At 47.0% G+C, this 72,089-nt stretch overlaps 1 protein-coding gene across 1 annotated transcript; it reads right to left on the bottom strand.

Moving 5' to 3' along the window:
• Window positions 1–60,579: 60,579 nt before the first annotated feature.
• ELOF1 (elongation factor 1) lies at window positions 60,580–68,450 on the bottom strand. The gene is made up of 4 exons (XM_069604209.1): window positions 68,292–68,450; window positions 67,730–67,851; window positions 66,505–66,575; window positions 60,580–61,676 (listed from the first exon to the last, which is right to left on the bottom strand). Exons 2-4 carry the CDS (start codon window positions 67,843–67,845, stop codon window positions 61,612–61,614), a joined length of 252 nt encoding a protein of 83 aa, XP_069460310.1. The 5' UTR covers window positions 67,846–67,851; window positions 68,292–68,450; the 3' UTR covers window positions 60,580–61,611.
• Window positions 68,451–72,089: the final 3,639 nt, after the last annotated feature.

The raw sequence follows: 72,089 nt of genomic DNA, 5'->3' as shown, positions 1-72,089 counted from the left end.
CCAGTACACGTTGAATGGTCCAAACAGAGGAGAGGAAGATTGTTGAACAAAAGCGACTGGACTGTGCAGATACATGGGAAACACCAGGATTTCCAGGATTCTGGGAGAGACCTCAGCTAATGGTATATGGACAAATAGCCACCAGTTCAGGGTGGGAAGAAGGAATGATGGGATGCAGTGCACACTTGTTGATGACAGCACCAGTGAAGGATAGTGCAAGTAGTGACTGACGAAATGTCTTAAGGAATGGGCCAAGTATTCAAAGTTATTGACATGGGTCAAAGATTAAGCAGGACCCGTATCCACATTGCCAATAAAAAATGTGACACTATGTGATGAACATTTCCTGTCGCAATCCCATTCAGAGTAGGAATTACGACCAATGGGGAAGTTCACCCAAGATGGAGTCCTAGGTTGTACCTGTGTGCGAACTAGTGGATCCAGCCCTGAGGAGCAAGTGGTGGAAGACGCCCACCTCCGGATTGGTATATCCGGGGGAAGACCCAATACACCTCGTGTTGCTACTCTCCAAGGAGTCACGCTACGCTCCGTGAGTTCGCCTACTGCAGGATCACGTTCCTTTTCCTGAAAGCATATTTCAATTCTAAAATTCTTATTCTTTCTATCACTAATTCCTTTCAATACAGATCACGGGTAATTCATACATTGAGCAACGTACCGATCCCAGCTCTCGGAAACTGCTCTCCTTCCTGGTTGCAAGCCACTCCCCCTCATCACGGTAGGTCCCTTTCTCTAATTCTTTCAGTGCCCGGAGCATGCACAGCATCCCAGTCCGCGGTAACAGTGCTCTCTATCTTTTCCATAGAATCACCCTTCCTTCTTTGAATCCCAGTGTATGCAATCCTACAAGTCAGAACGATTTGGATTGGAGCATTCCCATTACTTTGCGGTAGGGATCTTAGGGTCTGTTTACTCTTGCTGTTGTGTACTGTTAACGTCCCGTTCATTATTCCTTTCTTTCCCCAGAGATTCGATCCGAATCAGCTCCTCTTCTAAACAGCAATCTCTTTCTAACAGACCCTTAGCTGTTCTTTAGGGGTAAGAAGGCTTAAGGAGGTGGGGGGAAATATTAGGGGACTGAGTGTTAGCCAATAACCAGAAGCAGTCCTAATTACTGTACCTTTTGTCTGCTATAGTTAATCATCACCAGCAGAAACTACTACCGGATCTACCAACCGGGGCCTAGAGTCAAAAGGGAACAACATTACAGATCCACGAACCCTAGCACCTCTGCCCAGGGTTTTGTCCCTTCGGGGGTTCCCTGTGGATCTTTCTGCATCCAAGCCTTGGGCTGTGGCACAGAAGGAGGTTCAGGTAGATTCCACTATTTGTCTCTCTAGAGGACTTCCAGCTCAGTAATCCAGATTCCACGGGACAGGTAGGTGATTTCCAGTGACTTATCAGATTTTGGGTGTAAAACTGAATCCCTGTATATCACACTATGCTTTAGAAACAGTGCTCACATCAAAGTTGGAAAAAATTAAGGATGCAGGCACGTAATCGATGTGCCAGGAATGAAAGGAGGAATTGCTGTGCTGATGGACCACTATTGGGCCTGTGCATTACAGAGGTTACACAAGGTTGTCTCTAAATTGGAAAGGAATATGTTCTATGGTGATAATGCATGTTCCTGCATTGGTGATCCCTAAAAGTGACCTCCACATAGACAGCTTTCCAAAAATGGAAGAGAGAAAATGACTTTTCGGTAAAATCAATAGAAGGTTATCACGACATTCCAGATCAGCATACGTTGTTCAGTAGGATGGCAGTTTTTATTACAGCCATATTCATGCCAGGAATTCAAGCTGTAATAAATGCCAAGTGGTTACAAATTGCAAGGTGAGAACTGCTACAAACAATACAACAATAAAAGGATTGAATGCTATTAAAGAGTAATTGAGGGACATTAGACTCATGACCCTCCAGAACAGGTATGTCTTGGGGCCTCATTATGACCCTGGAAGTAACCATGCCGCTTTTTGCGGCATGGGTACCCCCCATTCTGGGTACTGGGTCCGGGTTCCCTGAATGGGGAAATACCAGGCCATTCCGACCTTGGAGGGCCCAGTATTTCCCCATTCTAGGAACCCGGACCTGGTACATCCCCATTCCCACTTCAGCCCCCATAGGGCTCAATGGGAATGGGGATGATGCTAACAACGGGCCCGTTAATGACGGGCTCATTGTTAGCCTCCTGGTCTGCTCGCGGGACCCGCTAAGGACGCCTGGTTTCACCAGGCCTCCTTAGCGGGTCCCGCGAGCAGACCTCGTAATGAGGCGATAGGGGGTTAACGAGGCCAACAGCTCTACCGGCCCGTTAATCCCCGACCGCCAGGGTCGTAATGAGGCCCTTGGACTTAATTACAGCAATGGTAGGAGGCATGCGTGCAAAGAATGCGTCTTCTTGCTGTACATACACACCTGCCCATGAAGAGGAAAATGGAACCCTGACAGAAGCTATAACTCGGTTATCGACCCTATATACGAAAATGGTGGAAGTAGTAGAGATAAACAAAGACGATGAAGATTGTTTCATACCTGTTCTCATGTAAGGTTGACTTATGAAAAGGGAAACTTTGTTAATAAGCAGCAGGTTGGGGCTGCTTTAACCTTTATACGTAATCTGATGTTGATGACAATAAATACGTTCACAAGAACCTACAGTTTTTGGATGTCATCATTTTAATACTGCTTGGTTCTGGAATGGAATGGATTGAGCTGTCCGCTCCATATCCATTCTAAAACAGTATGGATTCAAACATGCATAATAACTTTATCTCTGGTGATGCCTATTTGTATATATAACAGGTCTCACTGCCAAACTGGCTGGTGAATGCATTGAAGATACTGATAGCAATACTAGTGTTAGTATTGCTGGGATTCTGTCTCCTGAGAATAATCATAGGACAATTTAAGAAGATGCAAAGAAAGCTGTTGGAATGAAGATAATGATCAATTAAAATGTTGTGTCTGATGAGCACATACAGACTGAGAACACCACTCGTGAGCACCTGAAAGAAAACCCTATGGCACACCCAGGAGCAAAGTTTTATTATCCCAAGGACCATCGGAACTACGTGGGATATTGGGTGTCCTGTGTTGCCATATGACCTAGAGAGTGGATGAACACAAAGAACGCAGGTCACCTGGGGGGGTAACAAAGATATGGATCCCGAAGAAACCACAGTGTGAAGAAAAAGTTAAGAAAATTGAGGAGGTGGTCAAGGACTCGATGAGAGGGGCAAATGCAGAGGCAGATGTGTGTGACACCTGGTATCATCCCAATACCACATCAAAGGTATGAGAGACGTTATGCACTCAGACAAGCATATCTTATTTATCCCCGAAATGATGCAGTAGGCATGAGCCTGCAGATACCACTGGACATAGAAGTAATGTAAGTAAAGTATGACAGATGTGGTGTGATGTCACTAAAGCGAGAAGATGCATGGACACATTGAACTCCATATATGGATATCTAAGAAATAAAGAAAACATTTATGCGAATATTATGAAAACCATATACACTAAGATGATAAGTCACAAGAGATGCATTAAATGTATATACGCAGAAATGCAAGGTAGATGGAGGGGGGACAGAGGGAAAACCTGACAACGATCCTGGCACAAAAGGAGTCAAAGAGGAAGTATAAAGGACATATTTCTCTTAGATTAAGTAAAGGAGTGACCAGTTGCAAGTGCCAAGTATTGTTCAATTAAAGATGCAGAAAGCACATGCAGAACGGAGCACCCAATATAATTGAGTCAAATAGCATTAAATAGAAGGGCAAAATCCTGGTCTTTTCACACATGATTCAGGAACAGAATACAAGGCTTATTCTTAAAGCTCCAGACGAATATAGGAATGTACTTCACTCCCTTTAAAGAGGAAGAGAACAGTCAGCAAGGTCAACTACAAAGAAGAATCCTTGGCTTAGGGGCCTAACCGATGAGATTGTAGGCTAATTAGCTAACAAAGGCAGTTGTCTGACGTTGTTCCCTTGCACCTAGGTTTCATTGTTTATGTGCTGCTAACGAGCTGAATGTCCAAGGTTGGTAAGAGAGTACCAACCAATCATGAGGCCCTATGTAATGGTGGAGCATACATTGTTGCACGGACCTAACCACTGCTGGTATTGTTATGATCTGTATTTTACGTAGTTAGAGGTGGTTCAAGGCGTGCCTACCATATAAGAGGCATCCAATTAAGATACTCTGAGACACCCAAGGGTATTCTCCCAATTAGACCTCGAGAATCCCTTATTCAGGTGGCCAGGGAAGGGCAGACGCTCTCAGGTCCAAACCCTGAGGGCAGACGAGCAATGGAAGATCACCTGGGTAGGGGAGACCGGGGTTATACCCCAGGTGAGACCCGGTATTATACCAGGGACGAAGGCGGGTAAAACAAAGTCCCCGGGGCCTTTTTTGGTTATTCCACATCTCCCTTACCCACATCCAACAACCCCTTCTTTTCTGGTAAATCTAATAGAAACTCAAAACCCGCTGCACTAGGACACTATATCTCCCAGAATCCCTGTTCTAGCGTTACATACCCGAATACTTCCAATCATTCTCCTCCACGTCCCCGATTATTTCCCGAAATCCCAATCTGTAAACGCTACCCTTTCCACGATCTCCCCTATTCAATTCACAAACCCTACAAAGCTCACCTTTTTAAGTTAACCAACCACCCCCTTTTCCAACACAAACACTTTCTCACCCCGTAACAGACAATGGACTAACACCACAGCCGTTCACCTAACATGTTGCAACACAAGGGTCAGGCAGAGACAAGCAATTGACAGTAACCACACACACCTGACAGCCCTTTCCCTTCCCTGCAGGGATAAAAGACAGAGCACGAGAGAACACTACGAACAAGGCTGAATGCACGAGGAGACAGCTATTCTGGACCGGCAAGCAGAGGAGAAAAGCGGTGAAACCTGAAATGATGATGGCCCTTATTCTTTTCAACTCAGACCCGCGAAGCCTCTGAAAAGGGAATCACAAGACCGGAAAGTACAGCCGACGTGTGGTGTGGCAGATTTCAATGGTACACGGGAGCCTCCTGCTGTTGGGTGTCCTGACCCACGTTTGGACTATCATGCTGCAACATTTGGTGCTGTGGGCTTAGAAAATCCAAGATGGCCAAAAAGCCCACAAGTGCGCCAGAATCCAGGAGAACCACGCAGTTTGTGCGCACACCAAAATGGTTACCTAACTTGCCACCCACCAGTGTAAAGAAAGATCTTTGTTAACAAAATCCACTGTTAGTGATGTCAAAAAGTTGCTGAAATCGTGGCTCATTGGACCACTTTAAAGATTCAACCTTTTTGTGGGGTTCCACATAACCATCTTACTGTAAGGAGCCCCATCAAAACAATGTTAAGCAAGGATTTACTACCATGTAAGAACCATTCCTGTTTAGAATGCATTAATCCAAGAAAGATCCCAAAATTGCATGCAGTACCAACAAAATCCTCAAGGCGGCGCTAGCGGTCTAAACTCTGACAGGAGAACTGAGTGCAGTTGCTGACAAAGGGATTTGACTCAGCTGACTTCAAAGGCTGCATTTTAATTAAAAATTAGCCACCTGCTGTTCCCAGAGGCCTGAAGCCTGGGAAACCCTCTCACCTCTAGAGATTCACACCAGGAGTTAGAATCTCACATGACCTCTTGATTGATAGAAGGCAGACTGGCTGGGAGCCTCCGGGAGACCACACAATAGGCTCTTGCAATTGAATAGGATATGTTGATTTTGACTGTTTCCTGTCAACAAAGGCCTGCCTGCCAGAAGACACATGTGACTGACCCACCCAAGTCTTGGAGGCGGACTCCAACACTCTGAGAACTGAATTGAAAGCAAAATATATATTTTACAGAAACACTGATAACTCTTTGGAATCAAATGACAGAAATGTATAACTTTGAGAGCCTTAATTTAAAAAATGTACCTTCAATTCAAGCCCAAACTCCAATTTGTGTGATGTTCTGGGGGCAAACTAGCAGTTAAGAGGGTATTACTTAAAATGTCTGCATGTGAAAAGTCTGATACTTCATCAATCAATGCCTGCATGCCTTGCACACATTTGGGTAAATTTGAGTAAGAATCTGATATTGGTAACTTGACCAAAAAGTGAAATATGTTGCCATTTCTGAATGCAAGCTCCCAGGAAGAGCAGATTTGGACAGGGTATACCTCCTGTGATATGTGATGGGTGCATGTAATTTTAAACAAATGTGTACCTGTGCAAATATGTCTTTTGGGTCAAAATATAGATTGTGTGTAATTTGACAGGGGTGGGTTCTCTGTACCATAAACAGACCTCATCATGATGACACTTCATTTCATTCCCCCAATCAAGGGGAAGAGGATGAAGTGGCCAATGACAAGTGGAGAGGGGTAGGGCCTAGGAAGCTACCCTCTCCACCCATTTTCAAAACACATAAAAGCAGACAGACAGGACAGATAGGGACATTCAATTCCATTTGCTGTAACGCGCCCTGCCGGACCACACAACATCCAGAAGATACTAGATTCAACACTTAGACTTTGAAACTCCAAAGAACTTGATTCAGAACTGAAAGCAAGGGCCTAAACCCACAAACTGAGAACTCTTCTCAGTGGGCCTCAGCATCCGGCAAACCTAACAGCGTGCAGATCAGCGCTGGGTCCAGAGAAAGCTGTGCAGAAAGATCCAGAAGCAGTGTTGTATCCAGAGAGAGACCAGCTGAACCGGAGACCGCTGTATCCAGACCCACAGACCTGATCAGAACCAGAGACCCAGACCAGACCAGCAGAGTAGAGCTGACCCAGACGCTGTGCGTAGAAACCGTCCGTGGCGAGTGAAGAAAACCTGACCAGATCCGTGGCGAGGCCCATTTATTTCAAAAATATATTGTGAGTACCTAGCAGACTGTGCAGAACCCAATCTCTTAGTTAAAATAATCTAATGCAAGCTATTTTAACTTGAGTAAAGCTGTCACCTGTCATTTCTAGTTGCTAGCTGTCACTTGTCTTTTTGAACTGTAACATTCCAAATCTGAAAAACTACCTCTATTTAATCGCTCATATCTCTGTGACCGTTTGTCGTAGAGACTTGCAGTAACTTTCCTCTGAAGGCTTAGAATCTTAGCTTTCCAACGAACCTAGAACCGCATTCCTATTCCATACACTTTTGCCGCAATCGCGAAAAACGCACTCGCAAATTTTGCCGCGATTTGCAAATTTCTCCACGTGTGAAAACAGCAGTTTCCTTGCTAAAAATTCGTTTGCCTCTTAAGAACCATCCCTGGATCATTGCTAGAGTGAGCCTGGACTAATATTAACTTGACACCACTCACCCTGAACCTCTAGAGGGAATTAAAAGCATTTTAGCATATTTTTCACTTCCTTGCCAGCACATATAAAAGCATCTTGGGCCTGTGTTTCCAACTTCTGTAGTCTAAGCTTGCTGGGGTGAACTGAATTACATTTGATTGCATTTCTGAGAACTGTGTGCTTTCCTTCCATTTCCTTGCATTGCATAAAGGGGGGAGGGGATTGCCAGAGAAAAGTGATTACATTGTTTTGTTGAAATCATATTGAGTATTTTCTGTATTGCATTTTTCATTCAACATTACATCCATCTGAACTTATATAAAGTATTCTCTACCACCTTATTCTTCTGTTCCTATTCACAAGTGTGCTAGTGCCAGACTATCCATTATTGATTACTGATCAGATTAAGTGTGATATTCAATTATTAATTTATTATAAAGCGTGATATATATATATATATATATATATTGTTTAAATTATCAAATAAACCTTTAAACTTGCAAAACAGAACTACTTCTTGGCTCAGTGGGGTCAGGGGGATTCCAAGAGAGGGGTGTTATATAGGGGTAGTCATCCAGAATGCATGAACTGGACATAAAGATATATCAATAAGGGTTTCCATTCAGTATCCCAGACTAGGCATTGACTTAGCTGTAGTGTTGAATTGAATCCTCTTACAAATTGGGGGCTCGTCCGGGATGTTTGGGTTAGATCTACCATTTGTGCAGATTAATACAGCGTGCCAGCAGACCAGATACATATATCCAGTCGGATCACCACGCTGTGTTACGCTGTAAAGCACTCCTCAAAGGAACGCTCTAAGGAAAAGGTCTGTTTTGCAAAAAAATAAAATACAAACTTTTGTAAGTCAGGACAGAGATCAATCTCTAGAATGACGACCTTAGTAGACATGAAAATAGCCAGAGATCACTTCTTACATAAGTTATTTGTGAGAGGTGAGTGGACTCACCAGGACCGCATGGTCTGGTTGCAGGCCATCACGCAACAGGTCACGGAAACAGGGTCAGATACATGGAGAGATCAGGGTCCCTTACATGTGGCCCTGAGTGAACTATACATGGCTCCTAAAGCTAAGGATGAACAAGACAAGATGGTAAGGATAGCGGCATACCTGTACGTATATATGGGAGACATGCAGGATAAATGTACTGAAAGCCAAGATCTGGCAAATAAGCAACAGATGGCGTTAGAGAAGGTCCAATCTGACCTGGTCTCTTCTGAGTAGAGGCTGCAGGGGAGCCAGGAGTCAGAAAATGAGAGTAGACAGCACATCATTAAAATAAAGAGGGATATGGACATCCTGCAACAGGAAAAGGCTGACCAGGATACCAGATTTCTGGCCTTGCAGAAGGAGTACCAAGAAGGTTTGGACTCCCTACTGCAGAGCCAGAAAAAGCTGGAGCAACAGTTAGACTTCAATAGGGCATGTGCTGAGCAGGTAGTTACCCTGCAAAGCCACCTAGATAGGGAGAAGGCAGAGAGCAATAAACTGATTTTGAAAGACCTGGATACCCAGGCAGAATTTGACCAGGAGCGCCAGAAAGCTGGTGCCTTCCAAAGGCAAAGGGACGACCTGGAGGCACAGATGCAGGCTCTTAGTCAGGAAAGGGATACCTTAGGCCAGGAAGTCTGCCACTTAAAAAGGAAAATGGAAGAAAATCACCTGGCCCTCCAGGGACTGGGTGACCTCCAAAAAGAACACCATAACTTGTTAGAGCACACCAGGAAGGTGGAGGATGCTCTGGCAAGAAAGGAGCAGGCCAATAGGGACACAGCTCAGGAGGTAACCCTCCTGCAGCAAAGACTGGCCCAGTGCTCCAGGACCAATCAGGAAACGCAGAGAGAGAATGAGGCTCTCTGCCAGCACAATGATAGGCTCCAACAACAGGTAGCGATGCAAGGGAGACTGTAAGAGTCTAGTAAGGCCTTAACTGAGGAACTGAAGGCACAGGCTCTTGCATTGCAACAGGGAGCAGGGGCGGATAGAGATGAGGTTCGCTGGGAAAGAGAAACTCCTGAGCATAACCCCAGGAGCCCTAGTACCAGAGGCGTTTATTTCTCTCCTTCTCTTAGTCCCTGTACTCTGCCGACCCTATGTCCCCTGGCGCACATGAGCACAGGGCCACAGGGATGGCAGATTACTATCCAGCCAGAAGCATGGGGCTCATAGGCCAGTACCACCCAGGAATGGAGGGGCGGGCATCCAGGTATGGGCACCCAAGCACAGTGCAATTTGATGGGGAACCCCAGGTGAGTAGGCCCATTAAGGGCATCCTGAAAACCTCTGCCCAGTTAGGTCGGAGGGATCAGAAGACTCCTCTGAACGGTACAGGACACAGGAGACCAGGTCCCCACATTCTGCCAGCCATTCCCAGGCTCGCAGAATCCGGTAAAGCCTGGAAGATCAGACAGGAACCTCTGGGAGCAGATCCTCTGAGTCAGAGGACGAATGGACGAGGGTTACCCGAACCAAAAGGGCCAATAAGGCAAAAAGGGCCTTGATTAAGGACCCATTGAAACAGATTAAGGCAATCAGGAGTGTCATCACGCCTTATCATAAGAACGCCAAGTACTCTGTTTGGGAACACTTGGAGCTCTATGAGCAAATGATGGAGACTTTTCATTTGAAGAACAGCCAAAGCTGTATCCAATATGTAAAGTGGACATTCTCCCCAGAATACTCCAGTTTCTTTGCGGGGCTGGAGGACCAAAATCATTTAAGATGGTCCACCTATAAGGCGGCCATCTTGAAACATTTTTCTACTCCTAGAAATCCTCAAGAGGCTCGCAAGGCAGCCTACAATTTACAATGTGGGGAGGATCAGGCCCCACAAGAATTTGTGCAGGAGTTAAAGCGTGCTTTTGCGCAGACCACCAGAAAGGTGCGCACGGATAGCAGAGAATTTATTAATACGTTTTTCCATGCCTTGCCCAAATACATAATGACCCAGTCGTGAGGGATTTTCACGAGAAAAGATCTTTAGAATGGGTCATTGAACAGGCGACCCGGATCTATGAGGTGCAGAAGCCAATAGAAAATAAAAATAATGCGCCCAAAAACCCCAAAGCCAACAACACCCCTGCTGCTGCCAAGGTGGCAGAGGTAAAGGTCACCCCCGTTTTAGAGTTGGAGGTGGGGGGGCCTAAAAACCTACCTGCACCTAATAATGCTAGGCCCAGAAGGTCCTCGGGCCAGTCACAAACAGGGAGTCAAGGAGGTAGTCCCACAAATGGAGTCCCTCGCTCTCCTGACTATGTAAGTCCCCGTTACAAGGGAAATCGACCCATCCTGGGTTATGTGTGGACTCCTCCAGCCCAAGGGGGGGGGATCCAGCCAAGCACCTAACCCAGGGAACTTCCCTCCCAACTTCCCACAGGAGGGCAGAAACTCACCAAACCCTGGGCAGAACCTCTTCCCCAGGTATCCACCCAACTTCCAGCCCCAAAATCCTCCACCCTTCTTTCCCCAATTCCCTGAGCCCAGACAACCGAATCCGGGAGAGGGGAGGCCAAGGGTGGAGGGGTATCCAAATCTTCCCAACCAGGGGTACTACCAAAGAAGGGATAGCTACCCTTCTCGGGATCAGCCCAGGGGAGAAAACAGGGCCCCGTATCAGCCTGAGCGGGTTTCCCAGCTAGAGCGCCAGGTTCAAAACATGGCGCGGAATCTGGGTCACATAATGAGGGCTCAGCAGAACCCTCAGATCGGCATGCCGGCGCAGAACGCACCCAACTCTGGACCTGGTGCTCCAGAACAATGACGGGGGCAGCACCCCGATAACTCACCGGTTCCCAGGGAGGAGGCACAAAGGGAAGGGGGGTGTAAAGCCTTGGAGGAAGCTTCCTTCCTCACTTGTAAACAGCCCCTGGAAACCCAGGAAGCGGAAACAAAATCTCTTGCCCCTGAAAGCCTGCCTCCCAAGGAGCAGAGGGGGGGTAGGAGAAACAAAGGACCCAAAAAGACCCACTTTGTGGAGGAAGTACAGGTCTTCCAATTTGAGGGAGAGGGATCCTCAGAAGATCCTGGGAAAAGGATCTTCTCCTTCAGAGATGGGGGAACTCCTCCCAAAGAAAAATGGGTCCCAAGGGATGTCAATTCAGACTGGGGAGATATGGAGACTGAGCTACCGCCGCCCATCATCTCATCCCAGAACCCACAATACCGAAATCCCCTGGTTCAAACCCATCCTGATGACTGCCTCCAAAAAGGGGGGGGCGGCCCAGAACTGCAACCAGGGGAACCCACAATGGCTCTGATATCCAGTTGCCAACTTTTTCTTTCAGATTCCCAAGGCTCTTCACAGAATTCTGCCCAAATTTCTTCTCTTGCAATGTCCAAAACCAGAAAGTTAGCCCACCAGTTGTCCAAAAATGTGCATTATCTGTGCCCCCTTGAGGAGAAAGAGGGACGATAGTATGCCCCGGTACAAGTACAGGGGCAGAGTACGATTTCAGCGCTGGTGGACACGGGATCTCAAGCTACCCTTCTGTCCAGAAGGGCCTTTGATGAACTGAATGCAGGAAGGGGAGGGAATTACCAAATTCCTCTCACCTCACTTCCTGGACAACTCCAGAACTTTGACGGGAAGGAAATTCCCGTCGAGGGGACGGCAGATTTGGACATTAAAATTGGGCGACACAAGTTGAAACACCCGGTCATAGTTGTGACTCCAGAGGGCCCCTTGTTTACTAGGGAATGACCTCCTGAGAAGGTTGTCACCCCTAACAGATTGCGTAAACAAGATCCTCTGGACCCAGACTAGCCGACCCATAAAATTAAAACAGAGTGTCATCCATGTTAGTTTAAACGGCACATGGTTGAACAAAAATCTGACCAAGTAGAATTTCACTTCCAGAACAACCAAACTCCCGACGGTAATAGCAGTAGGACAACAGACTGGTGATGGGGGGTCCTCTCTATTTCTGAAAATCAACCTTCCTTCCAGCTTAAAGTGGTACTCCACGCTGGAAGGAAACACTTTGAAATTCTTTACTAATCCACAATCAGAAACTCCCACTCCTATAGTCCAGAAAGATGTGAAATCAGCTCAGAGCCTGGCTGATATTCAGCAAATTGGAGAGCAGTTGTTCATCCCTTTCCAGTTAAATGATGGGAAGGACTCTGTTCTCGCTCGAGTGTGTGTGAACAACGGTAAGAGCTTCATCAGCGAAGCCATGTTCCGCCAACTCCCAAAAGATCCAGCCATTCCCACATTCAAACTGATAGACAAATGGGAAATGGACCTGGAAGCACCTAATTCCAAACATCTCCTGCCAAGCAGGTGTATGCTCAAACTCTCCATTGGCAACAAGAGCATAGTCCATAATTGTTGGGTCGTGCGAGACTTCACTGCCGCCTTTTACTTAGGCAGTGACATTCTCAATCGCTTTGCCATTAGTTTGGACCTAATAAACTTCAAAGCTTGGTCCCGATTAGCGGATAATCCCAGGGGCTTTGATGATCCAGAAAAAGCATTTAGGTCAGCTCAATTGCTACCTTATGCAGTTGAAATTCAGATCAAAGAGGAAGTCACCATCCCAGAAAGGACCCGACAATTCTCCCTGGAAGTGAAAGCTAAAAGAGGACAACATTTGAAAAACCCTGATGCTTACATACATCTAAACGCTTCTCTCCAACAGCAAGGGTTGGGGGTAAACCCAACTCCATTAGTCAACATAGAACATGACACCATTCTAATAGAGGTGGATAACAGCGACTTAAAGAGTATTACTCTAGCCGCAGGCACCATTATTGGAATGGCGGTTGATGACCGACATTTTTCCATCGATTTAGGTAATGAACTATTAGGGCCAATCCCCAAGGACTGCTTTGACAGTGACAGTGATGACAATACAACACCAGACAGGATTTTTACCCGGCATGGGGGCAACTTCCTGGTGTACACTTCTTGCCCTTATGGTAAGGAAGATGTGACTTGTGACTTCAGGAGGGATGAGGTGATTTTCCAGGTCCACGAGGGCTGCCTTTCCCACCTGAAGCCTCCAGTCCAAATCAGCACTCTGACCAGGGACTTCTCCACCCAGCTGGAGGAGGCCGCTGAGATAGCCAAACCAGAAGTCTTTCCAGGCTTCAGGCAGATGGTGGAAGAGAGAGTCAACCTAGCTGATGCCTGTGTGACTCTGGAACAAAAGCAAAAGTTGAAACAAGTTTTCTTGGATTTCCAAGATCTCTTTGTGGTAGACTCTGAAAGCAAGCGTCCCCAAACAGCACGATCCTCCCCGCAATGAGAGACAATGAAGGACTCTCCCAAAATGGGAATAAGGCCAAGACAGAGTGCGGGTGAGCGTAAATGGGAGTTTATCAATCAGAATTGGGCATGCAAAGAACTCTGCAAACTCCGAGAGCGCTCTGTCTGACAATAGCAAAGACAGGCGTATATATTTACAAAAAACGTCATCAAAACCTACATACTATAGGGGGCACAAGTTCATTGGGATTGGGTGGCGACGACTAACTATAGGTGCTGCTGCGGTGTGGTTGGTCTTGGCTGGAGGACGTCACTGGTCACCCTCGTGGGTTGGGCTGGGCCTGGCAGGTCGGCTTGAGTTCATCCGGGCGGTGTTGGTGTGCCGAGGCGGCCTGTGGCAGAGATGAATGCCTTTTCTGACTTACTTGCCCTCTGCCATGCACACTGCAGTCATTCAGTCATTTACAGTTTTATTCTCTTTAGTAAATCTTTTAATAGGTTAAATGCAACACAGGAGGAATGCACCTTGTGAGGGATCTGGAGATAATATATCGTGGCCTGGTTACTTGTGATCTGTTGACCGGGACCATAGGTCGAGGGGCTAAGCTTCGGGGACTGGGGCGGGTGGTACAGGTCTTTCTGTCTTGTTAGAAGTGATTATGGATGTTTCGCTGTGTGTTGTCAAAGTGTTGGGTGTCCTGATTGCACAGGGCCATAAGTCTGAGACAGTCCGGTGGGTTGTGGGGTTTACTAGGGGGCGCTTGAGTTTAAACTAAGGTTTACTGCTGTGCTGTAAATAATGCAGGTGGCTGGCCGCGGCCTTGGGTACTGGAGTGGGGCTACAAGTCTTTGAAGCGACTCCAGTCGGGTCGGGGGAGGCGTGATAGCGCAGAGCGGGGCTCTGTTCTCCTGTCTTGGCAGCCTTCTGAGGGAGGGAGGGGGATACATCGAGACCTTGTACGCTTTCATAAAGGTATCTCCCTCGTGCGTTGCTGAATATAAGTAAAGACATCGCAAACATTTGAATACTTTCTATAATACTTATTTAAAATCACTTCGAAACATGCATTTAACCTTTGCTGGGTGCGTTTCGATTATACCCAGTTCGAGCATCATATTTGTACATTGGACTCTAGCAGCTACAGTGTTTCAGTTACATGCATATACATTCGTAGTAAATGAGGTAGTGGTTAGATAAGTGGAGTACATAGAAAACGACCCGCCACTGTACGTGACGGTGGTGGCATATGAGGGGCTTAGACATTCACACATGATACGTGCACTCTCGCGCATTCTTTACATGGGTTCATAGTATAGTTGCATCCGCTTTCTCGTGTACTCTAGCAGCATTAGCTTTGGTTATGGCGCGAAACCACGTGAGGTAGGCTGCCCAGTGATACACGCAACGAACAGATCCCTGGAGCGTTCCTTTATCATTGGCATCCACCTGCAATGGTGCGAGCTTGCCATAGCTTATATCATGGGAGCATACTTTCTCATTTTAATACGTTCTACGGCGTTTGTATCTTGTGGAAGAAAGAAATAATGCAAGAGGTCTTAACATTAATGCATAAAGACTGTCTGCCATCTGATGACCATATTACTGCTCTCTTTCATTTCCCAGGCCTGCTGGCCGGGTCATGCTAGGAGCGATGATACACTGTGGGAGGTGAACTGATACAATGTTAGGGCATTACGCTAGCTCATGTCCGTTTTGTTCGTGGGAACGTGCTCGCAGCGGATCTGCCAGGGTGCTGCGGCAACAGGGATGTTCTCCAAGGGTGGGGGCCGCGCTACAGTACGCTGAGCTCACACCATCTTTACCGAGCAAAGAATGGTTTTTGGGCCTAGCTAAATTTGTGTTGTAATCAATACATATGGGCATTCGATACGTGTGGGCAATGTCTCCAGTGGGTGAGCCCTCCACCACCTGGGTCCGGGTGGCATGAGGGAACGCCCAATGGCCCATAGCCCTCACCTGGGAAAGAAACGCAGGCGAGAGGGGTCTCCTGGACCAGCCCTCCCCTACATTTCCCCCCTTTCGTTACTAAAGTAACGAATTCTTTAACTCCTCTATCCTCCTACACTCTGCTTCGTCCATCACCGCCTCATCCCATGCAGGAGTTCCTTTGATAGGCATCCATGCTCTGCACACCCCCCTTAAACTCTCACCTCTCCTGGCGTATTCATCTGGAGTACACGTAAGATATATGCACCCACCATCTCCTTCCAAATCTACCCACACTTCCTCGTACCATTCTAGTATGCGGGGCTCTTTGATGGTGGTGTGCCAAAGCTTATCTACAATATCCTTGTCATGGTACATGGGCACCAGTTGGTACCTTGGTGTGTTGTCTACCCCTGTTTGTACTTGTGCTTCTTGCACCGTTTTTATTGTACCGTGTGAGTTGCCCATTGTCACCATCATCATTGCACCATTTGGTACTGCGCTAGCACAGACTCGAAGACCCACCTGGCATAGGCAGAAAATCAAAAGCAGGAACACCACAGCTGGCATCAGAAATTTCATCGTTGTTCCAAGCCATGAGGGGACCCAGGAGAAGAGGTTATCGAACCATGTACTATCTTCTGTTCCGCCTTCCATCTTCATTTTTTCTCCTAGGTTATGGACTGCTTCGATCACATGGGACACGGAGCCGTTCTCTGCGTCTTCAGAAGGTACGAAAGTGCAGCAGGCACTTCCTATTTTTCGGCAAACACCGCCGTCCATCGCCGTCAACAGGTCCAGGACATACCTGTTCTGCATGGTCATCAGTCGCAAGGCTCTTAGTTCGACCTTTATTATGTTAAAACCTTCTTCGGTGTCGTTCGCCAGCTGAATTAATTCCCAGCGGGTTATCTGGAGCCATTTTGCGTTAGCCCTTGCTTGGACACTTGATACGAGCGAGGCAAAAAATGTTTCTGCTGAGCTGAATAATCGATATTTGTCTGGGATCTGGGCCAATAGTTCTGATGATGCCTTTGATATATAGTTTGATGCTCGTCTGTTGCGGGTCAGCACCTCTTCCTTGCTTCCAGAAGATAGAACATACATTTGTGGTTCTGCAGTCGGTTGGGCCACACTCTGTGGTGTGTGTTCCTGTGTCCTTTTGTTTCCATCAATGTGGCTTTCTGGTATCACCATCAGAGCTGAGTGCAGAGTGGCCATTGAGCAGCTGCCACTCCACGACGGGGGGAGGTGTAGGTATGCCTGTTTTCCACATACCCAATACGTGTCCATAAGGGCCGCAGTCCCTTTTCTTAGGTCTGGGATAGTGAGGGTTTTGTTGCACTTCTTGTTCGTCCCCATGGACGTTCTCCCCTCTCCTTTGAAACATAGTTCATAGTCTATTTCATTCTGCAACTTGAAAGGCTTTTCGATGGGCGTAACCCAGGTTAGTTTTGAAATGTGTTCTCTCCATACGGGTGTGCATGTTTCTTCTATCCATTGCAATTTCTCCGGTGCCACACCCCTCAGTGCTTCAGCTTTACACATTACTTCTTCATTCTTCCACTTGTTATCAGAAAAAAGTGTCCCTTCGATTGCAAAAAATGGTTCTCTCAGACATACAACCCCTGACGGTTTTGGGTAGCACGTTTTCTCGTTCTGCAGCATTTGAAAAGTCACTTCATGTGCCTGGAAGGTGTTCTTAATTCTGCATAACGTGAGATGAAGGAGACATTGGGCATCTATAATCGGCAACTCTTTGGGTAACAGTACTTTGGGTGTACCTGATGCGTGAGGGATGAGGGAGCAAACATAACAGCTCTCGTTTGTTGTTTGTCTAGCTGTGGCACTCATGTCTGCATACCACTTATTTGTTTGGTGGGGGTGTCGCGGGTCTTCCATCTTATCTAGACCTAACCCATGGTACTCATCATACTTCTTCCTTCCTGCTTCCCTCTTCCGTCTATTGTTCTTATTCCTCATATTCTTCCCGATTCCCTGGGCAAGAGACAAACTAGACCCTCCTTTCTCATTCCCGCCCCCCTTCACCCAGTCATCATATAATATTTCATGTGTTTCTCTCATTCTTTGATTCTCTATGGCCGTGGGGGCAGGTTGGCTGGTGGGGGTATTATACAACCAGGATATGGCAGAGGGATTTCGGTCGTTTAAGCTGTGAGCATTGTAATTAGACATCTCAGGTGGGGACAGTGTGTTGTTTTGTCTTTCACCCTTTGGCCCTCCATCGTGTGAAATGACAACATTGGGTGACGTAGTATAGTAGCCCCACACAAGTTTAGTTCCATCCCATATTAAAAAATCACCTTCCCTTGTAGTTGCATTGACACTTGCAGTTGTATTGGTCCCAGTAGTTGTGTTACTCCCTCCCCCCTCGTTCATCTCGATAGAGATGAACGCTATGAACCAGTATGTAACCAGACCAAATAATAATGTAAAGAACAATATAATGCACGCAGATAGTCCACATTCATACGAATATATACATTTCACAGTTAACCATTCTCTAATTCTAGTACATCTATCCGTTGCAGGCCGCCCGTTAGATGCCATGGAAGCTCCTGTTTAAGATATAAAAGTGCATTGAGTGCATACATGTAAACATTTTGTTGGCACCAACAGTGCCAATATACATGTGACGGGGAATGGAAGCGGTAGGGATACGGGGAGGGGTATTCACAGACAAGGGTGTATACAAGTTTATAATTTAGCATTCCATTTTATATATGTATATATATATATTCACGCTCAACAAGATGAAGGTTAAAACAAAATTTTCCCTTTTTTTTTTTTTCCTTTATCAGTTGTGCATTTCTTCAAATTCAGTACCAGCACTTACACGCAAGTTCACATTCAGTCATTCTGCTCAGTTGCAGCGTTTGCTGTTGTCTGTGCCTCCCCATCTACCTCCTCTTGTACGTTGCTATATGCCTTCCGTACATCGGTCAAGTGCACCTAGTACCTCAACCCTTTGACCTTTACCGCCGTAGGTGTGCAAAATATTACTTCATATGGGCCATGGAATCGTGGTGCATTCCACCGACGCACAAAACTTCTGACATATATCCAGTCGCCTGGCATTAGCTGTAGTTGTTGCTCCGGCTCCGTGACAGCGCCTGTTACATTTCCCTCTTCTCTAGTGAAGGGTGGTGACAATTGCTTTGCTATCACGCGCGCTGCCCTTGTCAGTTTTTTTAAATAGTCTGTGAACTCATCTCCCAATATCGCGGCGCTTCTGTGAGCGTCTGAGTGTTCGCGCAGTGGTGAGTGTGCAGTGTTCATCCGTCTCCCAGTCACGATCTCGTGCGGGGACAAATGGTGGTCTTTGCTTGGCTGGTTTCGTAACTCAAATAGCGCAAGCGGTAGGCAGTAAATCCAATTCTTTTTCAATGAGAAGCATAGTTTTGATAACCTGCCCTTCAACAATCCGTTCATCTTTTCCACTACGCCATTACTTTGAGGATGATAAATTGAACATAATTTATGTTTTATTCCCAATAATGCAGTCACTTCCTTAAAAAGCTCATTCACAAAATGAGTGCCATTGTCTGAGCGGATGACGTCACAAATTCCCCAGCGCGGGAATACCTCCCTTACTAGGAACTTGGCGGCGCTCTTGGCATCAGGCCGCGCGCAGGGTCCTGCTTCCACCCACCTTGAAAATGGGCACACGACCACAATCATGTACCGTGCACCATTACACCTTTCCCCCATATCTGCATAATCTATGTGTAGTTCCTTGAATGGGCCAATGGGCTTAGGGATTGTTCCCCGGAGAGTACGTAATGTCATCCCTGAATTGTATATTTGGCATGTTGTACATTCCATTGCCAAACGAGACACGTGCTCCTGGAGACAGGGCACGAACCATTCTTCCTGTATTTCTGCTGCGATGTGTTGTTTGGTGTTATGTGCAGGGAAGTGTAGCTGTTGAAATGCAATCTCTAGTAGCTGAATTGGCATTACCACCTTCCCCGAGTTATTTTGCCTCCACAGCAGGTCTGTTCCTGACTTGCTGCACCCTCGCTTTGTCCACAATAGTTTTTCCTCTGCACTGGCTCCTTCCTGCAATTCTATTATTTGTGGTATGGGCATGACATTATATCCCTCTGGGGGCTCTTCGTTTGTTTTGTCCTTAAGCATGTATTCACCTGTGTCATTTTTCTGAAAATAGGAAGCCTCCTTGGCGGCAGCGTCCGCTGCCGCGTTTCCTAAAGACACGACATCTGTGTTGGACGTATGTGCTTGGCATTTTACTATTGCTACTGCAGTGGGGTTTTGCAGGGCCTCAATTAACTCTTTTAACAATTCTGCATGCTGTACAGGTGTTCCATCTGCCCTCCTAAAGCCCCTCCGCCCCCATCTTGCTAGGCCTCCATGTACTGTTGTTGTCATGTAAGCTGAGTCTGTGTATATCGTCACTGCACAACCCTTTGCTGCATGTAGTGCTTCTATGAGTGCAATCAGTTCTGCTGCCTGCACGGAGCAATGTGATGGGAGACGATATTGTACCAGTGTTTCATACTCACCGTCTTCTAACCTCACCACTGCCATGCCAACGTGTTTTTCTCCCGTGTCCGTGTCAATAGATGCGGACCCATCCACAAAGTACACTTCCCCTTCGCTTAGAGCGTTCTCACACACCACTGTCTCCTCCCCACTTCCTCCTGTGTAGGTTGCGCAATCGTGGTTCTGCATGTCTTCGAGCGTGCACGCTTCTGTAATGAATGTGGCGGGGTTCACTGTCTTGCATCACTGTGGCCGCACCGACATCCACACAACAACAATCCCCACGGACCCTGGCATGACTCCAGTGTTTGTGAAGCAATATCGTTTGCCTCTCGTATCCATGGAGTCCCTTACTGAAATAATTAAGAACCTTGAGTCCCGGGGAATAATCCGTCCAGTTCACAGCACCTTCAATAATCCGGTACTGGGAATATTGAAGCCAAACAGCCAGTGGAGACTCTGCGCCTACCTCAGGGAGCTCAACAAACGGGTCCATACTTCCCGATGGCCTCTGCCCTACATTGACCAAGGGCTGGCCCAGATCCAGGGGTCACAGGTATTCACTGCAATAGACCTGACCAATGGAAACTGGACTGTGCCTGTCAGTAGGGAGGACCAATACAAGCTGGCTTTTACCTTTGGGGGCCAGCAGTACACATGGACCCGGACTCCCTTCGGATACCTCAACTCTGGCAATGAATTCAACATTTTCCTACACAAGGCCATGCCCGACCTGGGTGCAAGGGGTAACCTGGCTTATGTAGATGATGTCCTCATCAAAAGTTCATCTGTGGAGGAACACATAGCAGAGATCCGTTATGTTCTGACCCAGTTGAGGGCCGCCGGAGCAAAACTTTCCTTTCAGAAAGCACAGTGGTGTAGAACCCGTGTTAATTTCTTGGGGCATGAGATTACTCCTCAGGGTCTCTGTCCCCAGGAAAAGAAAGTGGAAGCACTTCAGAAACTGAAAGACCCCACAACTCTGCGGGAACTAAGGAGCCTCCTTGGACTGACTAATTACAGCAGAAAGTTCATTGAGGGCTACGCAGAGATCACCAGAACCCTGATTCATCTCCTGAAGGGGGGGGGTCAAGTGGGAATGGGGTCCAGAACAATCCGAGGCAGTAAGGCAGCTCAAAAGAAGCCTCTCACAAGCGCCTTGCCTAGCTTACCCTGTCAGAAACAAGGAGTTCTTCCTGGAGACGGGGTTCTCTAATACGTGCTTGACGGCAGTATTATTATTTTTCTTAATTTTTGATTTTATTGGTTTAAAACAAACCTTTAAAATGTTGCACAAACATCTACACAAAACAAGAGTTTTACCGACTCCGTCATCATTTGTCAATGCCCCCGACTGGATCGATTTCGTTCTCCCCATACCTTCGGACAGAGATAGTCACCCAGATTTCCCCTTAAAGATGGTTTTTAAGAGTTCTCAACCCTTTTCTCCGGCTGATAATTGACCTGCGTTCGCTTTTAATTTCGCTACGATAATAGCCAGAAAGGAAGTCAAGGGCAAGATTAGTTTCATATCCAGTCCATTCCACATTTTCCGCCACCACTCTTCTGCGCACGCAGAACGATTTGCATCTGACCATTGGCCCAGATGTATTGATCTAGCGTCTCTTAGAGCTGAGCAGAAGAGGACTAAGTGTTTTAAGGACTCTAGCTCCTTATTACAAAAGCGACAAGTAGAGGTTTGTCCCGCATTACACACCCAATAACTGGTTCGCTCTTTAGTTCTTAATGCATTCAACCGGAACAGTAAAAATAATCTTCTTGCATTTGCGTTTGGAAAGCGGGTCAAATATTTTTGCAAGATGTTGTACCCTCTTGCTTCCGTAGGAGAATCTGTCATCGCATTAGCCATCAATCGCTCACGACATGTATTTATCCAGTCAGCATGCCATAGTCGCACTTTTGCGGCCGCAGGATTACTATGGAGCATTTGCAAGCTGATGTTGTTGATCACCAGAAGATCTTCACAGCGTTTTATCCATTGAAAAAAGGATATCTGAACTTCCTGATGCCGCCTTGTGAAATATCTGGAATTGAAATATTCCCGCTTCTACACATGTTTTTCGAAATAGTGCAAGTTGATTCCAGCATATTCTCGCATGCAAAGAGATTAATGCTAATTCATACCGTATACAGGCAGTTGTGATTCCAGGTGGTAGATTTAGGGTCTTTGACCAGAACATATGTTCTAGTGAACTCCAATGTGTTGATGGACAACCAAAGGCATTTTCTGCACCATATACCAGAATTGGTACTACTTTTTGTTCATAAAAGTTGCGTAATGGTATCATTGAAAATTGCGCGTATTTTTTGTGAATTACCAGACCTTGACAGGCCAACTGGCCACATTTCCTTTTTGAATCGGCCACCCAAGGCTCCTCACAGATACTGGAATTAAGTGTCATGCCAAGGTATTTTACACTTTTTGATATCTGTAATTTCTCTTGATTTAGAGACCATACATACTTTGAGCCTTTTGAATTGTGACTTGTTTTCAAGTTCTCGAGCACCAATATTTCTGTTTTAGATGTATTGATCTTCAAATTATTCTGGTAAACGTAGTTCTGTACAGCATCAAGTTTGCGTTGGAGCCCGATAGGTGTTAAATCCAGGATTACTAAATCATCTGCGTACAGCAGCCAGTTTATCTTCGATCCCTTGAGATTAGGTGGGAAGGATCTCACTGTTTGAATCGCTTCACCGATATCCGAGATGAATAGACTGAAAAGCGCGGCTGCTAGTGGGCAACCCTGCTTCACTCCTTTCAGTGTCTTGATTTGGGTGGACAACGTTCCTGAAGGATCCAACCGAATGGTAATTGAGGTGTTTGTGTGGAGATCTTTAATTGCCGCTAGTAGGCCAACCGGGCAACCCCACAACTCTAGTTTTTCCCACAACAGTTCACGATCGATCATATCGAAGGCCGTAGAAAAGTCGACGAAGGCAAGATACACTCTCGTGTTCGTTCTTAGGGCTTCCATTTTAAGCAGATTTAGAATCAGCAGGTTTAGCGAGCATCCAACAAATTTCACAAAGCCCGCTTGTCGTTCATCTATTTTATTCGCTGTTTTGGCCCAGTTAGTCAGTTGCACTTGCAAGAGAGATGCAAAAATCTTACCCAACACATCAAGCAAGGCCACCGGGCGATAGTTTTTTGGTGATGCTCTATTCCCCTTCTTGAAGATCGGCACAATAATGCCAGTCTTCCAAGAGGTTGGGACTTGCTTTTGTTGGTTGATTCTCATAAATAGATCATAACATATGTCAGTCCATAGGTCCGGAAATTGTTTGATCATACAATTAGATAACCCGTCAGGACCGGGAGCACGAGAGTTTTTAGCTCTCACAATTGTCTCTCGGATTTCGTCCTTGGTAAAGTGTAGGTTCCATGAGGTTATGTTGGAGATTGGCACAATTGGAACAACGTCTTTGGAGTATAGGTCTGTAAAGTGCGTGACCCACTCCTTTTCTAATACTGGGCACGCTTGCAGAGCCATTTGTGAGGTTTCCATGCAGTTGATGGTACGCCAGACCTCGCCACTGTTCTTATTCCTGAGCATCTTCATCATTGCTTCGGCGTTGTTTTGCTGTAGTACGACTCGATGACTTTTAAGCCAGTTTTTATAGGCTTGTTTAACCGCTTTGTTTTTTGCAGTTCTTTCAGACTTGGGGCCTTGATTGTTTTTTCAAATCTCTGCTCTCATGGATCTTTTCCGTTGCATTATCGTAAGGTCAAAGCTATGTTTTTTCGCAAATGACTGGTTTTTGAGACCAAGATTCTTGCTTTTGAACTGAGACAGAATTGGCGTATATTCAACCTCTTTCGTCGTTGCCTTAAACTGGCGGCTTATCTTCACCACGTCCTGTTCTTTCAGTTTTAAGCGAAGGCGATTGGATTCCACCAATACTTTGGAGTTCCACTTATTGCATTGCAGGCCTTTCGTGTCAAGGAATCTAAGTTCCAGCATATCGTGATCACTGTTGGGCATTGAGCGGATTTTCATAGTTTTTATTTTTCTATGCAACGTATCGGATACAAACAAGTAATCGATAGTGGAACTTTGCCCATCGCGCTGCCATTTGACCTTAGCTGGAATGTCACCCTGCGTGTGACCGTTTAACATCGCGAGCCCTCTCACTTCCATCTCTTCTCTCCATATCTCTGCCAAACGGTTTTTAGAGGAATTCTGAGGTTTGAAGAAATCGATATTTAGATCACCACAAACTATCACTGCGCTTCCACTGCTTGATTCCAGCAACTTATCAAGGATTGCAGTAATTTGGTCGACGAATGGCAGTGAACCAGTCCGTTGATGGTTCCAGTATACATTGATGATATAGATCGCGTCACAAGCATTGGCAGCAGCAGCAGCAGTTTTGCGTATCTCGCAGACTTGAATGAATGCAGTGTAATTGACTGAGTTGTGCAGTCGGTAGCCCGATGATCTTTTGATCATTGTTAACAGGCCTGCAACTGGACGGCCCTTCTCGGCTTTAATCGCTGGATTTAGTGCACACTCGTACTCTGGAGCTATTGGTAGTTCGCACATCCAGGTTTCCTGTAAACAAATAAATTGAAGATCTTGTGCCCAATTGTTGTTTAGAAGATGTAAAAAACCGCGTGTGTTCCATGAGGCAAAGGAACATTCTTGCTCGGTAATAATATTTGGGCGTTAGCTGATCGAATGAGCATTCAAGGCCACAGCCATCCATTTCCAGTCTTCCGCCCGTTCGGGTTCCCTTTGGTTATTTGTTTGTGGTGGCACGTAATTTCCTGGGCATCTCCCATTTTCAATGGTAATTTTAATTCTCTCCATTGGGACAATTCGACTATGCGGGTTCTTTTCTGCCGCTGTAAAGCCTTGGGACGGAAGAGATGGAAACTGGGCCGTGCAAGAGCGATCGATCTGTTCAGGATGGACCTGCCGATTTGATTCTCCTTGAGCTAGTTTTCTCACCTCTTCGTGAGCTTTAGACGTGCATTTCATGGGAAACTGGATATCGCCAAGCTCGGTTATCGTCGCATCTTTATCATTTTCTCGTTGTTCCGGGTTTCTCGCTTTATACGTGTCGAAGCTCATTGATAGTAGTTCTTCATTCGCCTCCAAGATTACATTTGCGATTAAGTTGGAATTTACATGTATAATCACCTTATCGGTGCGACGTTCCTCAGGAAATTCGATTATTTTCAAGTCTTTCGACTCCAAAGAGTGAAGTCGAGGTACATAGTGAAGCAGTTTTAACACATTGGATCTGTTCAAAATTAGTTTATCCTCGCCCTCCAGACGCTCAAGCACTAATTTGATCAGCAATGAGGGTTCTGTTTGTCTAAGAGCATGTGGCGCTGTCTTATTTTTCAGATTTAGTGTCGCCGGGGAGGCCTTATGAAAGACCAGTTTCTGGGATTTCTCTGTAATGGCGTCAAAAACAGGGGACACCTCTGAGCAGGATTCTTTTTTTTTGGCAAATGGCCCAGTTAAATCAGATTTTTGAGACATAAGTAGGCCTTGAAGCCTTTGTCTTTCCCTTTTCGCATGCAAGGTCAGGAAAACTGGACTCCTCTGCTCTCTGATTATGTCAGGCTCCTCATTAACCTGTGGCATAATCTCGCAAATTCTATTTTTGGTTACTCGATTGGAGCAAGTTGAAGGAGTTTCCCGTTGCTGTGCTTCCAACTTAGGACGACTTTGATTTTCTGGGGCTGGATTCTGAGGGTTATTACTCATGTTTTTACCAGCTAAAGAAGTAACCACTTCTTGAACGGCGCATATGTCATCAGCAGTTTTATTCGCCTCATCATCAGGATCGCTGTTATCTTCATACACTGACATGTCCAAGAGTTCTGTTTGTATGACTAAGTCCTCATCATTCGACGGACTCTGCGACACCTTGGACTTTAAGTCATCCAATTCGTGATGAGCATTTTGAGTCTCCTTAATAGTATCCGCTAATTTCAAGCTGGTAGTAATGGCCTTGTCAACTATTTGGAACATGTTTAAGTTCCGCAGAAATTTGCGAGCTCCTTTTAGTTGCGATTTTTTTCTGGCAGGCATGTTTTTTTGCTTTTTCAATTGTACGTTACCAGACTTTCTGCCAGCATGTACAGGCGAATGCACTTCGTTGTCTAAGCTTCCGAAGATGGAAAACAAGCCTACAGGCTTTGGAGTTGCCACTTTTGCGAGTTGCAGCTCGGGGGCCAACTCTGTAGTTTTCTGTACTATAGAAGCACCAGAGGCCATTTGCACTTCCCCTAAAGCTGGATTGAATGCATTTTTTGTTTGCAGAAATGCTGTGTTAAAGGAAATATCAAGAGAAGATGTTTGGCCAACGTTTTTATCCCGAGGTTCACTCACAGTCATTTGTTTATGCGCCTCAATTTCCAGCGTATATGATCTGGCTTTCAGTGATTCATGTGAGATGTTAATCACCTCACTTGATACGGCATCAACTGCCTTATCATCCTGGAGGACTTGCTTCAATTGGTGGATTGGTTCTGAACGTAGAGGCGGCATCTTAGCCAACGGTGAGGAACTTGCAAATGTATCCACATTAAGGGGCAGGGCTTTACTTCCCGGCTCTTCTGGATTTTCGTCGCCCAGCCGGTCTTCGCTTTTTTTGATAACATGTGATCTATGAAACAAGGACAAGGCTTCCTTTGCAACCTCAGCGAATATTTTTTTATCAATCATGTCATTCTTTTTTGCCTCTTTTACTGCTGTGATGCCAGCCAAGATTTGATGCGATACATCTTCTTGTTTATGTCTCTCTATCTCTTGCATTGATTCAAGATGGATCAGTTTTGAATTCAACAAGGCTAGTAACGTAGTGACGTCCTTGACATTGTCGCTCAAGGATTCGTATAACTTAGTAAAGGGTGCCATCGAGATTGCCATTGCCGATGTAAGCGTCATCATGAGATCGCTAGAGGGTACATGAACACAAGGAGCTGTTCGATCTTCTGCTATCTTCCTCTCTGTCTCAGGAGAAAAACGCCTCCCTCCGGCCCATTTCCTCCTTATCTTTGGGAAGGGACGGTCTCCCATCGAGGAATCTGATGTTTCCGAATCATCAGACGTCACTTCACAAGTTGAACTTTCCCTTACACCGAACTGGGATTTCTTGATATTAGAGTGACCGCTCGTGTGTGGGATCGGTATTCTTTTCTGGGAATCGACAACGTTACCATCTTGAGATTGAAAAAGGCTCTCAGGCGATTCTGCAGTGCATGCTTTGCTTCTTTTGTAGTTGCTCGATCCCCATATATCACGATTTAATTCGGTGACATTCGTACATGTTCTTTTCTGAGGGGCTTTTGGAGATATTTCGGCTGTTATGGTAGATACAGATGGCCGTTTACACGATCTGGATTTATTTAAGTTAATCAGATTCTGTAACACGGCCGAGACGACCTCTAGTGAGTTTCTTTTGTCATTGCTCAACGGGGCAGCTTCTTTAACGTGGGGTGTAAGCGGGCTCGAATTCTGATGCCAAACGGTTGTCTCACTGGGCTTCCCACAAGGGCTGTCATTCAAAGCGTTATTACTGGCAGACCTAGCACTGTCTGTTCCACTGGACAGCCCCGTATGGAACTCGGGGCGAGCAGACGCTGCTGCGTCAGTCACCGCGGCAGCCAGATCTCCCAGGCGCAACACCAGCCCCGGGACGCCCACATTACCCTCCCCACACGTGACCTTGGCTGCCGCTGAAGGCCGCGCCCCCCCCGGCCGGCCCACCTGCGTCATCAACGAGCTCCGCGGCAGGAGAGTCAGACGCTGCACCGGACCACCAGGCCGCCGCGGCCCCCTCTGCAACCGGGACGCCTCCAGCCACACCGGCAGCAGCTGCCGCGCACAACGCTGGCGGCATGGCGCCACTGCTAGTTGGCTCATCCAGGTTAGATGTGCTCGTATTACTCGCCAAATCAAGATTATTCTTTGCCCTCTTCGATTCGTTCGAGGATGTTATAACTATGCACCCCTCTTCCTCCGCCTGATGTACATGGAGAAATGGGGCGGCTAGGGGGGGTGAATTGAGTTCAGCCAACACTGGAGGAGCCAGGGACGATGGTGAGTTCTGCTTAATGGGTGCAACCTCGTCTGTGGATTGCACAGGTTCAAACACCTCTTCCAACTGTGTGGCAGCGTTGTCATCAGTTAAGTCAGTATTACCAGATTGCGACCCGCAAGAAAAGTATTCACTCACTTTTTTGTTGCTTCTGATGATGTTTGCTTGGGTCATGGTAGTCGTCGCTGTTTGTCTTACTTGTGCTCTAGTCCTTCGTGGCACCTTAGACGTATGTAGATTTGATGGATCCATTTCTCGGGTAGCAGTTAACCTGTGCGATATCGCCGTACGCCGCTCGCCAAACAGCAAACAGTAAGATCCACAGCCCTTCGGTCCTCAGGGCTTAGCGCCACAAGGGTGAAAGAGGCGGCCTTATATACCTTGTGACCAAAGTCAGGTGACCAGGTCAGCTGCTGTTAAAGGTATAGGCACACGCACCTCAACACCCTCTTCTCCTTCTCCTTCTCCTTCCACTCGCCACAGCAAACAGTAAGATCCACAGCCCTTCGGTCCTCAGGGCTTAGCGCCACAAGGGTGAAAGAGGCGGCCTTATATACCTTGTGACCAAAGTCAGGTGACCAGGTCAGCTGCTGTTAAAGGTATAGGCACACGCACCTCAACACCCTCTTCTCCTTCTCCTTCTCCTTCCACTCGCCACAGCAAACAGTAAGATCCACAGCCCTTCGGTCCTCAGGGCTTAGCAGTATAATACTTAGCACGGCAGTATTATACCAAAAGCATGACAAGGTCAATAAAGTAATCTCCTATGCGAGCAAAACTTTATCCTCTGTGGAGGAAAAATTCAACGATTGTGAGAAGGCACTCCTGGCAACAGTGTGGGCATTGAAGAATTACCGCCCGTTTATCCAGGGGGAACACATCATAGTGGAGACCCCACACCAGCCTCTGCAATATCTCCAAAGTGACAGAATCCGGTCCGGAAATGTGAGTAATTTCCGAATTACTTCCTGGATTCTGTCAATGCAAGGCTTTCCTGTGGAGGTCAGATATGGCCAAAACAAGAAGAGTCCCCTCGCGCAAGGTCTGGCTGACTTGCATGATTGTGCCAGAGAAAACTGTCTCGAGGATGAAAGTCTAAAAATCAAGGACAACATGGAGACATACCTTAATTCCCCACACAAAGTCTTTGAAGAGGACAAGTGTGAGGGAATGCCCTCTGTCTATGTGGATGAATGCTCTTACCATGTTGACAACGACGGGGAGAAAGAACTGGTGGCCGGCGTAAGGAATGCATGGGTGAATGAGTCCCCAGGACCCTCCGCTGGATACAAAATTGGTCCCCGAAGTAGTCAGGTGGCAGAATTGATGGCTGTGCATCAGGCCATCCTCACTGCTGTCCAGCATCAACTCCACAAACTGGTCATAATCACAGATTCGGATTATGTACGGAACGGGTTCGTGGAGCACCTGGTTAATTGGAAAACCAGAGGCATGTTATGTGCTAATAACAAACCCTTGAAACATGGGAAGTTGATCCAAAACATTGATGATCTGGTCACCTCGAATGAGATGACCATCTATTGGAAAAAGATCAAGGGTCATTCCAAAGTAGAGGGACCAGACAAAACTGGAAATGACTTAGCTGATCAGCTGGCCAAAACCGGGGCCATCCAAGGGGATCTAATTGAGATTGAGTCCCTGTTGGGGGAAATCCAGATCACTGCTATCACTAGGTCCCAGACAAATGCTCACAACGACCTTTCAATTGCACAATGGAGTAAGGAGACCCCTGACGCTGATTTGATTACCGCTCAGAAGGGGGATCCAATAATTGGTCAATTTTACCAGCACCTTGAGGACCCTGAGAACTTTCCCCTGACGGATACCGATTACATTGGGAAAGAGGACCTAAGAGTGTTGATGAAATGTCCAAAAATGTTCCGAATCCAAGACGGTTTGCTGGTAAGGAAATCCAAAGCTGGCCACGATCAGTGGGTGGTTCCTACCTCATTCCGAAGCCTGATGTTAAGTCACGCCCATGATGCGGCCACCGCCGGTCATAGGGGGTTTCACACAACACTGGAGATATTAAGAGAGGTTGCATACTGGCCACACATGTGTCAGGACCTCGACCAATACTTGAAGGGGTGTCTTGTGTGTGCACAATTTCAGCCATCATCCCTCACGCACCGTGCGCCTCTCCAAAAGAGGGGGATGACACTGCCATGGTCAGATTTACAAATCGACTTCGTAGGCCCCGTGATTCGCTCTGCTAGGGGGAATAAGTACATGTTGACTGTGACATGCTTGTTTACCAAGTGGGTGGAATGTCTCCCAGCCCCAAATTGCAAGGCAGAAACTGCTGCTGCCCTGATGATTAACCACATCTTTTCCCGTTTTGGTCTACCTCAAAGGATTGAGTCAGACAGGGGTAGCCACTTCACCAGTAAAGTAATGACAAAGATGTGGGAGTTACTGGGGGTCAAAAGGAAGTTGCATATTGCTTACAGGCCAGATTCTTCTGGGGCAGTAGAGAGATATAACCGAACCATTGTGAGCATATTAAAGAAGTTTGTGGCAGATTCTGGGCCAAGTTGGGATATCCGATTACCTCTGCTCCTAATGGCCATCAGATCTACCCCTTCATCTGCAACCAAAATGTCACCATTTGAGTTGATGACTGGACGCAATGGATGGATGGTGCTTCCTCAGCATTTGCTCTACAGGACCCAAGAGCAGACACTGATAAATGCCTCCACAACTCATGAGTATGTGGAGAAATTAAGGAAACACCTTCAACATGCTTTTGCTTATGCTCAGCGGAATCTAGAAAGATCAGCTGATAGCATGAAGACCCACTATGACATGAAGACTTCCAGGAAGAAATATAAGGTGGGGGACCGGGTCTATCTATACAATTTCAAAAGGAACCAGGCCAAACAGCGAAAATGTTTGCCTACGTGGAAGGGACCCTTTGAGATTATAGACAAAATCTCACCTGTGGCCTATAAGATTCGCATCCCCAAAGGCGGTTCGGCAGAGGGGGAAGACAAGTGGGTCCACATCAACCAGTTGAAGTGTTGCCATCCCAGGCACACTCTGCAACAACTGGAGGAATCCTCTGGAATCCTAGAGGGTACTGTCTCAGATTAATTCAGTTCTAACTTAAAAGATCCTACATATCGCCTATCCAATTCTAAGTTTCTCAATGTGGGTGTTTTCGTTTTTGAATGCAAAAAGAAATTTGCATGTTCATATGTTTTGACTATAAATTTATATGCCACCCCACTATATCAATGGTGGGGGAGAAATGTCCATGAATAGGTATTGCCGCTCTTCCTTTGTCGTCCTAGGAGAAAGAAAACCTCGAGACTGGCCAGGGAGGACGATCCGGAGACTGGGAGCAGAAACGCGAGGGGCCCAACGTACCGCCCAATATTCCCATCAGGACCGGCGAGGAGAACCGATCGATCAGTACTGGATGGAGGAAAAGATGCTGAACTGTGCCATTTGCAGAATTGGAAGAAGATTATGCGGACAGACCAGTGCGTGGGTCAAACCCTTGTGCACCCGACTCCCCATCGACTCAAACTCAAAGGGCAGTCACGTGGGGGGACTTGTTGGGTGTCCTGACCCACGTTTGGACTATCATGCTGCAACATTTGGTGCTGTGGGCTTAGAAAATCCAAGATGGCCAAAAATCCCACAAGTGCGCCAGAATCCAGGAGAACCACGCAGTTTGTGCGCACACCAAAATGGTTACCTAACTTGCCACCCACCAGTGTAAAGAAAGATCTTTGTTAACAAAATCCACTGTTACTGATGTCAAAAAGTTGCTGAAATCGTGGCTCATTGGACCACTTTAAAGATTCAACCCTTTTGTGGGGTTCCATATAACCATCTTACTGTAAGGAGCCCCATCAAAACAATGTTAAGCAAGGATTTACTACCATGTAAGAACCATTCCTGTTTAGAATGCATTAATCCAAGAAAGAGCCCAAAATTGCATGCAGTACCAACAAAATCCTCAAGGCGGCGCTAGCGGTCTAAACTCTGACAGGAGAACTGAGTGCAGTTGCTGACAAAGGGATTTGACTCAGCTGACTTCAAAGGCTGCATTTTAATTAAAAATTAGCCACCTGCTGTTCCCAGAGGCCTGAAGCCTGGGAAACCCTCTCACCTCTAGAGATTCACACCAGGAGTTAGAATCTCACATGACCTCTTGATTGATAGAAGGCAGACTGGCTGGGAGCCTCCTGGAGACCACACAATAGGCTCTTGCAATTGAATAGGATATGTTGATTTTGACCGTTTCCTGCCAACAAAGGCCTGCCTGCCAGAAGACACATGTGACTGACCCACCCAAGTCTTGGAGGCGGACTCCAACACTCTGAGAACTGAATTGAAAGCAAAATATATATTTTACAGAAACACTGATAACTCTTTGTAATCAAATGACAGAAATGTATAACTTTGAGAGCCTTAATTTAAAAAATGTACCTTCAATTCAAGCCCAAACTCCAATTTGTGTGATGTTCTGGGGCAAACTAGCAGTTAAGAGGGTATTACTTAAAATGTCTGCATGTGAAAAGTCTGATACTTCATCAATCAATGCCTGCATGCCTTGCACACATTTGGGTAAATTTGAGTAAGAATCTGATATTGGTAACTTGACCAAAAAGTGAAATATGTTGCCATTTCTGAATGCAAGCTCCCAGGAAGAGCAGATTTGGACAGGGTATACCTCCCGTGATATGTGATGGGTGCATGTAATTTTAAACAAATGTGTACCTGTGCAAATATGTCTTTTGGGTCAAAATATAGATTGTGTGTAATTTGACAGGGGTGGGTTCTCTGTACCATAAACAGACCTCATCATGATGACACTTCATTTCATTCCCCCAATCAAGGGGAAGAGGATGAAGTGGCCAATGACAAGTGGAGAGGGGTAGGGCCTAGGAAGCTTCCCTCTCCACCCATTTTCAAAACACATAAAAGCAGACAGACAGGACAGATAGGGACATTCAATTCCATTTGCTGCAACGCGGTCTGCCGGACCACACAACATCCAGAAGATACTAGATTCAACATTTAGACTTTAAAACTCCAAAGAACTTGATTCAGAACTCAAAGCAAGGGCCTAAACCCACAAACTGAGAACTCTTCTCAGTGGGCCTCAGCATCCAGCAAACCTAACAGCGTGCAGATCAGCGCTGGGTCCAGAGAAAGCTGTGCAGAAAGATCCAGAAGCAGTGTTGTATCCAGAGAGAGACCAGCTGAACCGGAGACCGCTGTATCCGGACCCACAGACCTGATCAGAACCAGAGACCCAGACCAGACCAGCAGAGTAGAGCTGACCCAGACGCTGTGCGCAGAAACCGTCCGTGGCGAGTGAAGAAAACCTGACCAGATCCGTGGCGAGGCCCATTTATTTCAAAAATATATTGTGAGTACCTAGCAGACTGTGCAGAACCCAATCTCTTAGTTAAAATAATCTAATGCAAGCTATTTTAACTTGAGTAAAGCTGTCACCTGTCATTTCTAGTTGCTAGCTGTCACTTGTCTTTTTGAACTTTAACATTCCAAATCCGAATAACTACCTTTATTTATACCTTTTACCTTTACCTTTATCGCTCATATCTCCGTGACCGTTTGTCTTAGAGACTTGCAGTAACTTTCCTCTGAAGGCTTAGAATCTTAGCTTTTCAACAAACCTAGAACCGCATTCCTATTCCATACACTTTTGCCGCAATCGCGAAAAACACACTTGCGAATTTTGCCGCGATTTGCAAATTTCTCCACGTGTGAAAACAGCAGTTTCCTTGCTAAAAATTCGTTTGCCTCTTAAGAACCATCCCTGAATCATTGCTAGAGTGAGCCTGGGCTAATATTAACTTGACACCACTCACCCTGAACCTCTAGAGGGAATTAAAAGCATTTTAGCATATTTTTCACTTCCTTGCCAGCACATATAAAAGCATCTTGGACCTGTGTTTCCAACTTCTGTAGTCTAGACTTGCTGGGGTGAACTGAATTACATGTTATTGCATTTCTGAGAACTGTGTGCTTTCCTTCCATTCAGTATCCCAGACTAGGCATTGACTTAGCTGTAGTGTTGAATTGAATCCTCTTACAAATTGGGGGCTCGTCCGGGATGTTTGGGTTAGATCTACCATTTGTGCAGATTAATACAGCGTGCCAGCTGACCAGATACATATATCCGGTCGGATCACCATGCTGTGTTACGCTGTAAAGCACTCCTCAAAGGAACGCTCTAAGGAAATGGTCTGTTTTGCAAAACAATAAAATACAAACTTCTGTAAGTCAGGACAGAGACCAATCTCTAGAATGACGACCTTAGTAGACATGAAAATAGCCAGAGAGCACTTCTTACATAAGTTATTTGTGAGAGGTGAGTGGACTCACCAGGACCGCATGGTCTGGTTGCAGGCCATCACGCAACAGGTCACGGAAACAGGGTCAGATACATGGAGAGATCAGGATCCCTTACATGTGGCCCTGAGTGAACTATACATGACTCCTAAAGCTAAGGATGAACAAGACAAGATGGTTAGGATAGCGGCATACCTGTACCTATATATGGGAGACATGCAGGATAAATGTACTGAAAGCCAAGATCTGGCGAATAAGCGACAGATGGCGTTAGAGAAGGTCCAATCTGACTTGGTCTCTTCTGAGCAGAGGCTGCAGGGGAGCCAGGAGTCAGAAAATGAGAGTAGACAGCACATCATTAAAATAAAGAGGGATATGGACATCCTGCAACAGGAAAAGGCTGACCAGGATACCAGATTTCTGGCCTTGCAGAAGGAGTACCAAGAAGGTTTGGACTCCCTACTGCAGAGCCAGAAAAAGCTGGAGCAACAGTTAGACTTCAATAGGGCATGTGCTGAGCAGGTAGTTACCCTGCAAAGCCACCTAGATAGGGAGAAGGCAGAGAGCAATAAACTGATTTTGAAAGACCTGGATACCCAGGCAGAATTTGACCAGGAGCGCCAGAATGCTGGTGCCTTCCAAAGGCAAAGGGACGACCTGGCGGCACAGATGCAGGCTCTTAGTCAGGAAAGGGATACCTTAGGCCAGGAAGTCTGCCACTTAAAAAGGAAAATGGAAGAAAATCACCTGGCCCTCCAGGGACTGGGTGACCTCCAAAAAGAACACCATAACTTGTTAGAGCACACCAGGAAGGTGGAGGATGCTCTGGCAAGAAAGGAGCAGGCCAATAGGGACACAGCTCAGGAGGTAACCCTCCTGCAGCAAAGACTGGCCCAGTGCTCCAGGACCAATCAGGAAACGCAGAGAGAGAATGAGGCTCTCTGCCAGCACAATGATAGGCTCCAACAACAGGTAGCGATGCAAGGGAGACTGATAGAGTCTAGTAAGGCCTTAACTGAGGAACTGAAGGCACAGGCTCTTGCATTGCAACAGGGAGCAGGGGCGGATAGAGATGAGGTTCGCTGGGAAAGAGAAACTCCTGAGCATAACCCCAGGAGCCCTAGTACCAGAGGCCTTTATTTCTCTCAGTCCCTGTACTCTGCCCACCCCATGTCCCCTGGCGCACATGAGCACAGGGCCACAGGGATGGCAGATTACTATCCAGCCAGAAGCATGGGGCTCATAGGCCAGTACCACCCAGGAATGGAGGGGCGGGCATCCGGGTATGGGAACCCAAGCACACTGCAATTTGATGGGGAACCCCAGGTGAGTAGGCCCATTAAGGGCATCCTGAAAACCTCTGCCCAGTTAGGTCAGTGGGGGGGTACCCATCAAATCCTGGCAGCAAGGAGGGATCAGAAGACTCCTCTGAACGGTACAGGACACAGGAGACCAGGTCCCCACATTCTGCCAGCCATTCCCAGGCTCGCAGAATCCGGGAAAGCCTGGAAGATCAGACAGGAACCTCTGGGAGCAGTGCCTCTGAGTCAGAGGACGAATGGACAAGGGTTATCCGAACCAAAAAGGCCAATAAGGCAAAAAGGGCCTTGATTAAGGACCCATTGAAACAGATTAAGGCAATCAGGAGTGTCATCACGCCTTATCATAAGAACGCCAAGTACTCTGTTTGGGAACACTTGGAGCTCTATGAGCAAATGATGGAGACTTTTCATTTGAAGGACAGCCAAAGCTGTATCCAATATGTAAAGTGGACATTCTCCCCAGAATACTCCAGTTTCTTTGCGGGGGTGGAGGACCAAAATCATTTAAGATGGTCCACCTATAAGGCGGCCATCTTGAAACATTTTTCTACTCATAGAAATCCTCAAGAGGCTCGCAAGGCAGCCTACAATTTACAATGTGGGGAGGATCAGGCCCCACAAGAATTTGTGCAGGAGTTAAAGCGTGCTTTTGCGCAGACCACCAGAAGGGTGCGCACGGATAGCAGAGAATTTATTAATATGTTTTTCCATGCCTTGCCCAAATACATAATGACCCAGCTCGTGAGGGATTTTCACGAGAAAAGATCTTTAGACTGGGTCATTGAACAGGCGACCCGGATCTATGAGGTGCAGAAGCCAATAGAAAATAAAAATAATGCCCCCAAAAACCCCAAAGCCAACAACCCCCCTGCTGCTGCCAAGGTGGCAGAGGTAAAGGTCACCCCCGTTTTAGAGTTGGAGATGGGGGGGCCTAAAAACCTACCTGCACCTAATAATGCTAGGCCCAGAAGGTCCTCGGGCCAGTCACAAACAGGGAGTCAAGGAGGTAGTCCCACAAATGGGGTCCCTCGCTCTCCTGACTATGTAAGTCCCCGTTACAAGGGAAATCGACCCATCCTGGGTTATGTGTGGACTCCTCCAGCCCAAGGGGGGGGATCCAGCCAAGCACCTAACCCAGGGAACTTCCCTCCCAACTTCCCACAGGAGGGCAGAAACTCACCAAACCCTGGGCAGAACTTCTTCCCCAGGTATCCACCCAACCTCCAGCCCCAAAATCCTCCACCCTTCTTTCCCCAATTCCCTGAGCCCAGACAACCGAATCCGGGAGAGGGGAGGCCAAGGGTGGAGGGGTATTCAAATCTTCCCAACCAGGGCTACTACCAAAGAAGGGATAGCTACCCTTCTCGGGATCAGCCCAGGGGAGAAAACAGGGCCCCGTATCAGCCTGAGCGGGTTTCCCAGTTTGAGCGCCAGGTTCAAAACATGGCGCGGGATCTGGGTCACATACTGAGGGCTCAGCAGAACCCTCAGATCGGCATGCCGGCGCAGAACGCACCCAACTCTGGACCTGGTGCTCCAGAACCATGACGGGGGCAGCACCCCGATAACTCACCGGTTCCCAGGGATTAGGCACAAAGGGAAGGGGGGTGTAAAGCCTTGGAGGAAGCTTCCTTCCTCACTTGTAAACAGCCCCTGGAAACCCAGGAACCGGAAACAAAATCTCTTGCCCCTGAAAGCCTGCCTCCCAAGGAGCAGAGGGGGGGTAGGAGAAACAAAGGACCCAAAAAGACCCACTTTGTGGAGGAAGTACAGGTCTTCCAATTTGAGGGAGAGGGATCCTCAGAAGATCCTGGGAAAAGGATCTTCTCCTTCAGAGATGGGGGTACTCCTCCCAAAGAAAAATGGGTCCCAAGGGATGTCAATTCAGACTGGGGAGATATGGAGACTGAGCTACCGCCGCCCATCATCTCATCCCAGAACCCACAATACCGAAATCCCCTGGTTCAAACCCACCCTGATGACTGCCTCCAAAAAGGGGGGGCGGCCCAGAACTGTAACCAGGGGAACCCACAATGGCTCTGATCTCCAGTTGCCAACTTTTTCTTTCAGATTCCCAAGGCTCTTCACAGAATTCTGCCCAAATTTCTTCTCTTGCAATGTCCAAAACCAGAAAGTTAGCCCACTAGTTGTCCAAAAATTTGCATTATCTGTGCCCCCTTGAGGAGAAGGAGGGACGATAGTATGCCCCGGTACAAGTACAGGGACAGGGTACGATTTCAGCGCTGGTGGACACGGGATCTCAAGCTACCCTTCTGTCCAGAAGGGCCTTTGATGAACTGAATGCAGGAAGGGGAGGGAATTACCAAATTCCTCTCACCTCACTTCCTGGACAACTCCAGAACTTTGACGGGAAGGAAATTCCCGTCGAGGGGACGGCAGATTTGGACATTAAAATTGGGCGACACAAGTTGAAACACCCGGTCATAGTTGTGACTCCAGAGGGCCCCTTGTTTACTAGGGAATGACCTCCTGAGAAGGTTGTCACCCCTAATAGATTGCATAAACAAGGTCCTCTGGACCCAGACTAGCCGACCCATAAAATTAAAACAGAGTGTCATCCATGTTAGTTTAAACGGCACATGCCACATGGTTGAACAAAAATCTGACCAAGTAGAATTTCACTTCCAGAACAACCGAACTCCCGACGTGACAGTAATAGCAGTAGGACAACAGACTGGTGATGGGGGGTCCTCTCTATTTCTGAAAATCAACCTTCCTTCCAGTTTAAAGTGGTACTCCACGCTGGAAGGAAACACTTTGAAATTCTCTACTAATCCACAATCAGAAACTCCCACTCCTATAGTCCAGAAAGATGTGAAATCAGCTCAGAGCCTGGCTGATATTCAGCAAATTGGAGAGCAGTTGTTCATCCCTTTCCAGTTAAATGATGGGAAGGACTCTGTTCTCGCTCGAGTGTGTGTGAACAACGGTAAGAGCTTCATCAGCGAAGCCATGTTCCGCCAACTCCCAAAAGATCCAGCCATTCCCACATTCAAACTGATAGACAAATGGGAAATGGACCTGGAAGCACCTAATTCCAAACATCTCCTGCCAAGCAGGTGTATGCTCAAACTCTCCATTGGCAACAAGAGCATAGTCCATAATTGTTGGGTAGTGCGAGACGTCACTGCCGCCTTTTACTTAGGCAGTGACATTCTCAATCGCTTTGCCATTAGTTTGGACCTAATAAACTTCAAAGCTTGGTCCCGATTAGCGGATAATCCCAGGGGCTTTGATGATCCAGAAAAAGCATTTAGGTCAGCTCAATTGCTACCTTATGCAGTTGAAATTCAGATCAAAGAGGAAGTCACCATCCCAGAAAGGACCCGACAATTCTCCCTGGAAGTGAAAGCTAAAAGAGGACAACATTTGAAAAACCCTGATGCTTACATACATCTAAACGCTTCTCTCCAACAGCAAGGGTTGGGGGTAAACCCAACTCCATTAGTCAACATAGAACATGACACCATTCTAATAGAGGTGGATAACAGCGACTTAAAGAGTATTACTCTAGCCGCAGGCACCATTATTGGAATGGCGGTTGATGACCGACATTTTTCCATCGATTTAGGTAATGAACTATTAGGGCCAATCCCCAAGGACTGCTTTGACAGTGACAGTGATGACAATACAACACCAGACAGGATTTTTACCCGGCATGGGGGGAACTTCCTGGTGTACACTTCTTCCCCTTATGGTAAGGAAGATGTGACTTGTGACTTCAGGAGGGATGAGGTGATTTTCCAGGTCCATGAGGGCTGCCTTTCCCACCTGAAGCCTCCAGTCCAAATCAGCACTCTGACCAGGGACTTCTCCACCCAGCTGGAGGAGGCCGCTGAGATAGCCAAACCAGAAGTCTTTCCAGGCTTCAGGCAGATGGTGGAAGAGAGAGTCAACCTAGCTGATGCCTGTGTGACTCTGGAAGAAAAGCAAAAGTTGAAACAAGTTTTCTTGGATTTCCAAGATCTCTTTGCGGTAGACTCATATGACTGTGGCCGCACCGACATCCACACAACAACAATCCCCACGGACCCTGGCATGACTCCAGTGTTTGTGAAGCAATATCGTTTGCCTCTCGTATCCATGGAGTCCCTTACTGAAATAATTAAGAACCTTGAGTCCCGGGGAATAATCCGTCCAGTTCACAGCACCTTCAATAATCCGGTGCTGGGAATATTGAAGCCAAACAGCCAGTGGAGACTCTGCGCCGACCTCAGGGAGCTCAACAAACGGGTCCATACTTCCCGATGGCCTCTGCCCTACATTGACCAAGAGCTGGCCCAGATCCAGGGGTCACAGGTATTCACTGCAATAGACCTGACCAATGGATACTGGACTGTGCCTGTCAGTAGGGAGGACCAATACAAGCTGGCTTTTACCTTTGGGGGCCAGCAGTACACATGGACCCGGACTCCCTTCGGATACCTCAACTCTGGCAATGAATTCAACATTTTCCTACACAAGGCCATGCCCGACCTGGGTGCAAGGGGTAACCTGGCTTATGTAGATGATTTCCTCATCAAAAGTTCATCTGTGGAGGAACACATAGCGGAGATCCGTTATGTTCTGACCCAGTTGAGGGCCGCCGGAGCAAAACTTTCCTTTCAGAAAGCACAGTGGTGTAGAACCCGTGTTAATTTCTTGGGGCATGAGATTACTCCTCAGGGTCTCTGTCCCCAGGAAAAGAAAGTGGAAGCACTTCAGAAACTGAAAGACCCCACAACTCTGCGGGAACTAAGGAGCCTCCTTGGACTGACTAATTACAGCAGAAAGTTCATTGAGGGCTACACAGAGATCACCAGACCCCTGATTCATCTCCTGAAGGGGGGGGTCAAGTGGGAATGGGTTCCAGAACAATCCGAGGCAGTAAGGCAGCTCAAAAGAAGCCTCTCACAAGCGCCTTGCCTAGCTTACCCTGTCAGAAACAAGGAGTTCTTCCTGGAGACGGGGTTCTCTAATACGTGCTTGACGGCAGTATTATACCAAAAGCATGACAAGGTCAATAAAGTAATCTCCTATGCGAGCAAAACTTTATCCTCTGTGGAGGAAAAATTCAACAATTGTGAGAAGGCACTCCTGGCAACAGTGTGGGCATTGAGGAATTACCGCCCGTTTATCCAGGAGGAACACATCATAGTGGAGACCCCACACCAGCCTCTGCAATATCTCCAAAGTGACAGAATCCGGGGCGGAAATGTGAGTAATTCCCGAATTACTTCCTGGATTCTGTCAATGCAAGGCTTTCCTGTGGAGGTCAGATATGGCCAAAACAAGAAGAGTCCCCTCGCGCAAGGTCTGGCTGACTTGCATGATTGTGCCAGAGAAAACTGTCTCGAGGACGAAAGTCTAAAAATCAAGGACAACATGGAGGCATACCTTAATTCCCCACACAAAGTCTTTGAAGAGGACAAGTGTGAGGGAAGGCCCTCTATCTATGTGGATGGATGCTCTTACCATGTTGACAACGACGGGGAGAAAGAACTGGTGGCCGGCGTAGGGAATGCATGGGTGATTGAGTCCACAGGACCCTCCGCTGGATACAAAATTGGTCCCCGAAGTAGTCAGGTGGAGGCCATCCTCACTGTTGTCCAGCATCAACTCCACGAACTGGTCATAATCACAGATTCGGATTATGTACGGAACGGGTTCGTGGAGCACCTGGTTAATTGGAAAACCAGAGGCATGTTATGTGCTAATAACAAACCCTTGAAACATGGGAAGTTGATCCAAAACATTGATGATCTGGTCACCTCGAATGAGATGACCATCTATTGGAAAAAGATCAAGGGTCATTCCAAAGTAGAGGGACCAGACAAAACTGGAAATTACTTAGCTGATCAGCTGGCCAAAACCGGGGCCATCCAAGGGGATCTAATTGAGATTGAGTCCCTTTTGGGGGAAATCCAGGTCACTGCTATCACTAGGTCCCAGACAAATGCTCACAACGACCTTTCAATTGCACAATGGAGTAAGAAGACCCCTGATGCTTATTTGATTACCGCTCAGAAGGGGGATCCAATAATTGGTAAATTTTACCAGCACCTTGAGGACCCTGAGAACTTTCCCCTGACGGATACCGATTACATTGGGAAAGAGGACCTAAGAGTGTTGATGAAATGTCCAAAAATGTTCCGAATCCAAGACGGTTTGCTGGTAAGGAAATCCAAAGCTGGCCACGATCAGTGGGTGGTTCCTATCTCATTCCGAAGCCTGATGTTAAGTCACGCCCATGATGCGGCCACCGCCGGTCATAGGGGGTTTCACACAACACTGGAGATATTAAGAGAGGTTGCATACTGGCCACACATGGGGCAGGACCTCGACCAATACTTGAAGGGGTGTCTTGTGTGTGCACAATTTCAGCCATCATCCCTCACGCACCGTGCACCTCTCCAAAAGAGGGGGATGACACTGCCATGGTCAGATTTACAAATCGACTTCGTAGGCCCCGTGATTCGCTCTGCTAGGGGGAATAAGTACATGTTGACTGTGACATGCTTGTTTACCAAGTGGTGGAATGTCTCCCAGCCCCGAATTGCTAGGCAGAAACTGCTGCTGCCCTGATGATTAACCACATCTTTTCCCGTTTTGGTCTACCTCAAAGGATTGAGTCAGACAGGGGTAGCCACTTCACCAGTGAAGTAATGACAAAGATGTGGGAGATACTGGGGGTCAAAAGGAAGTTGCATATTGCTTACAGGCCAGCTTCTTCTGGGGCAGTAGAGAGATATAACCGAACCATTGTGAGCATATTAAAGAAGTTTGTGGCAGATTCTGGGCCAAGTTGGGATATCCGATTACCTCTGCTCCTAATGGCCATCAGATCTACCCCTTCATCTGCAACCAAAATGTCACCATTTGAGTTGATGACTGGACGCAAGATGGTGCTTCCTCAGCATTTGCTCTACAGGACCCAAGAGCAGACACTGATAAATGCCTCCACAACTCATGAGTATGTGGAGAATTTAAGGAAACACCTTCAACATGCTTTTGCTTATGCTCAGCGGAATCTAGAAAGATCAGCTGATAGCATGAAGACCCACTATGACATGAAGACTTCCAGGAAGGAATATCAGGTGGGGGACCGGGTCTATCTATACAATTTCCAAAGGAACCAGGCCAAACAGCGAAAATGTTTGCCTACGTGGAAGGGACCCTTTGAGATTATAGACAAAATCTCCCCTGTGGCCTATAAGATCCGCATCCCCAAAGGCGGTTCGGCAGAGGGGGAAGACAAGTGGGTCCACATTAACCAGTTGAAGTGTTGCCATCCCAGGCACACTCTGCAACAACTGGAGGAATCCTCTGGAATCCTAGAGGGTACTGTCTCAGATTAATTCAGTTCTAACTTAAAAGATCCTACATATCGCCTATCAAATTCTGAGTTTCTCAATGTGGGTGTTTTCGTTTTTGAATGCAAAAAGAAATTTGCATGTTCATATGTTTTGACTATAAATTTATATGCCACCCCACTATATCAATGGTGGGGGAGAAATGTCCATGAATAGGTATTGCCGCTCTTCCTTTGTCGTCCTAGGAGAAAGAAAACCTTGAGACTGGCCAGGGAGGACGATCCGGAGACTGGGAGCAGAAACGCGAGGGGCCCAATGTACCGCCCAATATTCCCATCAGGACCGGCGAGGAGAACCGATCGATCAGTACTGGATGGAGGAAAAGATGCTGAACTGTGCCATTTGCAGAATTGGAAGAAGATTATGCGGACAGACCAGTGCGTGGGTCAAACCCTTGTGCACCCGACTCCCCATCGACTCAAACTCAAAGGGCAGTCACGTAGGGGGACTTGTTGGGTGTCCTGACCCACGTTTGGACTATCATGCTGCAACATTTGGTGCTGTGGGCTTAGAAAATCCAAGATGGCCAAAAAGCCCACAAGTGCGCCAGAATCCAGGAGAACCACGCAGTTTGTGCGCACACCAAAATGGTTACCTAACTTGCCACCCACCAGATCTTTGTTAACAAAATCCACTGTCACTGATGTCAAAAAGTTGCTGAAATCGTGGCTCATTGGACCACTTTAAAGATTCAACCCTTTTGTGGGGTTCCACATAACCATCTTACTGTAAGGAGCCCCATCAAAACAATGTTAAGCAAGGATTTACTACCATGTAAGAACCATTCCTGTTTAGAATGCATTAATCCAAGAAAGATCCCAAAATTGCATGCAGTACCAACAAAATCCTCAAGGCGGCGCTAGCGGTCTAAACTCTGACAGGAGAACTGAGTGCAGTTGCTGACAAAGGGATTTGACTCAGCTGACTTCAAAGGCTGCATTTTAATTAAAAATTAGCCACCTGCTGTTCCCAGAGGCCTGAAGCCTGGGAAACCCTCTCACCTCTAGAGATTCACACCAGGAGTTAGAATCTCACATGACCTCTTGATTGATAGAAGGCAGACTGGCTGGGAGCCTCCTGGAGACCACACAATAGGCTCTTGCAATTGAATAGGATATGTTGATTTTGACTGTTTCCTGCCAACAAAGGCCTGCCTGCCAGAAGACACATGTGACTGACCCACCCAAAACTTGGAGGCGGACTCCAACACTCTGAGAACTGAATTGAAAGCAAAATGTATATTTAACAGAAACACTGATAACTCTTTGTAATCAAATGACAGACATGTATAACTGTGAGAGCCTTAATTTAAAAAATGTACCTTCAATTCAAGCCCAAACTCCAATTTGTGTGATGTTCTGGGGGCAAACTAGCAGTTAAGAGGGTATTACTTAAAATGTCTGCATGTGAAAAGTCTGATACTTCATCAATCAATGCCTGCATGCCTTGCACACATTTGGGTAAATTTGAGTAAGAATCTGATATTGGTAACTTGACCAAAAAGTGAAATATGTTGCCATTTCTGAATGCAAGCTCCCAGGAAGAGCAGATTTGGACAGGGTATACCTCCTGTGATATGTGATGGGTGCATGTAATTTTAAACAAATGTGTACCTGTGCAAATATGTCTTTTGGGTCAAAATATAGATTGTGTGTAATTTGACAGGGGTGGGTTCTCTGTACCATAAACAGACCTCATCATGATGACACTTCATTTCATTCCCCCAGTCAAGGGGAAGAGGATGAAGTGGCCAATGACAAGTGGAGAGGGGTAGGGCCTAGGAAGCTACCCTCTCCACCCATTTTCAAAACACATAAAAGCAGACAGACAGGACAGATAGGGACATTCAATTCCATTTGCTGCAACACGCTCTGCCGGACCACACAACATCCAGAAGATACTAGATTCAACATTTAGACTTTAAAACTCCAAAGAACTTGATTCAGAACTCAAAGCAAGGGCCTAAACCCACAAACTGAGAACTCTTCTCAGTGGGCCTCAGCATCCAGCAAACCTAACAGCGTGCAGATCAGCGCTGGGTCCAGAGAAAGCTGTGCAGAAAGATCCAGAAGCAGTGTTGTATCCAGAGAGAGACCAGCTGAACCGGAGACCGCTGTATCCGGACCCACAGACCTGATCAGAACCAGAGACCCAGAGTAGAGCTGACCCAGACGCTGTGCGCAGAAACCGTCCGTGGCGAGTGAAGAAAACCAGACCAGATCCGTGGCGAGGCCCATTTATTTCAAAGATATATTGTGAGTACCTAGCAGACTGTGCAGAACCCAATCTCTTAGTTAAAATAATCTAATGCAAGCTATTTTAACTTGAGTAAAGCTGTCACCTGTCATTTCTAGTTGCTAGCTGTCACTTCTTTTTGAACTTTAACATTCCAAATCCGAAAAACTACCTTTATTTAATCGATCATATCTCCGTGACCGTTTGTCTTAGAGACTTGCAGTAACTTTCCTCTGAAAGCTTAGAATCTTAGCTTTTCAACCTAGAACCGTATTCCTATTCCATACACTTTTGCCGCAATCGCGAAAAACGCTCTCGCGAATTTTGCCGCGATTTGCAAATTTCTCCACGTGTGAAAACAGCAGTTTCCTTGCTAAAAATTCGTTTGCCTCTTAAGAACCATCCCTGAATCATTGCTAGAGTGAGCCTGGACTAATATTAACTTGACACCACTCACCCTGAACCTCTAGAGGGAATTAAAAGCATTTTAGCATATTTTTCACTTCCTTGCCAGAACATATAAAAGCATCTTGGGCCTGTGTTTCCAACTTCTGTAGTCTAAGCTTGCTGGGGTGAACTGAATTACATTTGATTGCATTTCTGAGAACTGTGTGCTTTCCTTCCATTTCCTTGCATTGCATAAAGGGGGGAGGGGATTGCCAGAGAAAAGTGATTACATTGTTTTGTTGAAATCATATTGAGTATTTTCTGTATTGCATTTGTCATTCAACATTACATCCATCTGAACTTATATAAAGTATTCTCTACCACCTTATTCTTCTGTTCCTATTCACAAGTGTGCTAGTGCCAGACTATCCATTATTGATTACTGATCAGATTAAGTGTGATATTCAATTATTAATTTATTATAAAGTGTGATATATATATATATATTGTTTAAATTATCAAATAAACCTTTAAACTTGCAAAACAGAACTACTTCTTGGCTCAGTGGGGTCAGGGGGATTCCAAGAGAGGGGTGTTATATAGGGGTAGTCATCCAGAACGCATGAACTGGACATAAAGATATATCAATAAGGGTTTCCATTCAGTATCCCAAACTAGGCATTGACTTAGCTGTAGTGTTGAATTGAATTCTCTGACACGTCGTTGATAACAGGCAGGGAGGCACGCTGGCTACCGTGGTACCATCATTGACTCCAGAGGCAAAATAAGCCAACAGGTTCAGCACAGCTGGTGAATCGGAGAAAGCTGATAGTAAACCGAACTCTGCTGAGCCCAAGGTTGCAACTGGCAACATTTTGTGAAGACAAGAAACATATGAACAAAGAACTTGTGCGTTTGAACTTTTGGAAAACCCAGAGAAGGGCCAGTTGCAGAGCGGTCAGGCACCGAGGGAGTGCTCATTCGGAGGACTCTGACTAGCCACTTTGTTTGTATTGAAACCACAATTACCAGAACGTCCTAATAGAGGGTGGCGGGAGGTGTCAGAGTGGTCCTACAAGGGTCACATCAAATTCCTTGTGCAATCGAAAGTCCGAAAGTCCCTGATCCGTAGCCAAGAGAAGGATAGGGGAAAGGAACCCCCCCCTTGCTTTCCGAGAAAATTGTGAATCAAGGCAAGTGAGAAACTGACAGAGGGATGCCAAGAGAAAGCTAGGGGAAGGGAACCCCCTTGCTTTATGAGAGAACTGTGAACCCGCTGGAGGGATGACAAGAGAAAGCTAGGAAAATGGAAAACATGCTTTCTAAAGAGATGGAGTAAGTCACGAACTGTGTTACAAACTCATGAACATGGTGTTAGCGATGGCTATGTGATCACGACGGAGGAAGGCCAAGGGAAAACTAAGAAGTAAATCCTGCATCATGATAAAACAAAGTGAACTGTGAAATTGGCAAAGGTGATACCAGTTGAGGGATGCATGCGCTTCAGGGTGAAGCCTGATACAACCGAAGAACATTGGGCCTCATTATAAGCATGGCGGTACGGGAACTACGGTGCCGGTAAAGCATTCCAGTCCAGGAACTACCGTGCCGGTACCGTATTTCCCGGACCGCCATACTACGAGCTGTGCTCACGGGCGCCTGTCAGCCCGCCAGGTCTGGGGCCTATGGGGCCGAATGGGGATGGGGAGTCCCTTATTGCCGGCACCGGCAAATGGGCAATTACCGAGTCCACCAAACTAGGCATGATCCAGTTCTTGCTCATTCGCGGGTGCCTGTAAAAATGCGACTCCGGCAGCAGCCATGCCGGTTTTGACCACACAGCTACCACCGGAGTTGTAATGAGGCCCATTGTGTTGATATTAAGAGTGAAAGGCTGTAGTGAACCCAACTGATGGAGGTCCATGTTGCAAGAAGGATCCCAGCCCAGCGGAGTGAGATCCAAGGGCCAAAGAACAATCGCCCAAGGTGTAAGATCCCCGAAGGAACATTTTTTTGTTGGTTTTGGCAATCGGCAAAGGTGCAATATCACCGAAGAAACTTTTGTTTGCTGTTTTGGTCCAACTTGCCATCTTAGGCAAGAGACTTTGAAGAAAAGAGACTTGGCCCCTGAACGTCCTGGTATCGTTAAACGGAACAGTGAACCGCGTGCTAGAGAGGCCCAGGAGTGTGCCGTGCTCAGAAGTCCTGCCTTATCCTGTGCTTAAAACATGGGGATGAAAGGCCCAGCCATACCAGCCTGACATATCATTTGTGAACACTTCTTTCTTTTCTGGTGAATATTATCCCACACTCTTTTAGTAACTTAGTGGTAAGGATTGGCAATAGGTTTTTATTTTAGTATAGGCACTTTTTATTTGTCAAGACCCCACTAGGACAACCTTATTATTATTATTGCTCGTAGCTTGCTCCCATTTTAGATTTAGATTAGGCGTTTATTTCACCAGTTATAAAGTTCAATAAACACCCTTGAACTGTGATCACTTGCGTCTGTCTTTATTGGTGCCCACCATGATTTCCATACCATACTAATACTCATATAAACTATATTACAATACATTATTTGTATTGCGCGCTGTGGACCCTGAGGCATAAAGGCGCCGACATTTGGGACAGACGACATAACACTGAGCATAAATCCCACAGGGACCGGAAGCTGCAATACCAGCTTACGGAAAAGAAGCTGCTAACTTATTCAAATAAGTACGTTTTTAGGTCTTTCTTAAAGACAGGCAGAGAACTTTGGAATCTCAGAGTAGTCGGTAGCTGATTCCAAAGGTTGGGTGCCACCCACTGGAAGGCCCCCTTTTCAGCTTTAGAAGATCTACTCCTTGGGACTAGTAGCAGGCTCTGTCCACAATATCTCAATGCTCTGCCGTTGACTTTATCAATAATGAAGTCCTGCAGATATAAGAGCACTAGTCCTTGTCTGCACTTAAATTTGATGGTTAGGATCCTAAACTTAACACATGCTTCTACAGGGAGCCAATGAAGCGACTAACTTCTGTAACGTGATCTCTCCTAGTCAGACGCATCACGACTCTTATGGCCCCGTTTTGTATAATCTGAAGCTTATGAGTATTTGTTTACTAACGCCCATAAGTAAACTACCACAATAGTCCATCTTGGTGCCAATAATGGCTATGGCGATCGTTTCTGCATTTGCCTGTGTGATAAGGGGCCTAAGATGGTACAGCAATTTCACGGAGTACAGTGATGCAGATACCAAGCTGGTGACAGAGTCTGATCAAGAATCACCCCCAGGGATCTTGAGTTTGGAGACTGGGATGATTTGTTCAACCCCTAACCTAAAAGAGCCAAAATTATTGTCCAATTTATTAAGGGCGGTTGAACTACCCACAAACATGAGTTCCGTTTTATGCTTATTCAGCACCAAGTTATTGTTCAGCATCCATTCCTCTATAGGGTTAAAATCTCTTTTTAGCTCCAATTCATCCTGCGTGTGGCAACCTAAGAGCGGAATGACACATTGAGTGTTGTCCGCGTAGTTCGAGAAAATGATCCTCTCTGCGTCTAAATCAGAGAAGAAAGGGGCCATGAAGATATTGTACAGGCAGAGACATGCTAGCTCCCTGAGGGACCCCGAAGAGAACTGAAATGGGAGACCGAGCAGACTCTACTGTGTCTGCTCTTCAAGAAATGTATACATTTCCCCTAACCAATCCCTCCACCCAGTAGGTTTCAACTGTTAGCCACGTAGGAGAACATCACAGCCGAGGTATAAAGCCTTTTGTATAACTGAAATGCATTGAGAGTGTGTGAGCTGAGATTTGTTTTGCACACCAGGTTTCCCTCCTCATTGAATTGATAATAAAGTAGTATTTTGCCATATTCTGTGAGTCTGTCTGGATATTTAGGAACCAGATAATTTATTGCGGTAATCCCATTCAGCACTTGGAACGCTATTGCACACTGGTTTTTCCGAGCTGAAGTTACCAACAGCGCAGCAAAAGCTCTTGCCCTCTCCATCCCCATCCCACTAACCCTCCTCCTTCCATTTCAGATGTGCCTGGAGACCATGAAAATGGTAGCAATACGCTGTATAAATCTCAATAACGTAACCAATCTCCGCTAATCTAACTCTTCACCTGCTGTCTCGTCCTGCACGACCTCCCACGCCCTACAATACTACGTTACACGTGGTCTTTGGAGAGCCCAACCCTCTACGAAAAAATATTTTCTCACAACCGACTTTGAATCCCATCAGCCTAAACCCTCTGTGGTGTTCATCACTAAATCCTGTTCCCCTGGATGAACCACGACATCCACACACTGACAGTCCTTCACACAGACGTTTCTTCCGTCTCCCACTCCCCTCTTCTCGCCAAAAAATGTTGGTGGTGCTGGTCTTGTTATCATCAAGGACACACTATGACCCCCTGCCTTCTCCTTCATACTTCGCCCCACTCCCCTACTTTGAGCACATCTCTGCCTAACTCCTTGCCCCCACCGCTCTGACTATTCTCATCTACTTGCTACCTTGCTCCCTACACACCTTCTCCTCCAATATTAACCTCTTGCTCAAAATGCTCCTAGCTGGTGTCCCGGCAATTAGAATAACCACTGATGGGCTAGGCAATCAGGTGACAGGAGCATGTCATCACTTCTGAACTTCCGAGAGGCGTCCTGCCACAGGTGCCCCAGTGAAGAAGTGAATAGCCATTGACTAGCCTCTTAGTCTATGGGCCTTTGCTTCTGCCTTTCTCCCTTTGGTCCTATTATAGAACTCGAAACTCCCACTACTCCATCTCTCTTCGCCCTCCTTCCAACAAAATCGACAAGCCACCCATACCTCCCCTAACACCTACCCACCTCTCCTCTCCTCTCCTCTCTTCTACTGAGACTCAACTTCTCTTCCTTACCTCATCAACTTAACATTGCACTCTGAAAGCTCAATCGGTATGCAACAAAACGTCCTTTATCACCGACTACTTTCACTCCAGCTCTCCTCCACCACACCTTTGTTATCACTGAAACCTGGATTTCTCCATCTGACACCGATACTCTGACGGTCATACATGCCTTCAAACTATCCTTCATTCACTCTCCTCGACTGACTGGCAGAGGCATCGGACTCCTACTCTCTTCCCGCCTCAATGTCTCACAAATCTCCAATACCACGCCCTCACCTAACTCATTTGAATTCACCATCTCTACTATTGCTCTGCCTCACTCGGTTCACATCAATACCATTTATCGCCCACCTGGTCCCACTGGGCAATTCATTGATGATCTTGGGAAACTCTTTGATTCTCTTCCAACTAAACATCACCTGATTCTCTTAATTCTCGCTCCTCCCAAGTCTATGACCATCACTTCTACTCTCACAGCATATGACCGAGCTGAATACTTTGCTGAAAAACTTTCCTAAATTAGAGACTCCCACCTCCTACATTCTACACTCCGCCTATTCAACCATCATCCTCTACCTTATCTCCCACTTTAGTCACACTATTACAGACAGAGGGCTATCTCTACGGATGAGGGTTAACCCTCTTGCGTCCCATCAGACCCTCAGCTAGTCATTTACTGGCCTCTCACCTCGCTGAACTCTTCCACCTGTCCTTCGACTCCGCTTCCTTTCCCTCTGTTTTTAAAACAGCCACAGTCATCCCTCTCTTAAAAAAGCAATGGGCTGACCCAAACCAACTGGCTAACCTTCATCCAGCATCTCTCCTTAGACAGTACTCTAAAGGGTTGTGTTCAACCATCTTACCAATTTCTTGGACAGCCACAACTTTCGAAACCCCGTACAAGCAGGTTTCTGCTCCTGTCACTCCATAGAAACTGCACTCATGAAGGTGTCCAACTTCATTGCGCTTCAACCTATCCTCTATCCCAATTCTCCGTGACCTGTCTGCTGTCATTGACATGGTCGATCACTGCAATCACCTTAATACTTTGTATCTTCTTGGGATTCCTATTCGCATGTTGCCTGGATTGAATTCTACTCTTCAACTCGTCAATTTTGTGTCTCCAAGAACACCACCACCCCTCAAGTCACTCCTAACTGTTGGTGTTCCGCAAGGCTCTGTCTTGGCTCTGCTCCTCTTTACACTCTACACTTCTGCTCTTGGGGCACCAATCTCCTCCTTTAGGTTCTCGTACCAACTCTTCACAGACGACACCCAAATCCTCTTCTCTTTTCCTGAACTCTCCTCTGGTCCCTCAAGCAAAACTCCCTCTGCCATTCAATAATGGACGGCTTTTCACCCTCTGGTGTTAAACCCTACCAAAACAGAGGTGCTCTACTTCCCTGCCAAAAGTGATGGTCGACAGACTATCCAAGATGAGATACTCTATGCCTACGGTCCAGGCAGACTTTAGATCCTTGCTTAAAATGCAGTTCATGAATAAGGCAAGGAATTCCCATTTTCCTCACAAAAAAAAAAACATCAGCTGGTGCGTGAATGTGGATCACACGCCACATAGCACCAATCAGAATATGCCCCAACAGCAGCCATGTTCCCTGCTTCAAGAAAATCAGAGGTCACCATCCCTGGCACATATTGCAGTGACTGTAGATTGCCCGCAAAAGAGGACTTCCATTCCCAGCATGCCTGCAGAATCTAAACAGGCAAATAAAACTCACTCCCTTGGACATTGGGACACCTTCTGTGATGTTTGCAAGTCACATATCATTGGTGTAAAATCCCTCTCATCTATTGTGGCTCCTTTTCTGTGTACTGAATTCCTAGACTGCTTCAGAACTGCTAACTGGTCTCCACTCTAGCAAAGGCATTTTATTTGGACTACTCCCTTTGTTCCTGACCAAACTAAGCTTCCAACCAGGCCAAGCACATTAATTTTCTAGCATCAAAACCCGGGCTCCCTGTACACCCGTCCGGTATCCCGCTTACTTTCACTGAAGTGCCTCACTCACCTACGAACTCGATTAATTCTGCTGTCTGGATCTTGGCTGTCTTCCTGTGCTTCTGGCTGCTGCTTCAGTCATTTATACCATTTTACCAGCCTCACAGTCTGTCCCAGGAAGTTGGTTGACCTGGTTCGACCGTGCCTACAATGTTGCTGATCACAATCAGATCTTCCTGTGCTTTTTGTCTGCTTAAGTCTTGCCCGTCAGCCATCCGGTTCGACCCTACAGACCCTTTTTTTTTCATCATCCTTGTGCCTTACAACAGTTTTCCCCAAACTACATTTATCACTAAACCTTTGGCTGTGTTGTACCTCATGTGCTATGAACTACCCCCCCCCCCCCAAACAAAAGCAGCAACATCAATGGATGCTTTTAAAGCAGCTCTTAGGTCTTACTTTTATGTGCTCATGGTACCCAAAAACAAAGTCACCAAAGACTCAAGAAAAAAGGAGATACCGGAGCATAAATGCCCTTCTATTTTAAGGTCAGAAATATAAGCATGTCTGCACATGTTGGCTTGAGAATCTAAGAACTACACTTCCCATGGCTCCATTCCAGTGAGACACATGCATAATTTGGATTGCGCAGTCAATACTTTCGTATTCTATGCCATCACGCGGACGCTTGGTGGCGTTGCTAGTTAAATCCTTTCTGGTGGGCCCAGCGTGCCTAGTTCCATGGCAACGGCATTGTCCCATGCAGTGTACACACGCCAGGACCCCCAGTGAACAGCAAGAGTACTGCTACCAGCTCACCAAGTAAGAGACTCAGGTCCCTTTAAAACATTAACCAACACAATGTACTTTATGAATTCTATTAATTACCGACTCGCCTAAGCGGTCTGGTATCTCCTGCCCACCAGGTGACTCGGCAATATGTACTGATGAGTGCGAGGCAGAACGAATGCCACAAAACAGACATTTTCGTTGTATTCTCTAAAGAACAGGTATGATTTATCAGGATCCTTGACTGTGGTGTATTTATTGCACATATCCTGTTGTAAGGCACGGTCTCTACAAGATTATGTTTATTGTATTCTTTTAGAGCGCACCATGAAGGAGGACGAGGACCTGCAGTCCGAAATGCATCAGCTTGTGCTTCTTCTGTATTAAACTAATTGAAAATTAAAAGACCACGACCATACCACAAGAAATACAAGGATTGTTGTATTTTTCTCAACAACTGAACGTTTGAACTTTTACTTGAAGTAGTATTCACTTCACAATCAGAGTCTCCAGGCTCAGGGAATGTTTCACTGAGCACTTTCTCTTTTCTGAAAGGGTGCCACCTGCCCATACAAAGTAACAAAGAGATGCAATCCCTCAAGGTTACAGTCCTGGAAGGGGAAGCCTTGTCTGGACAACAAATACACAACCCTTCAACAGCTTAACTGGGTCCACTGGGCTGACATATGGTATCATTTAAACCACATTCAGCTTGATAGGGTGGCTAAGAGGAAATGTTTGGCATCTTGTACATCCTCTGACAAACTGGCCTGCCGCCCGTTTCAAAGGCAACGATGACTCTCTGTCCTCACATCCAAGCCTATGTTTCTGCGGCATCCAACAACTCAGCCGAACTCGATCTGCAAGGAGCTGGCCAATCCTGCCACAGTCGCTACCTCGGCCCTTCCCAGGCCCTCTGTACAGCCCTGGCTTCTCACTTCTCTAAAACCCAGGACATCCTGTCCACCCTCTCAGCTTCTCCCTCCACTCTCTCTTCTTCCTCTGGACCTGTTGCGGCCAACCCCCTCCCTTCTCTTTCTTTCCCCTCTTCTCCCCTGATGCGGTTTCTAGACAAGTCCTATCTATGAAAAACCTCATCTAAGCAGGTTCTTCCAAAACCATCAAGGACCATAATGACACCCTCGCTCCAGCCTTCGCTGACTTCTGCAACCACTCTTTCACCTCTGGAACATTCCCCTCCCCCTCAAGCACTCTTGTGCACCCTCTTCTCAAAAACCCCTCAGCCGACCCTTCCCTTCCAGCTAATTATCACCTGATCTCTATCACTCCTTTCCTGGGCAAACTCCTGGAAAAGCTGGCCATCTCCCACCTTAATCTTCCCACAGAATATGTTGGTTGTCTCCATGACCAACAGTCTGCCCTCAGAGCAGCCAGAAGCACATAAATGCTCTTCTGAACATCTGTGAAGGCCTGCCCTCCAACCTTCATTCTTCTAACTTCTCCTTTGTCCTCATCCTACTGCATCTCTCTTCTGCCTTTAACACGGTCAACCATGCATCCTGATCAGGCTCTGGTCTGGATGACACCCAGCTAGCCTTCAAGGTCCCCTCTGCTGCCTCTTCTCCTCTCATCCCTGACTCTCTGCAATCCAGGAGTGGTGTGCCGCCAATGATCTCTGCCTGAATGCCAGTAAGACAGATCCTCCTCATCGGCACACCTGAACCCCTCTTTCCTGCCACTCTGACCAGCCTCCCTTGGCCCTCTTCTTGCTCCCACACGCGAGGCCAAGAACTTCGGGGTTATCTTCTACTCCACTCTCCTCACATTTTCGACGTCTCTAAGAAGTCAAACTGCCAACTGCACCTCCTCAGAGGTATTCTTCCTTTCTTCTCCGTCCCCCACAAGCTCACTGTCTCTAGAGCTCTGGTTCGCTGTAGGCTCAACTACTGTTAGCAGCCTCTTTTTAAATCTACCCGCCTCTACTCTCCGTCCCCTTCAACTCACCTAGAGCTGGACTACAACACTTGTCCTTGGCCTCAGAGGGATCGTATCCATCCAGCACAGAAATCTCTCAATTGGCTCCCAGTGGCTGCAAGGATCACATTCAAGTCCCTTTGCATTGTCCACAAGTCCTTCTGGGGCCTGGGACCAAAATTCCTCCAGCTTTCTAGTCAGAAATATCTTCCTTCTCAAGTTCTTTGCTCGTCCACCTCCCTGAGATCAGTCGCTTTTCTAAGCAATGAGTTGGGGGCAGATCTCTCTTCAGCCAGCACATCCCTCTGGAACAGCTTCCCTGCCTCTCTGATACTGGAGCAGAACCCTCTCTGATTCCGGAAGCAGCTCAAGACTTTCCCTCTTTCTTTCCATCTTCCACTTCCCTGATACTGCACTTGTTACCCAGCTACCCTCTGAACCACTGACCCAGGTCCTTGCCCTCCCAGTTACACACTTGAACTGCCTCCTGGCAACCCTACAGTCCCCCTACTTGCACTTGTCTGCACTTAACACCTGCACTGCCACCTGTTGGCTGCACTTTTTTTCTAGGTCTTGAGACTGTCTCGCACTTCTCCCCCCTTTGCACTTTCCCCTCCCTTGCACTTGCGCGTTCTCATTGTCACTTGGCCCAGTAAGATTGTTGTCTTGTCCTCCCTTGCCTCTTCCCGCCTTGAAACACTTGTGTATAGGCACACTATAAATAAAATATAAGTAGTACCACACACTATGCCTGAACTCCTTCCTATGGCAATGCTCTCCTGGTGGCACTGATCTGAACATATCCATGAGAACTTTTGTTTTAATACACTGCGAATTGTAGGGCTGGTGACAAGGTACATTCACTAGATGGCTCCAGAGGAGATTTCTAAAGCAATACAAATGTTAACCAGTTTTATACAGTTCTTCCAAAGCGAGCAAGCAAAAGATTAAAAGGCAACAACAAAAACACAGGCTCAGCAGAAGTTAACCACAAGCCAGACGGATAGCCCACGATCTCGAAGCCAAGCACAGATGTAAACAGTTTTAGGCTCTAAGAAAATACCAGCAGAACAAATTGGGGATACATACTTGTCAGAAAAACAAACCGAACCAATAATGTCATACACAGCAGGGACACAGATAAAGAGGCGGAGTACAGAGCATTAAGAGAATGAGTAACAGACTTAAGCATCATTGACCCACAGACAAGGGTAAATGTGAAGTACTTTTTCTACTGTATTGGGGCCATTTCACTGGTGATGCAGCAGCGAAGTATTCCTCCAGGGTAAGGCTCTCGGCATGGATTGTCATTTAGAATTGGTTTCCCTGCGAGCACTATGCGCTTGTTGGCTCGGGCCTGCCTCTCCCTCCTCCAACTGCCTGCCGTTATGGTGCCGATTGGCACATGACCAGAAGTTCGTCACCGGGCCTACCCGGGCAACCAGTGAATGGCCAGGGGCAAAGGGCAGCTCCCATCCAGTTTGCCCTGTCCGCTCACCCAAGCCGAAAACTATCTGCATCAACGTCGGGTAAAAGAGGAGGACTGTTTCAGTTACAGAATATTAACGTCATAGCAGAAGTTAGGTGCATGTTTAAAGTATACCCACTGATCTGAACTTTACCACACATCTAATCTACAGCAACAGATGTTATTCAATGCACACGTAGAGCATAGTCACCTTGCTGCCCTCCAAAGCTCCCCAATGTATAGCACAAGAAGATTTGAGGGCAGCCAATGCATTGCACTGAGTTGAATTGTGGGGATAGCTTACGTATCACACATAGAAGCATTTTGAGGGTAGCCTATGTATTGCTCTTAGATGAACTGTGAGGATAGTCAATGCATTGCACCAATGATGAACTACAAAAGGTAGCCATTGTACTGCACTTAAATGATTTATGAGGGTAGCCTATGTATTACACTCCGAAGATCTTATGATGGTAGCTAATACACTGCACTCAAGGCAAACTAAAGATAGCCCTACACTTGATTCCACTGGGGGTAGCCAATCCATTAGAAGCATTTTGAGGGTACCCAATATGTTGCAACTGGATGCACTGTGAGGATAGCCATTGTATTGCACTCAGAAGACTGAAGGTAGCAAATACATGGAACTTGGATGAATTTGTGAAGCTATCCAATGTACTGTAATCAGATGTTTTTACCAGGGTAGCTAATACATTGCACTCAGCCAATGTATTGCACTTACAAGACTTTGTTGGGGGAAACAAATTTATTGCACCTAGAAGAACAGCCAATGCACTAACCAATCACTGCTCGTGCTCGCCCCCGCATACCTCTCAAGTACCACACACGCCCTATGGGTCAGCCAACAGACGTTCGCATGCCCTGAAACAAACAATCCCAGACACTAGACCCTGCCCTTCCAGATACAAGCCAGTACACACAATCAAAACTCACCTAGAAAGCAGAACACCAGTTTCTGCAAGCATCAACCGAAGATCATAACCTCTATCCAACCCCTCTTCCCTCACTAATCTCCCCCCACCACTCGTTCCTAATGAGCCAAGCAAGCACCTGGAGACCATGTCAATGATAACGGTATGCAGTATAAGACAACATAACATGTGCAGACCAACCCACTCCTCAGAGACAGTAATAATTGGCGCAAAGGTTCCACAGACAGGAAATGTAAGTGTGACAGAACAATTTAGGGCAGTTTAGACAAATATGTGGGGGACAGGACTAATGCACTTAGAATTCAATGGTCACATTAAAAACTTGAAATAGTGTCAAGAACATTCCACACAATAACTATGAGGACCCTTCCTTCCCAGTCTAAATGCTGGCCAAGCATGATTTTATTTATTGAAGACAATCTCGAGTACACTGGGGAGACAAATTCTCCTCGGAATCCAACATTTTCTGTGGTGTACCACAAAGCGCTAGCCTCTCACCATTGCTATTTAACCTGTATATTCGATTCTTGTGTGAACTACTAGACCATATCCAGGTATTTTTCACCAACTACGCTGATGACACTCAACGTAGTCTCCGCTCAGTTCCATAACCAGCTAAGGATAGCACTACACTAAACGTCCTCTATAACAATATAGAAGATTGGATGGATACTAACTGTATGTGCTTAAATAGCAATAAAACTGAGTTAATGGTCTTCGGCTCCAACCAGGCGCAGGCTAAACTCACTCCTGACTACCAATCACTTAAAAATCAGAGAATCCTGTATTGAGGTGTCAAGCAAAGTTAAAACAGCGGGCATGACATTAGAAGCATCTCTGAATGCAGATGCCCATGCAATGTACGCAAGCAAAAACTGCGCCTACTACATTTGATTGCTTAAAGCAATTAAACCATTTCTTATCGAGAAAAATTGCACTTCAATAGCGAGAGCTACTATTTTGTCTCGCTTAGACTATGGAAATGCACTCCTTGTAGGAGCTAGTAAACAAAGTATGCACAAGTTTCAACTAGTTCAAAATAACACGATTAGAACAAACAAAAAGCAAAAACCGAAGATATTAGTGAAGCCAGACGGGACCTTCACTGGTTGAAAATTGAAGATCGCATTCACTTGAAATCATTGACCCTGACACAAATGCTTGTACGGAAAAGCACCTGCCTATTTGAAATCTAAAATCACTTTTTATAACCCTACCCGGGGCTCTAAGATCAGAAGTACAGGGATTAATAACAGGAACGAGTCATAAGAAAGAATACGGCACGGGAAGAGCCTTCCCTAATCGCTCAGTGGTAATCTGTAACAAACTTCCGCTCAGGCTGGAGGCTAACCATCTTACTTTTCGGAAGAAACTAAAAACCCTCTTTTTCAAATAAATCTCCACAATGAACGGTTCCCCTCTAGGCCGAGAAACGAGAAAGGCTCCAAGTGTTCTCGTACTCGCATATGTCTTTTGATCACTTGTCTGTCTTCCTCGTTTGTCCTGGTCTGCGCCCTGATGCCCGCGGGCCATCGGCACAATACAAATAAATACATTTAGGTGCTTTTGCAGTGTAACACAAACAGTTTAAAGAAGGTGGTCTGCAACCTGGGCTCTCCAGGTGTTTCGGCTACATCAGCTACAGTCCGCAATGGGGACCCTCACTGAGTGAAGGTTGCTTTTATATTTAGTAGCGGGAGGAATAGAGTTCTAGAAAGAGTGTAGATGCCAATTTCCCCTTCTACACGACCTCTGAAGCCAGCATGCAACGTGCATGGGCACAGAAATGGAAAACTAGAACCACCATCAAGATCAGAAAAGGATTTCACGTAACTGGGTTTGCTCTGAATACCTTCTATTAGAGGGCCACATTCTTCCTGAACACATTACAATCTTCCATAAAGAGATAACACCCGCCCCCCCTCACCTCACGGAGTCTAGCAAGGCAGCCACCATTCAGCGTGTTGGGGCAGCATACATTTCACACACAGTAGCATATGAAATTGCATACAAATTCGGGGTTTCCAACAGTGAAAATCCTAATCTTTCCCCAGGGAAGGACTATCCCAGCCCTTAAGGTAAATTGGTGGAGCATTTTTCAAGAGCAAAAAATGAATATTTGTGCACCGGAATTTCGATCAGGCAATTATAATAGTTTCTTCGTGTGTTACTACGTGCACTACTGGGCCGAACATATACATGGAGCAGTGGGGGGTGAGAGAAGGAGCACCAGGTTCTACGGGCTGGTATTTGCCTGTTTTTAGGGAGTAAAAGTGTCTGAGAGACTGTAGAGCGGTTTGTGCTCAAAAGAAAGGTATACACGACAATAAGCAGTACACATGCATCTCACCACATTTATTTCACTGAAATAAGTTCAATATAAGACATCTGAACAAAAAAACTGCTCATTATAGTACACCAGACCATAGATGCACTTTGAGATGTTAATTATACTTTTTTTTTAAAGCATTCTTAGTCATTAAAATGTAAGGAACATAAAAAGTATTAATAACACAACAAATCCAAACAAGTGAAGTCCCTAAAAGTAAGTTGGTGGGGCGAGTCTCCAACTCGCTCAATATCGGGAGAATTGTTGCTTAACAATGCATTAGTCCAAAAAGAAAGAAGGAGAAATGTATACAATTCATGTCACTGGTGGACTGCCATGCACTACATTGCACCTCAGTGACTGGATAGATGCAGTGCACCACCATTTTGAAAGGTACTTTGGGCATAACATTTTCTAGGGAAAGCATTTACAAGTAAAAAAAACCCAGACACATAAAACTGAAACTTAGGTTTATTAAAGTAGCATTTCAACAAACCATCTACTTTTGCCAAACCAATTCTCATTCCACTCAGCAAATAACCCAACTAAAACGATCTACCTCCAGGCTACCTGCTATATCTGTGCTACCGAATGTCAATTCACTTAGAACAACGTGGAAGAACATCAAACTACACATATTTACACGTTTTCCTCCCTTGTAGGAATAAAGTAGTTTGGTTCTGAACCACAAAAAAATAAAATGAAAGGGGGGCAGTAACATAAGAAAAAACCTAAATCAACAGTTTAATTACTGAGCGGCTCCTAAACAAACTGCATCTGCTTTGCTAACAGTCCTCGCTTTTTAGCTCCAGAGAAGACAGGAGCACTGCAAAGGCCAGGTCTCCAAAGGGTGCCAATTCCTAGGTGGCACCATGGTACCTTCCTGCAGAAGCAAATGCCAAACACCTAATACAGAGCACCTTCAGCTGGCTGGCAAAAAACAGGCGGCTGGGGATACGAGCCAAAAATTGCACCCGCATCTTAAAATATTGGAACTATAGTCACGAATACAAGACGTTTATCCAATGGGGTATTGTGGGCATTTTGAGGCGAACAAATCGCAAGCAATGATTTGGATGGTAGTGGGGTGCGTTGGTGAATAAATAGAAGGAGCGGTTTGGGAACAGTGAGTGAACCCCCACCAAAGTGAGGTTCAATTCTCTTTCACGAAGAGCCAGCATTCCTGTTTGTATGCACAGTCAACGGGCATGCCCATTTCCCAAAGCTCCAGGCGCTAGACAGTTGGATGAATGTATATGCACGAGATGCTTATGGCATGCTTTTTGTTGCAGCGCTCCTTTCATTGTCCCTGGTGTGGAACAGCCAGCCTGAGACTTCCTAGGTGGGCATTACTGAAGCATGCATTCTACTGACACCGATTGAAAACCAGCTTCTTAGAATGTGCCCCTCTTGCTGGTTTGCCACAGAACAATCCCATTATTTGGGCAAAGAGATACGAATCTGTAGGGAGCCGCTGCACCAGGGCTACTGATTGGCAGCTTCACAAGCGTCTATCCAATCACTGTACACGTCCACTGCTTCAGAGAGGTCTGGTGGTTGCAGGTCAAGGAGTCTAATCAGGAATATGCATACAGAAAAGACAGGATATCACAGATATTAGAAAGGCAGGCTGGGCACCACAAGCAAATTCAATAGCAAAACTGACAGGCATGCAAGTCTGCGACTAGTTGGCCACCCAAACTTAAATTACCCAGTTACTACATTACAAAACTTGTTCAATGCTCAATCCTAACCCATAGCACCATCTACCAGGTAATAGATGCGCTGATTTACTAGGTGTTAGCTGCAATATAAATGTAATAAATTAAAGTTATATTGCAAGTCAATAGCAACCATTTATATTTCATTAATGAATAGCAGCGCAGCACTGCCTCAGCAAATCAGGTCAATAAAGTACGAAAATAATTAACCCTAGCAAAGCGCCTCAATAGTGACAACACCAATATGTGAGCCCTCCGTGGGCCGTGTGTTGTTTTTCTGCCCATTCTTGGGCTGCTGCCATTGTTTTTTCCCCTCGTGTGTTCTCCCCAGCCCCACTCTCTCCCTTTCCGTGTTTCTCCTTGGTCCCCTCCCTCCCTCCCGCCTCCAATCCTCCCAGCTCCCCCCTGATTGGCTGCCGGCCCGTGTCTCCTCCTCCTCTTATTGGTGCTACCAGGGCAGCCCCAGCGGCTAAGGGCCCCCTTAGGCAAAGGGCGGCTCCCTCCTTTGCGGCTCCCGGTGTGTCTGAAGGTGTCCGCAGGGGACGCCAGGGCGATTCCACCGCTTCATCTTGTGATGAAGATCCTCTCTGTGCCCAGGCCCAACCGTGCAGGGGGAGGGGTGGCCCTTATCTTCCCTGAGTGGATTCCTGCCACTGTTACTCCCACGCAGACCTACTCCTCTTTTGAATGTCTTGTCTGCCGACTCTCTCTCTCTCCTAGCCATTCCCTTACCGTGGCTACTATCTAATCGGCCACCTGGTCAAATTTCCTCCTTCCTCTCCGAGTGGGGGGACCTCTCCTCCTCACTCCTGTCCTCAACCACTCAACTCCTCTTTCTTGGAGACTTCAAATTCCACCTGGATGCCTCCTGTCCCCCCTCTGGACTCTTTCGCAACCTCTGCGACTCTCTCTCACTCTCTATTCTCCCGTCTGGGCCGACTCATTCTGCAGGGCACACTCTTGATGCCCTGATCTCCTCTGACCTTCCCCTCCCTGTCCCTCTCTCCACTCCTCTCTCCTGGAGTGATCACTTTCTCCTCTCCTCCCACCTCACCCTCCCTACCCCACAGGCAAAGCCACCCCCATCACTGCCATCTTCCTTCTCGGTCATCCGACCCATGAAGCGCGTGTCAGTTGAGGCTTTCGCTGCCACCTTCTTGCCCCCTCCTCCCCCTTCGGCTGACTCCCACCCTGACACAGTCCTCTCCACTCTGCTATATCTGATACTCTTGATGTTCTTGCCCCTGTCATGAGAATCCGCCTGAAGCCCAAAGCCAAATGTAACTCCTGGTATGACTCGGATCTCGTCACACTTAAACGCAAGTACAGGGTGGCTGAGAGGAAATGGCGTGCTTCATGTTCATCCTCTGACAAACTGGCCTGTCGCCTACTCCAAAGGCAATACCGGCTCTCCGTTCTCACCAAGAAGAGAGCCCTTATCCAAGCCCGCATCACTGCGGCATCTAACAATTCAGCTGAACTCTTTAAAATCTGCAAGGAGCTGACCAACCTGCTGCAGTCTCTACCTCTCCTGTCCCCTCCCAGGCCCTCTGCACGGCACTGGCCTCTCACTTCATTTCAAAAACTCAGGACATCCTGTCCTTACTCTCCTCCTATAACCTCCCCCCCTCTATTTCCCTGCCCTTCCTCTGGCTCTTCTGCAGCCACCCCTCCTCTCTCCTTCTCTTCCTTTCCCCTTTTTTCTGTTGACGAGGTTTCAAGACAAGTCCGATCTATGAAAGTCTCGTCAAAGCAGGTCCACCCCTGTTCCTCCAAAACTATCAAGGACCACATTAACTCCTTGGATCCTGCCCTTGCTGACTTCTGCAATCACTCCTTCGCCCCTGGAGTCTTCCCATCCCCTCTCGCACTCCCTTGTGCACCCCCTTCTTAAGAAACCCTCTTCCGACCCTTCCTGCCCAGCTAACTATCACCCAATCTCTATCACCCCCTTCCTGGGCAAGCTCCTGGAGAAACTGGCCATCTCCCAGCTCAATCTCAATGCTGAATGTGTTTGTAGTCTTCATGACCATCAGTCTGGCTTCATAGCTGCCAGAAGCACGGAAACTGCTCTCCTGAACATCCGTGAGGACCTGCTCTCGAACCTTGACTCTAACATTCCATGTGTTCTCATTTTGCTTGATCTCTCTTCTGCCTTTGATACTGTCAACCATACCATCCTGCTCAACCGTCTCCGTGATAACCTCGGTATCACTGGTCAGGCTCCAACGTGGCTGACCTCTTTCCTCTCAAATCGACCCTCCCAGGTCCAACTGGGGTCTTTCCTCTCTGACATCTTCTTCTCTACCTGTGGTGTCCCCCAGGGATCTAACCTCTCTCCCTGGCTGTTCAACCAGTATCTGGCACTTCTCCCCCACCACATCGCCGCTCTCTGCCACTACTTTCAGTGCTATGCGGATGATACCCAGCTCATTTTCAGGCTACCCTCGGCCTCCTCTTCCCCTTCCCTCATCTCTGACTGTCTTTCTGCTATCCAGGAATGGTGCGGCGCCAACGACCTCCGCCTTAATGCCAGTAAGACTGTGATTCTACTCATCGGCACTCCCACTCCCTCCTTCCCTGCTGCTCTCTGGCCGGCCTCTCTGGGCCCTCTTCCTGCTCCTACCTGCAAGGCAAAATACCTTGGGGTCATCTTCGACTCCACACTCTCCTTCTCTCCTCCCGACGTATCTAAGAAGTCACACTACCAGCTACACCTCCTCAGAGGTATCCTTCCTTTCCTCTCCTTCCCCCAGAAGCTCACTGTCTCTAGAGCCCTGGTTCTCTCTAAGCTGGACTACTGTAACAGCCTCTATCTTAATCTGCCCGCCTCTACTCTCCGCCCTTTGCAACTCATCCAGAACAGGACTGCAAGACTTGCCCTTAAGCCCAGGGACCGTATCTCTCCAGGACTGAAATCACTACACTGGCTCCCAGTGACTGCGAGGATCAAGCTCAAAACCCTCTGCATTGCCCACAAGGCCGTCTGGGGCCTTGGGCCAAAATACCTTCAACTCTCTCTTCCTAAATATCTTCCTTCTCGAGCTCTTCGCTCATCCGCCTCCAACTCCCTCAGGGTCAGCCGCTTCTCCAAACAACAAGTTGGGGGCAGATCTCTTTCCACTGCAGGGGCCTCCCTCTGGAACAGCCTTCCTACCTCCCTGAAACTTGAGGAGAACCACCTCCGGTTCCCGAAGCACCTCAAAACCTTCCTCTTTGCCTCCGCTTTCTCTCCCCCTCTCCCCTGCTAATACTACTGAAACTGCACTGAATCTGCAACTGGGCCATTCACCGTTCTCGGCCCAGCCACTCTCCCCTGCAATGCGGGACTGTGTGTATCCATACAGCCCCCCTTCCCAGCACTTGTCTGCACTTACCTCGCACTTGCCACCAGCTGGCCCTTGTTATTTATGATGTATGCTAATAACCCTGTACTGCACTTTCCCCCATGCACTTTTCCCTTCCCCTCTACCCTTGCACTTGCGCGATCTGAATGACACCTGGCCTAGTAAGATTGTTGTCTGTCTCCCCTTGTTCCCCCCCCCCGCCTCGTTGCACCTTGAAACACTTGTGTATAGGCGCGTTACAAATGCCTTATCATATCATGTATACCTAAACAGCTACGAGTATGCATATAAATATAATCAGGGGTTATCCCGGATACCTCACAGTTTGTTTACTTTCTCAGAAAGTAGATTTTCCACGCGGTTTTACGTTTGGTGTGGATTAAATATCAACTAGTTTTTTGTGTGGGCTCATGGTCCCAGTTAAGGTCAGCCGGCACGTGTTTCGACCTTGTGGGTCTTTATCAATGCTGATACAGGTTTAAACAAAACATTACACACACATGTAACCACAGCGGTTGTGGGGTGACATTGTGATATAATACTTGTGTGCCGGTGCCAGGTCTGGAGCCCAGATACATCTTAGGACCCCATATGGGGCAAGAAACCATCACCACTAGGTAAGAGGACACCTTACCACGCAAAACAAACTTACATTGTTCTAACTAACCCAGTTTCGCCATCTTCCTCCACTCTCTCCCAATACTCTACTATTGAATTAACTGCCCATAATCATATGTATAAAATGTAATATGTTTTATGCAAACGTATTTAAATCTTCACTGGACCAAATAACTACTATGTCACCACACCACGCACCTGCACACAGGTATTATTGTCACAAATATCACCCCCTCAACCACTGTGGTTACATGTGTGTACTGTTTTTTTTTTAAACATGTATCAGCCTTGATAAAGGCCCACAAGGTCGAAACATGTGCCAGCTGACCTTAACTGGGACCATGAGCCCACACAACAAACCATTTGATGATAAAAAATGTGCACTTATCACCAAGCATAAAACAGTGTGGAAAATCTACTTTCTGAACAAGTAAACAAACTGCGAGATATCCAACATCCGATCATCCAACAAAGGAGGTGCGGGCTTCACCTCAAAATACATCCTATGACCTTGCACTAAACAAGGACACCATAACAATTAACAGAGCTTAGCAAGGATGGTTCCAATCCACAAATTATGCATATAAATAGCCTCAAGTGCTTTAAGTGTCAACGGAACGGAATACAGTGAGAAGAGCAGATGGTCCATCGAAGGGTGGCTGTGCCTTCAACCTCCACAAAGAAAAGGATACAAGTGATGGGAGTTTGAAATTCCTCCAGACAAACAGTACAAGATATTACCCCTGTATTTCGAGCTCGATCCCTGGGGAGGAAAAAGAAAAAAACAATTGGGTGACAATAAAAAAGGGTTACTGCTGTAGATAATACCGCTCCATTACTCTCCCTCACCCCTCCTCCCCCATCTGGATGGACAGCAAGCTTAACGGGGACAAGGCAGATTCTGGTTGTGGGCTCTGCACTTGCTACATCTTCGATATCTTCTGTTTGACCATCGTCTTTGGGTGCTTTTCCGTCCCAGTGACGGTCAAAAACGTAAAACACTCTTATACTAGGTCACTATGGTGGGTTGTTGTATCGGAGTTCTAGTGCCAAGATGCACCTTGGGGTGTATGTGCGCTCTAAGTGCTGATAACCCCCCAACCCCGATGAGTGCACATTGTGAGGCCATGAAGGGTGTCTAAATGGAAAGATACTTTGCAGTCATGAAGAACCAGAGAGAACTGAGTGCACAGCCTGCACTTCACAAATACAGCGAGACCAAGAACCTGCTTAGGAAGAAAAAAACAAAGATAATACACATTTACCCAGAGAGACAATTAACAGCCATAGTCCACGGTTTAACAACAAAAAGAGATTCAGCCTGACTGCATTGCCATGGTTTTGGAGAAACGAAACGAGAAAGCACCTTCAACACGGTCTTGTTTTCAGCTGTACCACTGCCATGAATTATCTGTACTGTGTGACTAAGTGAATACCCTGTAACAGCGCCACGATGCCTCCGGGCCGCTTTATAAATCCAAATAAATAAAGCAGGTCTCCGAAGCAATGAGTACGTGTGGGGGGGAACAGCAGACAATACTGGCAACCTGGATAGACATTGGACATCTGACAGTGCTGCATCTGCAAGAGGCGGTCTAAAACTGCAATTCACCGAAGGGGTGAGGGTGCGTCCTGGGGGCCGAGAAGGTCCCGCTTATTGTCACTCAATGAGGTCGCGAGGTATGCGCCATCTGGCATCTATGTGCCCTGTGGGGGAGGTGGGGTCACCTCTTTGGTAGGCTTGGTTTAGGACTGGAACGAGAGGTAATGTGCGCCTTCTTAAGGCCAAAGCTTGATAAGTCAAGGGCCAAGTTAGGATCCAGACAGGCTGAGGCCATCCCTCCCGCCCCAGATCATTTAATAAGAACCTGCAATTGACCACCCACCGCCCCCTTTGGTGATCACTCGCCCCCTTACATTTTGACGTCGCAGGACTTCTCGTGGTTACAGAAAGGGCATGTAAATTGCGTGTCCAAGAGCCCTGTCGTTTTCTTCTTTGGAGGGGGCTTTCGCTTCGATTTACGGCGACCCATTTCTTCCTGTAAGGGAACAAAAAAAATACGTTCATTAAAAGTTACGGGGACGGGCGTGGGGATAAGTGGTAGGTGTCGTCAAAAAGGAAAGTCAAAATACTCTGATCGCTAGGAGAAAATATAAAGTAAACCTTTGGCTCTCCAGGTGATTTGGACTACAATTCCCATCAGTCCGAACGAGCAGTCAATGGCGAAGGATCATGGGAGTCGTAGTCCAAAACACATGCAGACTCCCGCTCTATTTCGCGCACACAACCCCCCCACCTACACCTAGGCGGATCCCATAGGCTGGTACTGTCCCCCTCACTCAGGGCAAGATTTTCCAGATTACATACAGCCCTTTTATTGCCCCTCGCCACTCCCATCAAAACCACCCCCCCTCTCTTCCTCATGATACTTCCACACCCCCTCCTTTACGACTACCCCCGGTCGCTCCCATCCCCCACCTTTGCCTCGGCTCTCCGGTATCCAACGGCAACGGGTTACGCTTCCGGGGCTCCCTGCGCCTCGAGGTCGGAATTTCGTAAACGGAAGCCGGCGCCGCTGCCGGATCGATTGGCATAAGAAGCGCGCGACGCACGCTGCGAGGCGCGGAGATTGAACGCGCCAGTCTCATCGAACTCGCTGATTGGCCGAGAGGATGGCACACTCACCGCTTCTGAGCCATTTGATTGGGCGGAGGGAGAACCACTGGTGTCCAATCATGTGACTGAGGGTGGGATTTGCAATGTTTGGCCGCGGTGGGCTCTGCGATGTTGGTACCGTCTGGGAGAAACGTGTGTCCTGATAGTGGGAAAAGCACGTGCGGCAGCCATTTTGCCTGCTAAAAAGTTCAACTTACTTCATAGTTCTGCTTCTTTTAAAGCATAAAATAAGGCTGTGAAGAAGGGGCTACTGCTCTGCAGAAGTACAGGGATGACTTGAGCAGTGGCAAAATCACCTACTCAGCAAAGGACCTAATTTTAGGGTGTGTGTGAAAGGACGTGGTAGAGGACTGTATACACTGGAGGGAATGGTGGGTTGACTCCAGTATAGAGAGGAATTATCGCAAGGAGACGGAGAACATTTCAACTTTCATTATTTTTCCCTGCCGGCAACTGCCTGTGTGCAGGAAACCCCCCGTGTATGCGCTCTGTGCAGTCGCCTTATTTGTGGGCGCTTCTGGTCACGTGAAGTAGCTCTGGCGCTCTGTTAACTGCATAGCTCTCAACTATTTGTGTCGCAAAGGCAGGTGGAAACACTATTTTTGGCGGGTGAGAAGCCCATTGAAACTAATGGGCATGCAGGAGGCTTGGGTGAGTTAGCTGTTTACAAGGTAGGTGACACCCGCCAAAAGCGTGTGAGTTGAGAGCTATGTAACTGTGTCCTTGCAAGGACACATCTCCCCCCCCCCCCCCTTTCGGGCAAACAAAAAGTCACTCACAGTTTTTCCTTCACATCTCTTCAAGGAGGCGTATCGGCCTTCGAGTACATCTGTGTGATTGGTCTGCCGTTCCTGTTGCTGCTCTCTCGGCCCATCTTCTCGCCCTCACCAACCCTTCATGTCAAGCAGCATCTTCTTCCCCTTGATCTTCAAAACGTTCATCTTTGCATAGTCTGAAATTAGAGACGTTCTGAGTAACCACTCGCTTCAGGGATCAAGCTGCAATCATTGTTCCATTCACATACAATATCGTCAGGTGCTCTGGATAACATTTTGAATCTAATTTTCTATCTTGTCTGCATACGAGCACCCTGTCACCTACTTGCAGGTCAGTACTTTCTGCACGCCGCCTGCTATCAGCATACTCTCATCTCTTGTTTCCTTCGAGTATCTACGTCTCTCGTCTGTTGAACTTGATTGCTCGGTTCTTCTGCGAAATGAGGCAGTCGGGTCCTTATCTTCCTGCCAAACAGTACTTCAGAGGGACATTTCCCTGTCGTGCCATGCAGCGAGTTCCTATAGTTCCGGAGCATGTTGCACACAGCCTGATTGGGCAATATTTCTCCTAACTAATTTTGCTGAAAAACTCTTCAGGCAGCCCATAAATCGATCCACCATGCCGTTGGCCTGAGGCCATAGTCGAGTAATTTTCCTGGGACGATTTCCCATGTACTGCATGAGCCTCGCACATTTCATGCTGCTGAAAGGCTGGCCATTGTCCGACTTTAGGACTTCTGGAATGCCCCACGGGGAGAAGATGTTGTCCAATACAGGTATGACGACGCTGGCCGCCGTGGTGGATGTCAGGTGCACCAGGGGAAATCGAGAAAACCAGTCCATTATGACTAGCCAGTACTTATTTCCTTCGAAGGGGCCGAAGAAATCAATTGCCAGGTGGGTCCATGGTTGTTGAGGGATTTCTGACATTACAAGAGGCTCTGGTCGGTTCAGTCTGGAGGTGCTCTGACACAGTTGGCATGCATTGATGGGTGCGCTCCACCATTTGATCCATCCACAGGAACCACATGGTGTCTCTAATTTGTCTCTTCGTGGCCACTGTTCCCCAATGATCCCCATGTGCTGGATCAATCACTGCTTGTCTTAGATCCGAGGGAATAACTATCTGGTGCCCTCTCATGACAAGTCCATTCGACGATATTGACAGTTCTTCTCTAACATTCTTGAATGCACGCGTTCCAGCAGCGAAATTAGTTTCTAGTACTTGACTGGTGTTAGACAGATCTCCCAGTTTGGATTAGTTCTTGTATCTTCATTAGTGCAACGTCTCGCTCTGTGTGAATTCGGGTGGTTTCAGATGTGATTGCCCTGGGAAGGCAGTGACAAGTGAGGAAGTTGACGTACTATTCTGCCAAGCTTTTGTCAGTGGACTCGCATGGCAGCGGGTGTCGCGACATGAAGTCTGCCGGGTTGAACTACTTCCCTGGCTTGTGGATAAAAGTCCTGTAATCTCAGACCCCATCTTTCAAAAACTTCCATAGATGGTTTCCAGTGCCTGATGATCCATCACAATCGCGAACGGATTGTCCAGGAGAAACATTTGGAAGTGTTCACATGCCCAGACAGCGACAAGACCTTCCTTTTCCGGTTGTGAGTACCTGGTCTCCACATCAGAGATGCACTTGCTGGCGAAGGCCACAACAGTCCGGGGAGATTCCCATCCTGGCTGATGTGCCAAAATCGCTCCCAGGGCGACTGTTGAATTCAGTGCACCAGTTTGGATTGAAGTAGGCCATGTGTTCTGCTGATGGAATGTCATTCTTGATCTGTGTGAACACACATTCGCAAGTTTTGTAACCATTGGAAGGGCCTACCAGCTTGGTGAGCTCCCGTAGGGGCGCACTCGTGGTCGCAAAGCCTTGAATGTACCAACCACAGTAGCTGGCTATTCCCGGGAGAAAGGGCAAGTTATTCCTGGTTGGCTGTGGCGAGTGCAGATTAGAGAGAAGCCCTGCGATTGACACTTGCTCCCAGTTGCTCTGAGGTGCGTGTGCCTGTACCTGTACCTTTAAAAACTTGTGGTCAGCTGTCCTTAAAAGGCCGCCTCGAGCGCCCTTGCGGCGTACGCCCTCAGGAGAAAGGGGGAGTTGTTCCTGGTTGGCTGAGGCGGGTGGAGATTAGAGAGAAGCCCTGTGATTGCCACTTACTCCCAGTTGCTCTGAGATGCATGTGCCTGTACCTATAAAAACTTGCAGTCAGCTGACCTTAAAAGGCCGCCTTGAACGCCCTTGTGGCGTAAGCCCTCAGAAGACAGGGCGAGTTGTTCCTGTTTGGCGAGTGGGCGTAGTCAGGAGAGCCCTAGTTCCCTTTCCGCTCGTAGCAAGTGATTATGAGTCGCCTTTCAGGAGCGCCCGACGTCTCAGCTCCAGTACAGACTTTATCCAAAACGCAGGCTCAAACAAAAAAGATGAAACCCCTTGAAGAACTGCAGGACGCCATATATCTACTAGTTTCCCAGATATGTTGAGCTCCTCATGATCAAGTAAGTCTACTGCACCATTGTGGTCATGACGCTGCAGCTTTTGATGTAGGCGCAGACTAATGCGTTAACTCCATGCCCCGCACGTCCTCTGTCACATGCTGCTCTAACAGCGAAAACGTAAATGAAAGCGCGATGTTGACAAATGCAAAGCCCTCTCAGTTTTTTTGACCCCAAAACACTTCCCGATTGTACTCTTCCCAAACAAACTGGAATGCCGAAGCGGCAGTATTCATGCCTATAACCACAAAGTTGGAAGGGGCCGTGCAATCAGCAGACGTAGACTTGACCTGCCCCAGGGCCGGAAGATGTCACACCAATTCC

This window comes from Ambystoma mexicanum, chromosome 3q, assembly GCF_040938575.1.
Source record: "Ambystoma mexicanum isolate Mex_15411 chromosome 3q, UKY_AmexF1_1, whole genome shotgun sequence".
Taxonomy (NCBI): domain Eukaryota; kingdom Metazoa; phylum Chordata; class Amphibia; order Caudata; family Ambystomatidae; genus Ambystoma; species Ambystoma mexicanum.
Note: the sequence above shows the minus strand (reverse complement) of the source record. Positions and strands in the feature narration are given on the sequence as shown.

Coding starts and splice junctions, on each gene's coding strand:
- ELOF1 (XM_069604209.1), bottom strand. CDS start 67,845: ATGGGTCGCCGTAAATCGAAGCGAAAGCCCCCTCCAAAGAAGAAAACG. Junction 66,576..67,729: donor AAGTCCTGCGACGTCAAAAT/GTAAGGGGGCGA, acceptor TTTCCTCCCCAG/GGATCGAGCTCGAAATACAG. Junction 61,677..66,504: donor ATTTCAAACTCCCATCACTT/GTATCCTTTTCT, acceptor TGCAACCACCAG/ACCTCTCTGAAGCAGTGGAC.